Source organism: Hydra vulgaris, chromosome 02, assembly GCF_038396675.1.
Source record: "Hydra vulgaris chromosome 02, alternate assembly HydraT2T_AEP".
NCBI classification, from domain to species: Eukaryota; Metazoa; Cnidaria; class Hydrozoa; order Anthoathecata; family Hydridae; genus Hydra; species Hydra vulgaris.
Genome location: NC_088921.1, coordinates 27,572,068 through 27,644,156, shown reverse-complemented (window position 1 = coordinate 27,644,156; position 72,089 = coordinate 27,572,068). Strand labels below are relative to the sequence as shown.

General features: G+C 29.3%; 2 protein-coding genes and 1 long non-coding RNA gene across 3 annotated transcripts in view; 2 read left to right on the top strand and 1 right to left on the bottom strand.

Moving 5' to 3' along the window:
- Positions 1-35,116: 35,116 nt before the first annotated feature.
- On the top strand, positions 35,117-43,370 carry LOC101240107 (dual specificity protein phosphatase 22). Its single transcript, XM_065790461.1, has 4 exons — positions 35,117-35,415; positions 36,005-36,196; positions 36,529-36,693; positions 42,055-43,370. The coding sequence occupies exons 1-4, from the start codon at positions 35,266-35,268 to the stop codon at positions 42,259-42,261; spliced, it is 714 nt and encodes a 237-aa protein (XP_065646533.1). The 5' UTR covers positions 35,117-35,265; the 3' UTR covers positions 42,262-43,370.
- A 21,754-nt stretch (positions 43,371-65,124) lies between these two features.
- LOC136076854 (uncharacterized) lies at positions 65,125-71,325 on the bottom strand. Its single transcript, XM_065790462.1, has 6 exons — positions 70,769-71,325; positions 68,104-68,196; positions 67,184-67,383; positions 66,915-66,979; positions 65,295-65,392; positions 65,125-65,214 (listed from the first exon to the last, which is right to left on the bottom strand). Exons 1-5 carry the CDS (start codon positions 70,815-70,817, stop codon positions 65,347-65,349), a joined length of 453 nt encoding a protein of 150 aa, XP_065646534.1. The 5' UTR covers positions 70,818-71,325; the 3' UTR covers positions 65,125-65,214; positions 65,295-65,346.
- The window catches only part of LOC136076855 (uncharacterized), a 4,563-nt gene continuing 1,227 nt past the window's right edge, over positions 68,754-72,089 (top strand). Inside the window, exon 1 of the long non-coding RNA XR_010636631.1 lies at positions 68,754-70,150. This is a non-coding gene — a long non-coding RNA (uncharacterized LOC136076855). The remainder of the gene's footprint in view (positions 70,151-72,089) is intronic.

Sequence of the window (72,089 nt, the reverse complement as noted above, 5' to 3'; positions counted from 1 at the left end):
TTTTCTGTTAATACTTTGCATTTATTTCGGTTAATTAACCTGGATATGTTTACAAGTACTCCAACTTTTTTTTCTACACAGTAAGTGGACAATGGTAGCCGAGTGTTAACTTTTTTCCATATCATGATTATTTTTTCAGCTGTAAGTTTTACTATTACGCTAAAGCAATAACTTGGATAAGTATTGTTAAGAAAATAAAATTCTTAAATCATCTGTCTGTTTGAGGTTGGTTCTGTATTTGCAAGAGGATTAGGACTTCCACCAAACTTGCTTTTTGTGCAATTTCGTGTTTTACGCTTGTTTAAAAACATTATTTTTCGTCCTCAAAAATTTTTTTTTCATACACAATAGCGTATCGTTTTGGTGACGTCAAGTTGTTTGTTTGTCCGAATATTAAATCCACAATTCTATTTTTAGACCCAGAGCGGTACGCTATCATAACATTTGTTTTTTTGCGAAAGTGCTGCAATCTTTAATTTGTATGAAAATCTTAGTGTTAAGATTTTTTACGAGCGGTGTCGCATTAAATAAGTAGATCGTTAAATAAGTAGACAATCAGTTCTGCGCAAGCGTCACGCATGCGCAAATATGGCGCAAAGCTTCCGTTAGATAGGTTAAATCAATCGTTTCCATGGTCAGCAAAAGATACTATGACTCAAAATGAGGTTTTATTTTTTCAAAAAAGCGAAAACCAAATATATTACTGATTTGGGAAGAAATGTAGGAGAGTGCTGCTACATTAATTGATCTATACCTGCCTCAACCCAAACCCTCAGTCGATCTAGCAGCATTCCCTTGCATATTTTCCATAAATTAGTCAATGTATCAGCACTACATTATCTTTAACCCTTAAACCTAACAAATGAAAAATTTGTAATTGTTACTTAATTCTACGCAGATAAATAGTAAGGAAAGTATTCTGATGTTGTCGCGGAAAAAAGAAAAGAAGAGAATTTATTTTTTTTTTTTTTGTAAGTTTTTGTTTACATTTGACGTAATATATATAAATTACATATTTTTTTCCAATACAAACAAGGCTTCTAAAAGAAGATCAAATGATCTTATCGTCAGGAGCCTTTTACAAAACAGAGTACATATTACATTATAAAAACGCCTTTTTACAATAAGAGAACGTAAAAAATTAACATAAAAATATTAAAATAGTACTTAGATAAATAGAAACAAATTGTCAACAAGTATAAAACAAAGATTGAACATACATTTCAAAATTATTATATATCATAAGACAAATTAAAAATTTATTAACTCGTGTCTAGCCTTTTTTTGTGTGTTAATTTACCTCCTTAAGGCCGAAAAAGCCAGAACAGTCGCGGAGGCTGCTTTAGTTGTTGTTACAACCCTCTCTCAACTCTTTAACTACGAAACACAAACCATGACGAACAAGACCGCTACACGAAGAAACAAGTTGAGCAAAAAACGTGAGAGCAACAAGTTGATGAAATATTTTTTGTACTATTTTCAACTAGACTTATATTCATCGATAAATGTTAAGTTTCATAGTATTATCTCTCAGCGTTCAAAAATTATGACAATATAAAATTTGAAACCCCCTCAAATTGAGGAGGGTTTAAACATTATATGGTTTTAACTTTTGAACGCTAAAATATTTCACTCTGAAATTTAAAATTTACCGATGAATATAAGTCTAGTTGAAAATAGCGCAAAAAATATTTCTTCAACTGTCTGGAAGTTAGCTATCTAAAAGACCAAAAAATGCTGGTGGCGCCCCTGCATTGATCAATATATGTCGATAAATTGATTTACAAAATGAACTCTAAATGTGTGCTAGAAGAATTTGAATTTTTAAATCATATAAATGTTAAAAATGTTGAAACAGCCATGGTATCAACATGCCAGAATAGTCTATACTTTCACAAAAAATTGATCAAATATCTCATTATAGTTAAAAATTACATAGCCATATTTTTAAATACTACTTTTGGTGTAGTTGTAATAGTAACTATAGTTAACTGCAACTGCAACAAATGTATGTAAATAAAGAACTGACTTTAATAACTGTACCTATTAACTATATCTTATATTGATAACCCTAGTTGATAAAATGAATAACTGATGACAGTAAGAAAAAAACAACTACAAAGTGAGCAAAACAAATTATCATGCCAATAACAAAATAATGAACAAGCAATAGTTGACCTAAATTAGCCAATTGTATAACTTTAGACATCTATAAGACACTTCCAAAAATAAAATAAGTAATGAACTTTTTAAATATTAACTAAAAAATAAACAAACCAACAATAAAAAATAAAAAAACGCATTTATGTATATTGATTGAATTTAAATATTCAAATAAGTCATAAAAACAAAAACAAAAACAGCAGAAATAATAGGATACATTTACAACGATGATAGTACGAAAGGAACACTTTTTATGATAGTATAACACAGTAACAAACGAAAACATTTCTAATTTACCATTCTCAATACATTTCAGATAATGTTAACTCATGTCATTATCTTTTTATACAATCAAACTTAAGTTGATATCGCTACACAAAGCTGTTGCATTTCCTTTTAAGAAAAAATCATTTTCATGTGCAACTCTATGGACTAACAATGGCGCATCATCTTTACTTAAACTATTAAAGAATGAATCATAAAACTGAACACACTTCCAATGTGAAACAACATCAGGACACTTTACTTAGAAACACCCAATATGATTTTCTAACATAAACCATCTGCAAAAAACTGAAACTTTCTGAAAAACCACCTGAATAAAAACAATTAAAAATTCAAAAAAACCCAAATATTTTAAACTTGGAAACCTAAATATTTTAGAAAGCTGATATAAAAACAAACATTGTGCTATATCAACCAATGCGTCATCAGACCAGCCAGATAAGTCTCTTAAAATATCTAAGGTCTTGTCTTCAGACTGTATTGAGAAACTTTAAAGAAAATCTTAGGAAAATATGAACTTCGACAGCCCCTTATTCCAAATATACTATCATTAACAAATAGCTTTTTTCAAAGCTTTACCAGTTTAAACTTTAAACCTTTTTCTCATTGATTGGTTTGAGGAAAATAAGCAGACTTTATCAAATAATCTAAAATTTTAAAGTTTTTTGAAGAGTACCAAAAATCTATAAAATAAAAAGGTTATGTAAATTGTTAATTTTTCAATATATCTACTTTATAGATCAGTAATTGTAGTTTTTTTTCCACGTTTTGTTAAGGCAAGAGGTCAATAAGGTGTAGGGGAAGTTTTTATATCTATGGTCAGATTTTTTCAATGCCCAAATTCAAGGCCCCAGACTTGTCTAATAATGGCGAAACTGATACGACCACATCTCTATACTAATTACTTTGTATTAGTATAAGTATATTGACTTATACTAATAAAATTCCATCAAGTAGAAGGGTTTAAAAATTAGTAGCCCTAGGTACAATAAGCGTTTTTTTTTTCTCAGCATCTTAAAACCCACAACTGTGGGTTTTGAGATGCTGAGACATAGTACAAAATTAACTTCAGAAACATACAAAAATATATACAATAATAATAAATTCTTAATCATAAATTGTAAAAAAGCTTAACTTAAATAGTGGGTTATATATACACATACCACAAAGTTGACATTTTTTTATTATAATAATTTATTATTCTATTAGAGACATACTGCTAAACATCTTCAACAGAGTAATTATAGACTGGCATTTTAATTATATAATTTTAAAAAATTTAAAAATATGATTATTTTCGTTTATATCTAACGGAAACTAGGCTACTTATTTAACCTGCCTAATGGAAGCTTTAGGCCGTGTCTGCATAGCCGCCGAGAGAAATTTCAAGTCCTGGGGAAGTTTTATTAACGGGCCCTCAATATGATAAATCATATACCCAGGACCAGAAAGCATGCTCTGGTCATTGAAAATAAAAATTAATTAAATCTTTTAAAAGTCAAAACTATTTAAATCTTTTAAAAGTTAAAGTTAAGAAAAAGTGTATAAAAAATAATGTTAAACACTATTTCATAATAGAGCTTTGCGAGCCTTTCGACTCCCAAACAAATTAATAACTTTTTCAAAATTAATTTTCATAACCATTTCGGCTTTAATAGATAAAAGTCCTAAGTCATTTAAACAATTTTGTGTCATTGTTGATCTTAATACGTTTTTTATTCTTTTCAACATGCTAAAAGATCTTTCTGCTTGGGCAACTGTCACTGGAATTGTGCAAAATAGCCTTATTGCATTTATGTTTGGAAAGAGCACATTCAGTTTGTTTTTTTAAATTTTATTTAACAATTCAACGGGCTGAAGATAAATATTTTGTATATTGGCATCATAAATTGATTTTAAATGCAGTATTTCATCTCTAAGATGATCATCAATATCATTTTCATTCATTTTTTGCAACTTTTCACACTTACTTTGTATTTCTTGATCATTTAAGTCACGGAACAACCATTATACATTGAATAAAGAATCTATTTCTTTTGCTGCATTAAATCTTCTTGTCATATTTCCAATAATGCTATCCATGAAAATATAGAAAACATTAATTCTAAATTCTTCTGCCGGTGTCCTTATTAACTCGTGTGTTGTTTTTTTTCTTTTAGTATATTTTTTCCCCGAAAATTTATCTGTAAAGATGTGCCCAACAATCTACATATATTTAGAATAATATCCCAACTATCTTTTGTCGTATTTAATTCAACAAGAAGTACTTCTGTAGTTTGCCAGTACTAAGCATTCAAAAGATTCCATATATTTTTTTATTCTAATAAGATCTTATCGAGTTTCTGACGTTAAGTTTAATTCCAAAACTGCTATTTTAATTTCATTAATTTTTTCAGCAAATGGCTTAACACTTTCAATTCTTGCAGACCACCCTGTATTTGACGTGTGAAAAGAACATCCAGTATTATTTTTTATTATTTCCCATCTTTGTGGGCTACTACTAAATATATTGTATAATTTTTGTATAGTGCCGAAAAATCTTACAACATGAATACATGATTCTGCTGCATAAACACCACATAAATTTAAACTATGACATGCACAAGGAGAAAAAATTGCCAATGGATTAATTTGCAAAATGCGAGCTTGTGCACCTTTATATGATCCACTCATGTTAGATCCGTTATCATATCCTTGTGCTTGACAATCACTTATAGGAATATTTTACCTTTGTAGCGTTTCAAGAATTGTATTAGCAATATCTTCTCCAGTCTTCTTATTGCAGTCAACAAATGCAAGAAATCTTTCCATAATTTCGAATTTGTTGGACTTAATAGTAACGTACCGTAAAATGAATGTAGTTTGTTCTATATTTGCGCAGAATTGGGTGTTGCGTCAACAATAAGGGAATAATACTTCATAGTTTCTCTTTCCTTTAAAATACAAGTTCTCAAGTAATTTGGACATCATGATATGAATTCATTTTGAATGTCTGGCGATAAGTAATGTACTTGCAATCTCTGCTTTTCGATTTGTGTCTGCTTTACGTTTTTTAAATGTTCTTCTAAAAGCGATCGTAATGACTTAAAAGTTCTAATAATTCTAGAAAATCTCCATTGTTCGAATCTCCAATCAAATGAGCAACACCTCTAAAGGCCTATCCACGCTCAGCAAGAAACAAAATTACATCTAATAATTGTTTTAATAAATCTTTCCATTTCTGTGTCTCATTTTGTATTTGTTTTACTAAATAGCAATCAATTGTGGTATGTTTATTTTTTTTTTTCTAAATTTCGCCTTTGGATATAACAAGATTTATGATTACTAGATTTTTCATGGTCAGGTATTCTGTCATATAATTTTTTGTACCCTCTATTAACCTGTCAACCATTTTCTGTACCAAAAATTGATCTTTGCTTATGAAATTTATAAAATAAACGACAAGGAAAACAAAACAAAGGATTTTTAGATTTGCTCCAAACTAACCAATCACGAGGAACTATTTCTTTATTTTTCAAACGAATGCTTAATAAATAGGTAGGGAATTGACAACTGTGTTTATCTACAGGAAATGTTGTTGGGTGTGGTTCTGGACCTTTTAGTATGGCATCTTCTACGTCTTTTGGTGTTATACTTACTTTTACCACTCCAATATCGATGTTGGCACAGTCAGTATACAAAGAAAGTGTCGAAATATCAGATTTCGCGCAAATTCCAACAAATTCCGTTTCATTCCTTGCGCTTAATGGATCCGAATCAATATCTCCATTATCGCAATAGCCATCGTTTTGTGTTTTTGAAGAAATTTTAAACCCCAAATTTTCTAGTGTTCTCATACCTCTAGAACTTTCTTCATTTCTTTTTTGTCGCTCTTTTCGTTTTTCGTAACCAGATTTATGGCGAGAAATCATATTCTGTATTTCAGAAATTAAAACGTAGCTCCTTATACAGAATTTATAAATAAATAATGCAAATTAAAGTTTACGAATATTAACATTTTTTTATTAATATTAATATTTGAATAATAATATTTTGTATTTAACGCAATTGTAATATTTATCAAAAGTTTTAATTTAACACGTATATGTTATTTACATAATGTAAACCAAAATTAAAAATATACGCTTACAAAAAACATCAGCAGTGTCTAAAACGAAAATTTTAAAATGCAGCATTAATAAGAGATCAAGTCATGCAATCTTTACAACTATTAACGTTTTAAAAAAAAATTAACAAATGGAAAGTTTACAACGTCGATTAAAAAATTCGAACTTTAATTTTGATTGAAATTGAAAAAAATTCGATTGAAAAAATTCGAATTTTGATATTACAAAAGAAACATAGCAAGAATCAAAAGAAGCATATTTGTTAAAAATCTTAAAGACAAAAAATAAGTGATGAATAAATAAGACTTCATGAAAAAAAATTATTTGTACACACACGGGGCCCCAGAAATCTTCCCCGTTTAACCCCCCCCCGTCCCCCCACTCGGCGGCCATGCGTATCTGCACATGCATTAAGCTTGCGCAGAACTGACCGTCTACTTATTTAACCGTCTATTATTTAACGGGAGTTTCTATAACGTCGAATTCTAAAAAGCCGAAATGCCGAAATGCCGAAAAACCTTCTAAGAGAAACTGAATAAAAAACGGAATGAAAGCAATAAAAAACCGGTAATAAACCCCCGCATTTTTAAAATTATTGTTTTGATTTTTGAAAATGTTTTAATGTTTTGAAAATTGAAAACATGTAAAATTAATAAGCAATAAATTTTGTGTTGGTATGGCATCTGTGTGTCGTATACTAAAATAAGAGTGACTTGCAGTTCAGTGGAATCTGCACAATAAGAGGAAAATCTGTCACTAATGTTAAATATAAAAAGATAAAAATGTGTTATCACAGCAAGAGTAAGCAGTAAAATTTTTGTTGTTAATTTTTCTATTTGTTTCTTTATTCTGTGTTAGTTAACACAAATTAAAGATTAATTAATCTGTGTTTTTTCAAATCTGTATTAGTTAATGAATATTAAGCATTATACTATAATGGCCTAATTTTTAACAGAAAAATTTGAGATAAAAGAATTTAAAGTTTTCTTTTTATATTCTTTAATTTTAAAGTTTTATTTACTTTAGTAATAAGTGATCTTTGAAATATGTTTTAATCAAATTATTATAATAAAAATGTCTAGGTAGAGAAGGATTTGTTACTGTTTAGAAAAAAAAAAGAACTTTGTATATGAAGTTCAATAATTTGTTAAAATTGAAAAGAAAACTTTAACATACATCAGGAATCTTTGAGCATTAAAAGGAAGTAATGAAGTTCCCCATTATAAGTAAAAAATTATGTTACAAAATTATGTTATTAAAAACAAAAAAATTTGTTACGCATTCAAGATTTTAAGTTCGATTGAAAAAATAAAACTATTTCAATTGAATTGCAAATCTTGAAACAAACCAACATTCTCATAATAACGTAGAGTTTTAAGAATATTCCTGATACGAAATACAGCAAAGAATAAACTAATTTTATATCTAGACATAAGTTCATCATAAACAAAACAGCAAATTCATGAAACACATTGGCATTGAAAGTTGTCAAGTTAACAAATGTAAACAGTTTTAAGAACAAAATAGACAAATATCTAGTATCAAAAAACTAACTTGCTATGTATTATATTCTGCGGCATAATGAATCAGTCATTGAAAATTGTTTACATTGTTTGGTGGCAGTTAAGTTATTCTACCTTTTAAGTTGCCATTTAGATCGACCATGATGATAAACCAGAGATGCGGAGTCCCAAAAGGACTCCGGCTTTATATCTCTACTTTTTCCAAGCCTGTAGTGTTCATAAACTCTAAACATGTTTGTTGACTTATTATCTGCTATAATAAAAAAGTTCATGAGATTTAATGACTTGAACTTATTGTTTTTAAGCCTGGAGTCCTGGAGTACCGGAGTCCTTGCCGCCATTATACCTAAGGACTCCAGGCTCAAAAAACGATTGTTCTTCTAACCTAAAAGTCTTGATTTTTTTTCTATTAGTAGTCCATAAACTTATTTATACTTTTAGAGCTCCTGGATACCAAAAACTAGGATAATCTATTTGTGACTTTTAAATCCGGAGTCCTTTTTGGGACTCCGCATCCCTGTGATAAACATCCATCAAAAGTTTTAAGAATTTTTATCAGCAAAAAAAATGCAACTAGGTTTTTAAGAAATATTTTAAAATTAGTTAATATTATTATTAGTTTGATACAACAAAGGTACAAACAACTAAAACAACAGAAGATGTAAAGAAATTTTTTTTTCAATCACAAAAACTGTACCACTGGTGGTACTGTTACATTTCTTAATACAGCTTCAATAATTGATACTTCCAAAAAGGCTCTAATTAAAAAAATATACAAAGATTAGATTGTTTTTAAATGTTTGGCATTTACCATTACCCATTAGAAATAAAATAATCAGAATATTATATTGAAATGTTTTTTTTTTTTTTGAGGGAAGGGGGGGGAAGGGGGGGTAAAAGCTGAAGCCAAATAACTAAAACTATATAAACATTTAAGTACTGTTATGTATGCTTACAGACAGATGTTAAGTTTTTATCTTTAATTACATGAAATCGTTAAAGCATCTTTGACAATATAAATAATCTTGTGAAGTTTACTATTATTTATGACTGACATTGTAAATGTCATATTTAAGAATTATGGATTTAATTAAGTAAAGTATGTGATGTATTATGAAAAAAATATTTAAAAAACATGTTTAAAAATTTTTTAATGTTGTAAAAGTATCTTTTTTGTTTTTGTTGACCCTTTCGCCATTCTCAGAAAACTTTATGTGAACCTATCAGAGAATTTAATGTATATGTAATGTTACATTTTTTATTATTTTATCGATTGGTTATTAATAAACCCTTCTTGACTAAACTACTGTTGATAAAGTTTGCTTTTAAATCATGGCAAAGTCATAGTTACAATATAGTTTAAAGTTATCTTATTTATCAATAATTTAGGTTCATTAATAAGATAAATTAACATGAACAAAATTGGCAGTTTATTGACTAAACGTTTCTCGTCATTGGGATCCAAAAACCAATTTTGGATCCGAAAAATTTCAATTTTAATATACAACATTTCCCTCGGAATCATATATAAAATATTAAAATAACTAACCAATACTAAGTGAAGTTAAGTTGATGTCGGAATTGAAACATTTTCTGAAGTATCAAAGTTGATAGATATTGTTTTGATCACATTATATTATCATGTTAAAGGCTTATTAAATCATTCAGATTTTTTTATGTTTATTATTTTACTAATATCAGTGTAAAGTTTGATTATCAAAAGTCTTTTCAAAGTCTAGATATAACATATCAACTGTGTGGCCATTTTCTAGTGCATATGTTATGATATCAAGAGTTTCCAATAGGCTTGTTGTGCAGCTTTTATTTTATCTTAACCCATGCTAATTTTCATTTAAAATGCTGTTTTTTGTTAGATAATCCATAACTTTATCTTGAATGATTGACTTCAAAACTTTACATGGGATAGAGGTCAATAAGATTGGTCTGTAATTAGATGCATGGCTTGTATTATCTTTTTTTTAAATTGGGTTTATATAAATACACTTTGGTGGGGCCGGGAAGTATTAACCTAACAGCATCGCAACGACATGCTGTTAGCGTAATTGATGCTTTGGTGTTTGTTAGAACCCAAGCGTTTTTTGATTAGTTGAGAGAGTTAAGGGCTAGCATGCTTTCAAAATAAAGTATTTAATGACATTGAATCCTTTAAACCTACGTAAAAACCAGCAAAAACTGACGGAAAACTGCCCTAATAGTTCAAAAGTGTCTTAACTCTTTTTAAAGTAATAAAACACCGTTCGAATGCGGTAGTGGTGTAGTGGTAGAGCGCTCGCTTCATAAACGAGAGATTCCGAGTTCGGTCTACACCACGTCCCTGGTAGTACCGCGCTCAACTTGTTTTTCCGCGCAGCGGCCTTGTTCATCAAGGTTCGTGTTTTGGAGATATAGAGTTGAGAGAAGGTTATAACGATAATTAAGTAGCCTCCTCGTCTGTAGTAGCCTTCACGGTTTTGAGGAGGTGAATTAAAAAAAAAATATATCATAGCCATCTATCTGACTCACAAAATTGAATTATAAAAAATGCAAAATAATGTATATCGGGAAAAAAACTAAACGTGATATAGGTATAATGATTAAATCGGATCTAATGTGGCACTCACAAGTTGATTCAGTAACTAGCTAGGCGAACAGAATATTAGGTATCATAAAGAGGACATTTAAGTATTTAGATGTAAACATAGTAAAAAAGCTCTATACAACATTCATATATCCATATGTTGAGTTTGCGGTCCAGGCATGGTCTCCATTCCTACAACAAGACATAAACAAAATTGAGATGATCCAAAAATAAGCAACCAATCTAGCACCTGCAATTAAAAAGTTATCTTATGAAGTTAGGTTAAATATTATGCAACTAACGACACTCGAAGAATGTAGACTGCCTGGAGATCTTATTCAACATTTTAAAATTCAACATGAACATGATAAAATAAATTGGGTTACAAACAATTTTCAAAATACATCAAATGAAGGTCCGTATTTACTACAACACAAATTCAAAATGAAAAAACCTTTTTCCAGAAATACCTTCAGATATCACTTTTTCCAAAAATTGAGTTGTAAATCATGGAATAACTTGCCATCTGAAATAGTAGAAGCTGCTTCAAAAAATAACTTCAAAAATAAATTAGACAAACCTGAGTTTTGCAGAAACTATTTGTTAACACATTAAAAAAAACTGAGCTGTTACAGTGCAACATCTACTGTTATTGCACTTTGCAACTGTTAACACCAGTTGTTACAGCTATACCTTATTATTATTAATATTATTATTATTATTACTATTAGTATATATATATATATATATATATATATATATATATATATATATATATATATATATATATATATATATATATATATATATATATATATATATATAAATTGCTGTTTTAAAAGTTATTTTAAACTCAATCACTTTAGATTCAATCCAAATTTTTGGCCTTATTATTAAAACTTATGAAAGAATTTTTATTTTAACAGTTTTTATTTGAAATTAGTTTTTATTTAACAGTGTTCCAAAATATGAAAAATGTTTTTATGTGTAACTTTTGAGACACTCTTTTTTTATTAGTGCACTCGACATCATCTACTTATTTAGAAAGTAACTCTATGGGTTTTTAAAAATTGTTTCTCTAATATAATATGAGGGTACAGTCAATATTTTTTTGATTTGAATTTTATATTTGCTTTCGTTTTTTAAAAATTTTAAATTTTTAAAAATAATAGAGATATATTAACTATTATATTACTTTTTTATAATTTAATTTTGTTAATTTTTTTCCGTCCGTCCTCATCATTATTTAAATATAATAATATTACTAAACCATTAACTAAACTTATTGTTTAAGTAATCTCTGATGTAGCAGTATAACTCTTACTTGTTTTGGACTGATTGAACAAGGTATTGACCCGATGGTAAAAAAGATGGTAAAAATGAATGTTTTTCATTTACAAAAAATCATGAAATGATATCTAAATATTACGTCAGAAAAATGGGCGATATATTAGGGAGCCTTATAATATTTTTGTATAACATTTGTTAACATTTTTAGATAAAATGAAAATAAATTTGTATTTGTTATTATTATTAAATATTTATATATATATATATATATATATATATATATATATATATATATATATATATATATATATATATATATATATATATATATATATATATATATATATATATATATATAGAGGTGGTTTTTGATAAATAGAAACCGTGGCTCGGCTATTAGAATTGTGGCTCAGAACCATGAGGTTCGATGCCGGCTCTAGTCTAATAACTGTCATTGGAAGGGAAGAGGATTTTCTGGACAAATGCAGTTCCGTTTACTGTTTAGATTTTTCTGATGGCTTAAACCGCTACTGCTCATATGAGCACAACAACAGCATTTCAAAGCCATGCATTTTTACAACACTCAACATTTTTTTATTTGATACCTTACTAAAAAAAAAAAATTCTAACTAAGAACCATCTTAATTTTATGCAAATGTTTGTTGTCAACGTTGCAGTTCTGAAGCCTTCGGTCATACTCAAGGTGACTAAATCCATTGAATTGAATTTTTTTGAATAAGTATTGCAGAAATGATTTATTTATTAATTGTCTGCGTACTTTTGAAATCAAATGTGGCTTTTTTCTGTTCAATAAAATAATTGATAAGATTCAAAAGCAGGATATATAAATAAATTCTTTCTAAGAAGTCTTGCACTGTTAAATGAGACCAAAAAAGCTAAAAGCTACATTTTGTTCTGTCATTTCAATATATCAAAATGTTCTGGTCTGTTCAATATCGCTCGCAATAGCTTGAAAAGGTTCGTAAAAGCCGCTAGTTATTGGTGTCGACCTTCATAAATATCTAGCGTCAATGTTGCTCAGTGTGTAAAGATTCATTTTTACATGAGTTTGAGGCCCACATAAAATATTTTCCATCATCGTGTAGCAAGACTTGATATCACAAGAGATGCTCTCTGCTTGAAGACAAGGTTTGCTTCAAATTTTTGTAGTGTACCGGTTGGTTCTCTTACACGACAACAAATGTTTTTTTCTTAACACAGTATTCCTGCAATTATTTATCTGAGAATTCGCTTGCTTTATGGTTTACCCTAGTCATTACCAATAACTCCAATTAAAATTTTCTAAATTTAATTAGTTAACAACTTTTACGCAAATCCTCTCGATACTACTACTAAATATGAAATTAGCAAACAAATTTAAAAATAATTTTATAAACATTAGTTTTTATTTCTCCTTTTTTTCTGTTATTATTTGCAAAAGTTTAAAAGGACAGAAGCAAAATGGCTTTTTCTTCTATCCTTTTAAACTTTCGCATTAACAAATGCGCAAAAAAAAATCCGGGGGATGTTTTAACTTTTAATTGTCTTTTTTTATGGTTACCGTGTGCCTATAATTACGCCATTACTTTCGGCATTTCGGCATTTCGGCGTTTTAGGATTTGGCTTTTTAGGCGGTCCCTTATTTAATGCGACACCGTTCCAAGGTCGGCGTCATGAAATAACAACTAATTTGGACAACTAAGCCAACGGAACTAAATTTTTTATTATTATATATTCATAGTATTGTATAGTATATATTTGTTTATATATTTCTATGTATTAAAAAATCGAAAATAAATCAATATTTTTTATTTGATTAATGTCTTTTTTTTTCAAATTAAAGTCCCATATATATAAATATGGAAATATTTGTTACAGAGAAAAATATTATAATATGGTGAACTTTTGTACTGTATTCGGGTGTTCAAATTGTGAAAAAAGTAAATCTTTTTTTCGTTTACAAAAAGTAGTTTGCAACCAAGGGGAAGAAGGTAAAAATTTATCAAAAGAGCGTAATTCTGAAGTCCTTCACACTCGAATCTGCAGCGACTATTTTATTACAGGTAAAATTTTTACCTTTGATTTATTTTTATAACTTTGAATATATAATGACATGTTCAACATTTTCTTATTTTTTATTTAGGACCTTTCTTCACCTTTCTCAAAAAATGATCCTGATTGGGTCCCATCATTAAATCTAGGGTACAAAAAGTTAAAGTTTGGAGTTCAACAATCTTAAGTTTAGAACTCACGAGAAAATTGTTCGTTGTTATTAAGTCATAATAATTTTAAGGCTTGTAGTAGTAGTACCCTTCATTTAGACAATTCTGAAAATGCATTTGAAAATGATTTTTTAGATTTCCAAATAAATACAATTTCAACAAATAATGAAGCAAATATTTCTGAAAATATCACAATTGGTAACAAAAACTTAGTAGATGTTAGTGTTCAAACAGATGTAACTATCAAAAGTATAAATCAAATAGAAAGAGAGCTTATATATAAAAACAAGCTAATTTATGATTTGCGTGTAAATTTAGTGAAACTTCGTGTGGGAACTATTATATGGTTCGATACAGATTCAAAAGTAACTTTTTACACTGGATTACCAAATTTAAAAATTTTATGTTTGTTTAACTTTTTGGAGCCTATTGTCAACGAAAATAAAAACTCAGTTTTATCCTACTTTAAAGAATTTTCTTCAACACCAATGAGATTACGACTAAATCTATCTATCAGAGACCTAGCTTATGAATTTGAAATTTCAAAATAAACATCCTCAAAATTATTTTTAAGATGAACTGATATTATGTACTTCAAATTGAAAAATTTAATTAAATGGCCTGGTCGCAATGAACTTATTGCAACTATGCCTTTATGTTTCCGAAAATAGTTTCAAACAGAAGTGGCTGTAATAATTGAATGTTTTGAAATATTCATAAATAAACCATTTAACCTTCATGCAAGAACAACAACTTGGTCTCAATATAAACATCATAATACTGTTAAATTCTTAATAGGTGTAAGCCCATAAGGTGACTAAAACAACTGCATCTATTATCGATAATATATTATTACTAATAATTACACAAGGACCAAAATCCAAAGTGGTATTATTAAAACAGATTTAACTGATCACTTTCCAGTTTTTCTGATAATAAATTCTGCAACCCTTGAGAATAAAATAAAAACAAAAACGGTATACGTAGGAAAATAAATAATGAACCAATCGCCACGTTTCGTGATCTCTTACATGAAGTAAACTGGGAACTATTAACTGATTGCAATGACGTTAATGATGGCTACAATTTTTTTATTCGCATGTTTACAAGACAATACGAAAAGGCCTTTCAAAAAATAAAAAAAATTGTTAATCCTAAAAATTTGTTAAGTCCGTGGATGACGAGAGGACTCATTAAGTCGTCAAAAAGGAAACAAAAACTTTACCAAAAATTTAAAAAAAAAAAGAACTACAAAAATGAAATAAATACAAAAAATATAAAAATTCTTTTGAAAAATTAAAAAAGCAATCCAAAAAAAAATTACTACTCATCGTTACTTAATAAAACATTCGGAAATGCAAGGAAAACATGGAATGTAATTAAAGAAATAACAGGAGTGGGAATTGTGAAAAGTGATAATCTTCCAAAAAGATTGCAAAGAGATGATAATAGAGGAGATGGTTTTGTTAATAAAGAAATTGCTAAAACATTTAATAGCTTTTTTATAAATATAGGAAAAAAGCATGCCGGTGCAATTCCTGAGGGAAAAAAATCACTTAAATCTTTTTTGAAAAAATCTATTTCTTTCATGGAGGAGTCGGAGCTTTTAATTGATGAACTTCGACTAGCAATTAGTATGCTGTAAACAAATAAAAGTGCTGGTCTGAATGAAGTTAACCCTGATGTTGTAAAAGCGGTCTCAGATATTATAGAGAATTCTCTTTTTAAAATTTTTAATTTTTCCCTAAAAAACGGCATTTTTCCTGACCAACTAAAATTAGCAAAAATAATTCCGATATACAAAGGCGGTGATAATTCAATAAAATCTAACTACAGACCAATTTCTATACTTTCTTGTTTTTCCAAAATGCTAGAGCGTATTATGCACAACAGACTGTACAATTATCTTGAAAAAAACAACATTTTTTTATCATAAACAGCTTAAATTTCGCAACAACCATTCCACGGAACATGCAGTAATTGATCTTGCCAACCAAATTTTAAATGGTTTTGATAACGACAGTTACACACTCGGAATTTTTCTAGATCTATCAAAAGCATTTGGTATTGTCAACCACAAGATTCTAATTTTTAAACTACACAATTATGGAGTAAATGAGTAGTTCACTCCAATTTAAAATGGCTGCAATGTTATTTACAAAATCGTAAACAAGGAGTACCATATGACTTAACATGTTCCCCATTTGAATCAATAAATTGCGGAGTTCCCCAAGGATCAATACTTGGACCCCTGCTGTTTTTAATTTATATTAATGATATTTATTTGTCTTCAAAAATACTTAATTATATTATTTTTGCTGATGACACAAATGTTTTCTTTTCTGACTCAAATTTAAAAAATATTTTTTATATTGTAAACACAGAGTTAATATATCTTAATGAGTGGTTTGAAGCAAATGAACTTTCATTAAATATTGAAAAAACGAAATATATTTTGTTTGCTAAGTCATCTAAATCCGAGAACCTTCCACTCAAATTACCTGAACTAACAATTAACAATATTAAAATAAAAAGAGTTTTTTCAATGAAAATACTTGGAATAATTTTCGATGAGAATTTAAATTGGAAAAGCCAAATAAAGCTAGTCGAGAACAAAGTTTCAAAGACCCTGGGGATTATGTACAAGACAAAACATCTTTTAAATAATTTATGTTTAAAAAATCTATACTTTTCATTTATACATAGTCATATTAGCTATTGTAATATTGCCTGGGCAAACAATCATTTATCTTTCCTAAAAATTATTTATACAAAACAAAAGCAAGCAAGTAGATTAGTTTTGGGCGCAAGTAGATACGAAAGTGCCGAGTCGTTACTCAAGGAAATAAATGCTCTAAATGTATACAAACTAAATATATACCGTAACTTGATATTTATGTTTAAAGTTCAAAATGAAACGATTCCAAAATATTTTTTTAAAAGTTTCACTCGAATTAATCATAAATATGAAACAAGACATTCAATTAGTAATTACTACATCCCACTAACATCACTCAAAAAATCTGACTTCTCGACTATATGCTTGTGGAATTCGGTTCTTGACGAAAATATGAAAAAATAAAATCTATTGCTACATTTAAAAGAACTATAAAAAAACACTTACTAAATTTAAACTTTACGTATATTCTCTCATTTTTTAAAAAAAAATCGAAATAATTTTGTATTTTTAATTTTTTATGTACTTTATTTAATTTTAATATTGTATTGAATGTGTATATGCATATGAAGCGAATTAAAAAAATTTCTTTTTTTGTTTATTGTCTTTAATATGTATACGAATATGTACAGATTTGTAATTTGTTATTTTATATTTTAACTTTATCTTAAATTTCTTCTTTTTTTAACTTTAAGTTCTTTTTTAACCTTCTAAAATTTCTAACCAAATTTTTTTTTTTAACTTATTAATTTCACTCTTTTATATAATATTGGAAGATGTAAAATTTAATTGTGTTTTTTTTGTATTTCACAAAGAGGTTTGATGATAAGTCATTTTGACTTCTACTCGCCCCAGTCAGCTTGTAATTATATATATTTGTTTAAATTAAAAGATAACATTGTAAAATGTGTAAAATGAAGAAAATAAAATTAAAAAAAAAAAAAAAAAAAGGTGTGTAACATTTGTAAATACCTAACAAGCATTGTTCAATTTTAAAAAATATTCTTCCAGGAGATTTCGTTTTAGCTGATAGAGGTTTTAACATTGTTGATAGTATTGGCTTTTATTGTGGGGAATTAAAGGTTCCAGGGTTTAAACGATGTACACGAGTAAATGTGAAGAGAGCTATTGGTTTGTTTCGTAACAAATATAAAGTTCTACAAAGTATTATGCCATTAGACTACTTATATACAAATAATTCTGGATTATGCACACTAGACAAAATTGTTGTTTTTTCTTCTTTAATAAATATATGTGATTCAATTATTCCAGTGGATTAGTTATAAACATTTAAAGTGATTGAATTGTAAAGTAAAACTAAAATTTATAATCAAAATAAAAATATTTTTATTAAAATACAATACTTATTTCAAAGTTATAACTTATTTTTTGCAGTAATCATGCTCATTAAAAAGTTTGTTTTCTTTTTTAAAGTAGATGTGCTCTATTAATATAAGTTGATTTTTATCTGATATTTCTTTTTTATATTTATTTTTCTTGCTGTAAAACTTATCAAATAGGTCAGGTAATATACATTCTTCAAAAGATTTTTTACATTTTGTTATATTTTTCTCCATAAATTCATAATCCGGCAATATCCTTTCACAACACCAGTCCTTTGATGTCTAAATATAAAAGTCACAATAGTTACTTGAAAGCATATAGTTGACACTGAACTTGATAGTAATATTTATGTGATTTTTTGAGAGCTACATAACCCTCATTTTATAACTTAATAAATCGCTGATGTGTTAATCTCTCCCACTATAGGGGCACTTTATCTCTACACAACCATTTCCGCAACAATCACAATTAACAATTGCATCTGGCGATGCACCGAGAAAAAGTCGTTGAACTAAAATAAAAAAAACTACAATTTCTTATTAAAAAATTAGAGTCTTTTTTTCGTGGTTCTTTTTCGTGGTCATTTTTTTCATGCTTCTTTTTCGTGGTCATGTCCCCATTTTGTTGCTACTGTTTTTGTCTGAAGTCGTGTAACCACTCTCGACATTTTTACTCTGCTCAATAGTTATTATAAGTTTTTTCTTTTTACAAGCATTTAAGAGATCTTCTTAGTTTGAAAAAATATTATTGTTCTGATAAAGATCAGGCCAAGATTCAGGATATTTGTCTGTTATTATTGTCAGTTCATAAGGTTTAGTAAACCCAGGGACAATAGAAAGAATTACTGGTTTGGTTCCACATTGGCTTAAGTCAAAAAAAAATTTATCAGTTTCTTCCTTTGTTGGAATAGAAACAGTTTTTCGAGGTATTTTTTTTGTTTGTTGATATTATCTATTCTATGTACTTTATTGTTTAAGTTATATTGCAATGATTTGGGTGAGGTAAAATCAATATTTGCAACTGACTTGTATACGATATTTTTAGAGCTTGGTAGTAACCAATAGGCTTTTTCCTCAGTACATGTTTTTGAACTTTTGATGTTAATTGCACTTTTAAAATAAAATAGTACTGCACTAATATGTGAGCAGCTTTCTCCTAGATCAGCCATACAATTATGTAGCACAAACTATACTACCTGATTTTTCAGAAATAATCCATGGGTGTAAGAGTAGTTCGCTTTTGAGAATGTTTTACCAAAAATATTAAAAATTGAAAAAATATTAAAAGTATGAATGTTGTTTAAATTTCTATATAGAACTATTATTTAAAAAACCTACCCTGCCGTGAATAAGAACATATTTCTCAAATTCTTTTACACCCACTTTCATAACTCAATCTGATACAAATTGATTATAAGAATCGAGAGCTTTATATGCTTTCAATTGATCTTTTAGTTAGAGGACTTAGAGAATATAAAAAATAGTTCACAATATCAGGATAATTAATATTTGGATAAATATCTATATTGTCAGAGAAATTTTTATCTTTAAGAAAATACGGGTCACGTGAGTTTTTTTTTTTTTTTTTCTTTTTTTACATTTCTTCAATATTTATAAAACACAAGTTAAGATATACTAATATAAACAATTACAAGTGAGGATTTTTACTATAAATAATAAAAAAAAAAAGAATGCGGAGACTCGTAGAAGACCTTAAGGTCTGGTCGTCGAGAACCGCTGCAAACTCGTTACAAATTTACGTGTTACATATTCTAAAACTCTAACTTTCTAAAGTTCTAAAACTAATTTTTTTAAAATATCTTTGCTTTGCATTGTTATCAAGCTTAGACAAATACTAGCTTTCTGCGACATAGCAGATATATTTGTTAATGTTTTTTTACGACTGTTTGTCCACCATAATGGCGGTATAGTTAACTACCGTATAATTAGAATGAGGTAGCAACGGTGAATAGCCGCATCTAATTTTTTAAATTAAATATATCAATATTGTAAATTATTTTAGCTCAACTTAAACTTTATTAAAACAAAAAAATTTTTACCAAGCTTTTTTTTCCACCTTATTATCAAATTTCTTTATTACCAAACATCTGATTCTAAAATCGACCTGTCCTAATGCGGATCATTACTTTAACTTAAAAGATTAACACTGTTTTACTAAAAATGCGTTGTGTATAACTTTTAATAAGTTCTATGGAAGATGTTTTCAGACAGCCTGCAACTTCACATTTCTATGCAGCCTTTACTTTATAGTAAATAATTAACAAATTAATATTACATACAAGTACATGCAGTCTAAAGTTTTAATTCTTGACAAAATCGTAACATAATATAATTCTTGACATAATCGTAAAATATGCACAAGGAGAGCAGTCATATAGTAGACCGTGCAATTTAAAATTAATTGTATTTTCACTAGAGAGTAGAATCAGCTCCAAGAAGAAGTTGTCAGGAGAGCAAGCAAGAGACATTTGCGAGAAGATAATAGGGTGGTATTGATATGAACTCCAGATCAGATATAAAACCAGACATGTTTGACAGTTCAATTTACAAATTTTACTTCAGCTACTAAAAAATATCAAGACTGACATGATACCTCAAATTAACCACAATTGATCTCAAAAAAGTCTAAGAATGTTTTTCGTTTTCATACAATATTACTATTTTAAAACTTAAAAAAAAAATATTTATGATTGACCGTTGTAGAGCTTAACAGTAAAGGCTTTCCAATCTTCAAAGCAATTCTATCAATAGTAAATAATTTTGCAAAAGATCATCAATAAAACGATTCAGAAATCTGCAGCTTGAAAAAATATTTAAAAAAAGTTGAGTTAAACATATTAATTATGACAAGTTTGTAAATAACTTTTTTTTGTTTTTTGTGAGAATAATTACTGAATGTTCAAACCAAATATAAAAACTAATCTCGTGTAACTGGAAAATTACAATGTATATTGAATACTAATTTTAAGACAAAAATATAAGTAATGTAACTTTTATTGCTTCTTGTAGATAACAGCTTTACTTCAAATTCTACCGTTTTTTTATTTTATGTAAGTTGTGTAAGGTGATATCATAATTTAATGCATTGGCTAACTCTGGCTCTTGTTATACAATATTATATGCTAAAGTATTCATAGTTTTCGTATTTGTAAAATATACAAACGGCCAGGGCAAGAAGAAGACATATGCTATTAAACAATTAGCTGCTGCTACCGCCGATTATTAGACACAGTTAAAGGTTTTAGTACCTTTTTAATTAATGATATCATAAAAAAACGTTTAAAGTTCAAAAATTGGTGATATAAACTTAAATTTTTATGAGTATTACATAAATAGCACCATTAAAAAGTTTTATAACAATTTGTTTGAAAATGGAGCAATTCTTTTAATAAATAAAACTACAAGGGTAACAACAAAATCAGCTTCATTAATTAAGACAATATTATTACAACTTTTGTTGTAATAATATTGTCTTAATTAATGAAGCCATTTCAACTTTTGCCAATTAAAAAAAAAAAGTACGTGTTTTTTAAAATTTGTCGACTGACTATTCGATATTTGCCTACTGACTGTCTAAATTTGCCAACTAACTTGTCTAAAGGGTGTATATACCGACTGACTTGTCTAAAAGGATCCAATTTGCTAATTAAATAAACAAAATATTCATTGATAAGGAGGATGGGGGGGGGGGGGGAGGAAAGGGGGATGTTGCACATATTCCAATCGCGCCAGCCTTAACTACGACCTTTGCTTTTTTTAATAACTTCAACAACATTATTGAACAAAATGGATAATAATGGTTTAAATCAACAAAACAAACAATCAATAAGTATCAAAAAAACTAAATAGACTAAATAATAGAATAAATAAAAACTAAAAAAATCGACCATCTTTTTTATCCGGTTTCAAAAATAAGTATACTTTTGAATATACCTTATTTTTTTATAAAGAGATCTAAAGTTACCAATTTCTTGAGTGTTTACATAGATGAAAACCGCACGTTAAAAAATCATGTCAACAATCTAAACAATGAAATTGCTAGAAGTATATAAATACTAATTAAATTGAGATATCTTTTAAGTATAAGCTTTTTAGTTTAATTATATTACTCATTTATACATTGCCATTTTAATTATACTAATACTGCATGGGGTAGTGTCAATATAAGTATACTAGAACCTCTTTATTGTCAACAGAAGTATACTGCACGTCTTATAAACTTTAAAGACCGTTTTTCTTATGCGAAACCTCTTTTACTAAAAATTAATTGTCTTAATGTGTATCAGCTTAATGTTTACAATGTTATTTGCTTCATGTATAAATGTTAAACTAACACATTCCGTTATCTTTTTTATAATTTATACTCTATATATACACATTAAAAAAAAAAATATATCTTCGAAATTGTTTTCCAACAACCTTTTTCGCATACAAAACTTGATAGATCATGTACCTCTTATTGAGGAACTTTTTTATTTTAACAAAATTCAGAGAAAGTTCAATGGTCAAATTTTACGTTTCCAATTATTAATTATGCACGTAGGCAAGGGCATAAATTGAATAACGAACTGGTAAAAAATTGTCCAGCAAGATTTTATTTCTTTACAAACAGAGCTGCAAAATTGTGGAATAACTTTAAAACTGTAGATATTAATGCAGTATCTTTATATTGTATCTATAGCAATGGCTGCAGTAACCTAGATGAAGTTCTGCAGGGATGTATTTTCTTTGCTTCAGCATTGATATATGAATGTTATATTGCTGTTATTATAAGTTTTGAAATATTTTGATTTTTCTCATAAGTGGAATTACAACCATTCGAAAGAAAACTTAAACAAATGATCTATAGATAACATACTCTTATATTTTGAATTTTCATAATATCCCTTAAATTCACTTCTTAGTATTTGCTATATAAATGTTACATACCTTTTACATTGTTTATTTGTACTTTCGACGAAAACTTAAATATTTAACACAATAAAAGTAACGATGTATTTGAAAAAGATAGCGGTTCTTTAACTTTCAGAATCTCTATTTTTTCTTAACCAGCATTATGATTTTCATATTCCGTCTATAAATGTTGCATAATTTTTTTAAATCATCCGAAAAAGTGTGTTTAACTGAACAGTAACTAAGCTAAGAATTAACTATTTCAAAGGTTACTTTATTGCTTAAAAGACGGACAAATAGATTTATTTTGTTTTGCTGTATGTTATTTGATATCTCCCTTACTTTAAATCGAAAATGTATTAAGTTTATACTATACTTGGAGACATTAAAAAATGACTTAACTGTACTCGTTTTAAGTTTTCAAGTCTACTAATTGTTAACTCTTTTTTTTTACATAACTTTAGGCAGTGGGTTAGCGACGGAATTGCAAATGTTTTAAACAACTGGATAATGGAACTTGTATGTGCGAACCGAGTTCCAGATTTAATCAGAGTTTGCACTGTTTGGAAACTTAATTGTTAGAAAAATAAATTAAAAACTTTTTGACTTTGATTAAAATTTGATTATAGTTAAGTTAACTAAGATTTGAAATGTGTTAACAGTTTTACCCATTACCGGTGTTAACATATTTTTTTTGTATTCAGCAGATTTAGTTAGTTTAAAAAGTTTTTTTTTGGCTATTTAATTGTTTAGTTTCGTTGACTGATTTTGACAGCGTTTACCAATTTTAGTAACTTTATAATATTAAAAATGGCAACTCATTTGTTTAAAGTTTAATTTCAGCTCTATGCATGTTTAGTTTATGTCAATACTGGCAAAACATTATTTTGCATTCTAAACAAATTTTTTCAAGCATGGAGAAAATTGCAACTTTGTTTTGCGCAAATATTTATAATGTGATAATAATATTTATTAAGTAATTAATATATAACAAAAATCACAGCAATTAGGAGCACAAGAATAAATAGGGTAATTTATAATTAATCTTCTAATATCATCTAGATACATTTTGATGCTCAAAATAAACTGCTATCACACCCTAACTTCAATCCCTTTACTATGGACAGTTTCAAAAAAGAGCTAGACCAGCAACCATCCTAGTTACCACAGTTCATCATTTTCCGTGGCTGTATTGCTGCAGCTTTACAAGCTTGCTTAACTACCTTATGATGAACTTACGGTTCATTCTGTTCCGTGTAAATTTTTTTTTTTTTTTTTTTTTTTTTTTTTACCGTTAAATAATACATACAGATTCGAAGCACATAGATAAAAATAAATATTGGCAGGGCAAGAAGAAGACTAATTTAGCCTTATCACCGAGCCCTATTCTCACGTATTTACAAAAACCGTAATATTCAAATATCTATAGTTAACAAACTATTTATAAAAAAAAAAAAAAAAAAATAAAAGTAAAAAAGTAAAATAGATAACAATTCCTTATCATTTAAAGAAAAACTTAAAGAATAAAACTTTAAGGAAAGAGTAAGATCATTTTTTCAGAATAAGAAAAAATAAATAAGATATTATCATTTATTTAAGAATTAAAAATTTAAAGTGAGATTTAAAAATAAAAAGTAAATAAATTAATATACACCATAGAAATAACAAAAATAAATTAGTCAACTTCATAGAAATAACGTAAATAAATTAGCAAACGTCATAGAGGTAATACCATAATTAAGATAATAATAAAAAAAAAAAAAAAAATGTTGATACACTCAGTGCACAGTGGGCCAGTAGGTGGACAAAATGGGAAAAATTTTAGTTGTCTAATCTTGAAAACCTATTTAATTTTAGTATCTACATATATTAGGAGAAATCTATTGATAATTTATTTATATTAAATCCCTTAGTTACCAGGACTCTAAGCATTTGAATATTGAGATAAAATAAAAAAATAAAAAAATTATAAATAAGTAATTAACGGTGACATCAACGTTGTGTTATATTTCAATTACATCTATGTTTTTGAAACAAAAATTTGTACATGTTATTCTAGAGTATTTAGAGATAAGAAAAACCAATGTGTGAAATAAATTTGTCATAGCATGTTATCTCAGTTATACTTTGAAAATCACAGATTAAAAAAAAAAATTTCTAAAGAAACTTATTTTTTGCCGCACAATAACTAATAATTACCACAATTTGCCATGTGTTGTCTTATATTTATTTGAGCTATATGATGCTTCAATCGAGTTTTAATTGATTGCTCGTCCCCTTAAATCCCCGTTCAGATTTTATGTATGTTTTAACTTGGTTGCTATGGTACTAAATTTTGCATAGCAACAACTCATTTTTACATTAACGTTGTTTTAACAGTATTTTACTTGCGCTAAATACACAATATTGGGGGTATGTATTAAAATGAGATTCAGAATTCTTATGAGGTTAACTTTTTTTGGTTACTATGGATACCTTACTTTGCATAACATAGCAACAACATATTTTCGGTAGTTGTTAGTAATTTAATTACTAACACTGACAGTAATTTAATTACTTTTAATTTTAATTACTAACACTTGTAGTAACTTAATTACTAACAAGTATTAGTAGTCCAGGCGGCATATATATTATAACATTTTACTTTTAAATACAAAATACTTGTTAAATAATTATTTAGATATGGTTTTGTTAAACTTAGACATTCATAATTTTCTCCAAAAAAACAATCTTAGTATTTCAAAAAAAAATATTACTGAAGATATATTAAAATTTATTCAGCCAAAATTTGCTGATTTTAAAGACGTTGATTTTAGACATGCTGTTCAACGATTTGTTTACTTGTATAAAAAAAAGTGGAAATCTGCAAACTATACTGTGAAAAATTTTGAAAAGAAGTTTGTGAACTGGCTTAATGAATATTTAATTGTCAGAAAAAAAGACAATGAACCAACTGCAAGTAGACGTGGTCGAAAACCAGTTGCATTTGATAATAGTTCTAATAAAACTAAAAAACGGCGTGTATCTTGTTTAATTGAATCTCATTCATCCAATGAATTATTTTTTGCTGCTAAGAAAAAATTTAGAGATGAATCTGTTGTTATTGCTGCCAAGAATGTTTTAAATATATCAAATACAGATAAAGCAACTAAATATTCAGCAGACGAAGCACTGGCTTTAATAATTGATGCAAGTCTGACAAAAGCTTCCTATCAATTGATTAGAAGCGGAGCCTTGGAGAAAGAATATAACATCTACCCCGCTTACAATGATGTCAGAGATGCAAAATTGAAATGTTATCCTGCAAACATAACAGTGGAGGACTATTCAGCTTCAGTTCCTTTAAAAGATTTAATGACTCATACTTTGCAAAGAATCTGTGCAGTTCAGGAACCTGTGCTAAGGCACTTGATATTGAACGACAAAGCAATAAAAACAATGACACTAACGTGTAAGGCTGGTTTTGATGGTGCTACTGGCCAAAGCATTTATAAACAAGTTTTATCAGAACCCGACATTAACAGAGATTTAAAGCGTGAAGAATCATTATTTATTACTTGTCTTGTCCAATTGGATTTGACTGGATTTAACAACAGCAACGAAAAGGTGCCTATTTGGAGAAATCAAAAGTCGTCCTCCACAGCCTATTGTAGACCCATAAGAATTGCATACAAAATGGAATCCAAGGAATCTGTGATTGAAGAAGATCAGTACATTAAAAGTGAGATAGAAAGCTTGGGTATGATTTTATTAGAGGTTTGCGGATCTTCTATTGAAGTGAATTGTATTATTGAACTTACAATGATTGATGGGAAGGTTCAAACAATATTATCTGAAAAAAATAACTCATACCAATGCTGTTCAGTGTGTGCTGTCTCTCCAAAAAATATGAATAGTCTTGATATCCTTAATATAGATTATACTAACAGAGAGTTCAAATATGGTCTTTCCAGTCTTCATGCATGGATTCGATTTTTTGAGATGTTATTGCACATTGCATATAAAAAAGAAATAAGAAAGTGGCAAGCAAGATCTAAAGAACACAAAGAAAAGGCATCTGTAGCTAAACAAAAGATTCAGACTGATTTTATGAACAAAATGGGACTTGTTGTTGATTTCCCTAAAAGTGGTAGTTCTGGAACAAGTAATGATGGCAATACCTCAAGGCGTGCTTTTGCAGCATATGAACAAACAGCTGAAATTCTGGGTATTGACCAAAACCTTATATTCAGATTTTACATTATCTTGGTAACGCTCTCTTCAGGATATGAAATAGACTGCTTAAAGTTCAAGGATTATTGAATTGACACTTTTAGACTATATGTGTCCCTTTATCCATGGTATTAAATGGCTCAATCAGTTCACAAAGTATTGATACATGAACATGACATAATTAAAAGCCTTACATTACCCATCGGACTTATGTCAGAGGAAGCTCAAGAGGCTAGAAATAAAGAATTTAAATCTTATCGCGAAAATTTCAGCCAAAAAACATCCAGAAAAGCAACAAATACTGATCTTATCAATAGACTCCTAGTTTCCAGTGATCCTGTTATTTCATCATTGCGTAAATCAACATCACACCAAACAAATCATAAAGCATTTCCTTCAGATGTTTTACAATTACTTAAACAATCTTCAAACGATATTATTGTTTTATAATTTTTTGATGTAATTTAAAATTGATAACGTTTTCTTGCACTATTTTTTGCTTTTATTATTCCTAAAACATTATTTACCTAAATATTCAGTTTTTATTCAATATAGGTGGGTCAAAAATCCGATAAGATATTCAAATATCAATTTACCACTTTGTAACTAAGGAAAGTATCCGGTAACTAAGCAATATAAGTATCCATAACAACTAAATTTAAAAAATTATCACTTTTGTAAGAAGTGTGATCTCATATTGGTACTCATGCCAAATTTAGTGAATATAGCACTTATAAAATATCTGCAGATAACAAAAGTAGGTTGTTGCTAAGCAAAATAAAGGTATCCATAGCAACGAAATAAAAAAATATTACCTTCATAAAAAGCGCAGACATCATATTAGTACTCATACTAATTTTAGTGAATATAGCTCTAATATTAAATTAGTTATGAATTTTGTCCATTAAAAGTGCATTCTGGCCCACTGTGCAGTGACATAATTTTGTATTAATTATTTTATGTATTTGAGTTTTAATTAAAAAAAACATTTAAAATCGGATATATTAAAATCCATAAGTAAGAATGCTTGTTTTGATTCATTTTTAAACTGCTCTATACTAGTTTTATGTGTATTTACAATTTTGGGAAACATTTTCCACAAGTAGGGTCCGCGATAAAGAACTGAATATGAAGTTAGTTTAGAATTATATTTTGGGACAACAAAGTTGTTACTTAAAAATTTTGTTGGATATTTATGAACTATGTTGTCAAAATAGGATTGAAATATTTTAGGAGATAATCCTAAATTTGTTTTATACATGAACATTAAAACTTGGTGTAAGTTGATTTTATATATATTTAATGCTCCAAGTATACGCAGAAGAGGCTCACAAGGTAGTGTTCTATTAGCTCCAAAAATTATTCTACACGCGTGTTTTTGTTAACAGTACAATTTTTTTAATTTTGTATGGTTTGTACTAGCCCATGCAATATTGCAGTAAGTTAAATAACAATGAATAAAAGAGAAATATAAACTTTTCAAAGAACTACTGCTTAAAAATGGTTTAGCCCTATATATCATTGCTAAATTTTTTGATATTTTATTTTTAATACTTTTTATATGTAAACTCCAACGTAAATGTTCGTCTAAGATTACGCCTAGAAAGTTTACTGAGTTTTCTCTTTTAATGTTAGTGTTATTTATTATTAGATTAGGCAATTTGATGGGAATATTTTTTGATTTGAACTTTAATTGTGTGTATATATGTGTACACCGTATTTGTAATATTAACTTTATTACATGCAAAAATACAACTATACCATAAACGAAAATGCATGTCTAAGCCTTTTTTTATCAAGGGCTCCCTAATTTTTTAATGTACTTTTTAAATCTAGAACAGAAACTACATTACGTTTGCATCCAAACAATACAAAGAGAAAAGTTTAAAATCAAGGTATGTGAATTTATAAAAACCTTTTTTTGCCAGATGCTTCTCCTCGTGATTTTTTTTGAAAAATTAACAAATTGCTTTTGAGCAGTTGTTTTCATCAATATCAAAATAGTCCCAGATTAGACTTTAAGTTGCTTTGCTAATTGTGGATTTATTTTTTATCAAATTTTATTTCTAAGTTTAATTACTAAAAACCAGTTACTGTTTTCAAAAAAATAAATATTTCTAAACAATCTTTATTTACCTATTAGTAAAAAAATATAGTATAAATTCAAACTTAATGCCGAAGCCGAAGCCGATGCATCGTTATCGGCTTGTACCAACCGGCATTGGGATCGGCCAAAAGTAGGCATCGGTGCACCCCTAATTAAAAGTTTATAATGAATAAATAATGTTGAAATTAAAGTAGAAGAAGAAGAAAAATACAATAAACGAAAATAAACACTACATATCACATGATAAAATAAAATTTTGTTCTAAAAAAATAAATAATAGTTTACGACACATCAAAAGGAAAGACAAATAAAGAAACAAGAAATTAATAACGACAACAAATAATTAATAATTATAAACAATAAAAAAGTTTTTAGTTCCTTTTTTTTAATTTTTTAGATTATCATTTTCATACAGTTCAATGGTTTGTTGTTATTTTTCTTCGTCTTATTTATTTAATCTTAGGATGTGGGTAATCCTCGCTTTACAACCATTGCTATTTAAAGTGCATCTCCAATATAATATAATTTGTTTATGATATATAAGAGTATATTTTAATTTCTTGAAAATAGCATATAAGCTTTTTTTCCAGTATCTGTAAACTTAAACTTATTTGCAAGATCCATTTGAGGTGTTGTTTAACTTCTCTTTGACACGGTTAGCACGGATTCTATAAATGCCTACCTTGCTGACCCAAGAACGCCACTTAAATCTGGTAATACCGTACACATCAAGGTACTCTGTAATGCAAATTTTGAAATCTTTTAGGTTTATTTGCAGAAAATAATTTCATTTGAATTAAACAAAATTTTGACTTTATAGTGCGACAATAAAAACACCTGTAAACTGAGAACCGTTTAGTGCAAATGTAGCATAAGGCCGCATCAAACTCTGGATAGAATTTTAGCTGGATTAGTTAACTGGTTAAGGATTTATAGCAGTTTTAACTTATATTTCGTTAGTTTTTGCTGCTAAAGGTTGCATCTCTTTATCGAGCTTGACACTTTCTTACTCCAGATTCTATTCTCTACCTCTATAAATCTCAAATCTGGACTTGTATGGAATACTGTTGTTGCCTTATCTGGGGCAAATCTTCTAATAATGCGCTTTCTCTTTTTAAACAAGGTGCAAAAATTCATTGTAAACATAGTTGGACCTACTCTAGCAGGCAACCTCCAACCATTAACGCATCGTCGTAATGTTGCTTCTCTTTCTCTTTTCTACAAATACTATAATCGGCACTGCTCTAAAGAGCTAGCGTCTTTTGTGCCATCTGCTTAAATTCATTCTCGTGTTACTCTTCATTCAATTAAGTCTCATCCTTTTTCTGTGACTGTTCCTATATGCTCCTAAAACTCTTATTCGTCTAGTTTTTTTCCTCGAACATCAGCTCTTTGGAATTTGCTTCCTTCATCTTGCTTTCCTGATTCATATAATTTGCAATCCTTTAAGTTATTTGTCAATCGTTATCTTGCTCTACAATCTTCATCTTTTCTCTTCCAGTAACTTCCAACTCTAATTAGTGGTTGCTTGCAGCCTTGTTGGAAGCGAAGATATTTAAAAAAAAAACAAAAAATAAAAAAACTTATACATCAAAAAATTACCGAATACTGTGATATTTGGTCACTATTTTCAGAATAAAGATTACACGAGGGTTCTACTACGTAATACCAACAACTTTTGTTATAATTGTTTTATTGCTACAACTATCATTTTAATTTTATAGAAGATTTTGATTTGCTATTTAAAGCGTGGTTTGGCTTGGCTTTTGCATTGCGTGAAAATATCAGCATTTTCTAAAGTATAAACTACAACTGTCAAAAAAATGAAAATGTTAAAAAATGGTTGAAAAGCATTTATAAAGATATATAAAGTATAAAATAAATATTTTTTTAATTTTGTATAAACAAATAAAAATTTTTGAAGGACAGCCAGAAGAAAATCTTATGAAAAGGGGAGTCCTTTGAAGAGCAGTAAAAATCTTTTGTCGTCAAATAAAATCTCATCTAAATTGTCAACAAGTACAAAAAGTGTTATTGATTTAAACAGTTATTTCCTTCAAAGGAAAAAACATATCATAATTATTTCCTTGTCGTTTAAGTAATTATTTCCTTGATTTTAATTGTTTGTATTTAATAATATTTGTCGGAATGTAAATGGAATGTTATCCTATATGAGTTCAGGTTAAATTTTGTATAAGGGATAGTTTGATTTAGAAAAGTTGGATTTAGTGAATTGCCACAATGCCAAATCAAGCAAAGGTTCGCCATGAAAATGAAAAATTTGTGTGCCTGGTTGGTCTAAAAAAAAGTTTTTTTTTTGTAAATGCAATACATTTTAGTGACATTTTTAGTGACATTTTGTAGTGCAATACATTTTAGCTGCACCGAGCTGTGAACACCTTAGAGATGAATGTTAAATTAAAAAAGAGTTTAGCAGAGTGAGATAAAAGTAGAAAAGGACAGATGTCCAGCGGAAAACAAAGAGCCTCAAAGTAGAAAAATACTAAAAAACTGATAAGTAAAATGTTGTAAAAATAAACAATAACAATAAACAATAGTCGACATAAGTAAGAGTCATTAATTGTTGTTCTACTAAATTGTCGTTAGTGTCGAGTGTAAGTGTGATGTTTAGACAGTATCAGTGATGGAGCAGAACTATTTATTTTGTAAGTAGTTATCATGTGGTCTGTATTATAAGGGGGATAAACATATGTTATCGATATAAGTGTGTCATAGACGTTTAGAGTACAGTATGGATTCGCGCCTTATGGTACAGTATGAACACAAGAAAACCTTCAACTTTCGCTTCAACTTAGTTGGACTCAGTACAACTTGCATACAGTTGTAAGTAATTTTTTTGACATGAGTGTTGGTAAGTGCAGTGCTTTGTTGCAGTATAACAAGGGTTAGTGAGAGTTGTGAACTGTTTTGAGTCTTATATCTGTGTATGTAATGTAAATAGTCAATGCAGTGTACGTTTGTGTGTCTACTGTAATTGCATATCTTGATAGTATGAGTTGTTAGTACCAAATTGGTTCAAAGTCATGTAACGTAACTGGTGTAACGTAAGCTAGACGCGAATACTAGAAGTCCAATAACATGTATTTTAAAAATAACAAACTATTGCAACTACATAATCTGGAAAATTTAATTTGATTTCAAGATGTAAATATTAAAATAAAGAGCGCACTAATAAAAACTAAAAATAAACAAGGTGGTACTAATTACCCACAAGAAGGTTCAAATAGTACCACTAATTTTGGCTTGCAATATAAAAGTTACGAATATAACTTGTGGTCTTCAAAACCATTCAGTTATGCACCCTTGTACATGATGTGACGTCAAATATAAGTGTCTTAACAAATCTCGAAATTTGTGAACACTACGATCAATCAAACCTTGCATTGAGTCTTTTCAGAAATCCGGCTGGGTTATTGCTCGTGCAAAGTTGTTTGACTTTTTTATTCGAAATCCAATCATCAGTGAGCTTGACAAAGTTCTGATATTGGAAAAAATCCCGCTGATGGAATTGCATCTTCTTTTAGAAGTTGTTAATTATTTTTTCAAGATACTTAAAACTGCTTGGTTAGAAGCTGTTAAATAGCCAGCTGTCCTCTACATTCAACTGAGCCTGTAACATGGGGGTTAGTTCAAGAGAATTGAATGCAAGAAGCTTCTTAAAAATGTAATACAAACTCGGTTCACAACATTCTTCACATAATTGAAGCATTCAAAAGTTTCAATTTAGTTGTAAAAGCTTGCTTTGGAATAATCTTTCGGCCGGATTTTGCTCAAGTAATTGAAAATTTCAAAGGTGTTACTTAATGATAACTGTTGCAAGCGTAACACCCGACATTCGCACCGTCTGCTACCAAATTACTGATTTCATCAGTCTCAAAGGATCCCCCTTGGGGCCCTATAGTGAACAAACTGTCGAAACTGCTCATCAAGACTTTTATAAAGATTGGTCAAGGTATAAACAAAACAATGATAATCCAGAGTGCAAATAAACATTGTTATGCTACCATAGTTCGATTTATTAGATTACGCAGCAGAAATTCATAGCTTACGTAAATATTCATTATAATCCGAAATTACGGTTTATAATGAACATTTAACCGTTTTAATCCTTAACTGCTGTTATTAATTATGAATTTTAACATTGCATGTAAAAATATTAAATAGTAATTGACTAAAAGAGTATATTAAGCTAAGTTTTTAAGAGTTATTGGGTAAAATTAAAGACTATGTCTTACAATTTAATCAGATGCAATTTGATGGTAATATAATGTAAAATATAGGCTTTATATAGTTATTTTTCACTTCAATTTAAAAGTCAACGTATTTAAAAAGGTTTCAATGGTTAATAAAAATGATTTTTACAGAGACATTTTTAATTAGAATTAACTAGAATTTATTTGTTTTACCAACTGATAATCTTTTTGCCAGGTTTTTCACTTCTTTTTTTTTTTTGCATTTTGGCAGTAGTTTATACTTTAGGAAATATTGAGGTATTTACGCTATTTATGAGCCAATTCAAATTATATTATTTTTGCAGGCAAAATTAAAAGATTTCAAAATTTGCATTACAGGATACCTTGATGTATACGTTATCACCTAATACCACGCTACCACCTCAAGTGGCGTTCTTGGGTCAGCTAGATTGGCAAAATTTTGATATGATCCAATCTGTCTTAAAATCATATACAATGTTCTATATATATATATATATATATATATATATATATATATATATATATATATATATATAAACGGCTTTATAATAATTTAGTAAAAAGTTGATTATTTTTTATAACTTTGTTTTAATTTTAGACTGTTTTTTGAAATTATTTTTGTATAGCAAAAGTAATGATTGCTATTGGTTCAGTAATGATTGCTATAATCCCCCGGAATAAAATCAATTTTTATTTTTTCCTGCTACTTTGCTATTTTATTACAATTTAACATTTAAAAGATAATACTTAGTCACAGTTATGGATGCTAATATCATTTTAAGCTGCAATAAATAAATATTAATATAGGCGTATCATAAAAGTTTAATTCCGTTATTTAAATGTGCCTAATTATAAATCATCGTAAAATTCATCGTTTATATTTTCAGACATGATGATCACAAAATTGGATATTCACATATTTTCTTGCACCGTTTTTTGTTTTCATTATTAATCACCTAAATTTCACCTAAAATCAGTTATTTTAATATCTAAATTTTTTTTTTAAATAATACGGTTGAAAATCTGATACAGATTTATTCAAAAGTCCATTTACCTCTTTGTAACTGAGGAAGGTATCTGGTTATGGGGAAAGTTACTGGCAATATAGGTATCCGTAGCAACTAAATAAAAAATTATGACTTTTGACCTCGAATTTATGCTAAATTTAGTGAATATATCTCATGCCAAATTTATTGAATATAGCACTCGTAAAAAATTTGCAATTATCGAAATAGATTGTTGCTGAACAAAAATTAGTATCCATAAAACTATGTGTTTATAGCAACCAAGTGAAAAAATTCCCCTCGTATATATGTATATATCACCTCCTTTTTTTTTTTAAACCAAATTTAGTAAATAAAGGCCTAATGTTTTATTAGTTATTAATTTTGTTCATTTAAAGTGAATTCTGACCCACTGCGTCATCAACCTTTTAATCCCACCCCTTTGTATTCGGGCCGCGAGATCAACCCTTTTCACGTAACTTTTTGCCGTAAAAAAATAAAAATAATAAAAAAAAATTAGTATCTTAACTTACGTTGTTTTTTTTCCAATGAAATTAATAAAAGTACTCTAAATTAAACAATTAAAAAAGTTAATCGACTGTTAGAATGTCGTATTTAGATCAGATATGTTTTACTGATGAAGTTAATTGCTTGAAGTTCTTATCCCACAGAATGAGAGCAAATATGTGTACACACTGTATGAAAAATATTACCAAACATTGCAGAAATTCTGTAACTGAAGAAGATGTCATAAAGGTATTTTATTTTTCATTCATATAATGTTAGAATATGATCGTTTTTGTTGCTTAAGCTATAAGTAATGTGTTTAAGCTATGTTATGATATATTTAAGCCATGACTTTATTGTTTTTGTAGATATGTTAGGATAGGATATTGTGTTAAAATAAAATTAAAATTTGTTGATATTATTAAAAAATTGGGTAAAAGTGTATTAGTCAGCTCAATGATAGAAATGGATATGATAGTGGGGAAAAAATTGAAATAAAATAAAATAGTATGCATGCTGTAATTATGAGTATTGTTATTGTTATTATTGTTATTATTATTATTATTATTATTATTATTATTGTTATTATTGTTGTTGCTATTACTATTATTATTTATTATTTAAACATAATTACAGTTGAAAAGCTTTGCCTGTTTTTGGTTGTTATTTCAGGTGATTATAAGCAGATATAAGATTTTTAACGAATGGTTAAAATAAAAAATTTCTATGCAATATTTATGTGTTTATTCCACATCTTTGCAATAATTTTTAAGCATTTTATGCATGGTAAAAGTAATTGTCTTTTAAATAGTTGTAACTTTGTGGTTGTTATATTTAGTCTTTAGAGTACACGCAGAAAGGAGAAAAATATCCCACTCTTATACTTAATTCTGATGAAAAGTATGGCAAACTTTTTCTCGGGGGTTTTAAGGCTGCCATGAATTTAGAATTTCTTCAACAAGAGTCTGTTGCTAATATTGTAAATACTGCTGGTATGGGACTTTATAAAACATTTGGAAAAAAGTATGAGGTAAGTATATATATATATATATATATATATATATATATATATATATATATATATATATATATATATATATATATATATATATAAATATATATATATATATATATATATATATATATATATATATATATATATATATATATATATATGTTTGTATGCAATATAAATTTAATACATTTGTATTTATATATACATATATATAAAATTTGTACTATTACGATATTTTGAAGACAAGTTTTTCAATAAAATTGATAATTTTAATTAAACAATTACAGGTTTATTATTAAAGTTATAAACTAATAATTTTTAGTACATTTATTTTTTATTATTTGTAGGATAAATGTCACTGGACTATGGAAGTATCAAAAGTTGAATGCCTGCAACTTGAATGGGAAGATGCAATAAGTTATAATATAAGCAATGAAGACATAGATAAAGTTATTAATTATATTCATTCATGTAGATTACAAAAGAAAAATGTACTTGTTCACTGTGCTCAGGTGAGTTGTAACTCAAAATAATTATTGTATTGTTATAAATATATTTCCATAGAAAGTTGAGTGTAAAAGAAGCCAACAAATGCAGTTGCTGACAAAATGAACTATTTTTCATTTTGTCAGCAACTGCATTTAATGCAACCACTGCATATAGCCATACCTGTGTATTCATTAATAATTTTGAATTTTTCAAGATTCCATTGGGATCATAAATTGCTTGTTTAATGTTAATTTACTGATATAAATGAGAATTTTGATATTTTGTTTGAAGAAGGAGAAGTAATATTGAATATGATCTTGGTGGCTCTAGTAGTTCTGAAAGTATTTTGGAATACGTAGAAAAAGAAATGTTAGACTTGTTTGGGATTTACCAACTCAAAATTTAGTTTTGTCTTTACTGTCAATTATAAATACCTCAAAAACTCAAAGTTTAGTCAGTGATATTTTTGTATCTGAAGCAAGCCTATTGTGACCTGATGAACAAGCTGATAATGAGCTGAAAATATAATTTGAGGTTGAGGAAGAAAGTTTAGGAGGAAATATCTTAGAGTATGGAATTTGATAGTGAAAAAGAATTTATAAATTTGATTATTTATGTGATAGTACAGCTCCAGAAACATATGAAAACCAGATTATTTATCTGATTTTACAGCCCCAGAAACATATGTGAATTATTGACATGTAGTTTTGGCAGATTACATCAACTTAGTTTTGGCAGATTACATCAACTGATTGGTGGTCATGTTGTTTTTGATCAAACTGATTTCTAGGTGGAGTAGGAGCATGTTGATGCTGATTATGAAAAAGATGAGCATGACACTTTTGAATTCTTTTCCACTGATGGTTTAAATTATAGAAACAGAGGAGACAGCACTCTTGACTTTTGTCAACTTCTAATTTCTAAATTCTTAGATCAATAACCCTATATATCTAATGCCTCAGGCATTAGCTATACAGGGATGGGTTATCCCTTTATAGCTAATGGTTCAATTTCTAAATATAGGACATATATTGTCCACTGACAATTATTATATGTTCCTATCTCTTGCCAGCTCTTGTCTTTCAAGAAGACATATTTGCGGAACATGTGAATCAAAAATCTTACAGCAAGAATATTTTGAAACTTACTTGATATTTTGAAAAACCACCACTATTACAACCCTTGCAATGAAGACAATTAAGTTTTAGTCTAAATACTGTGCAACTAAAGACATATCAGGAAGCAGACAGAAAGTTGTTTAGATGCTGTCAAGATACCTCAATTCAGTTATGGTAGAAGCAGGAAGACCTAATAAAGATAATGACATTATGCTTAAACTATCAGTGGTTAAATCAAATAATATGCGGATAGATAGAGTTGACCAGATCAATCAGCAACTTCATGGACTTTAGGCCCTTGGGAAATTCTTTAGTGTTCTTTAAATTTATAAAAAGTTTATACTCATAGTTCTGATGGCAACATACTTAATTTTTTTGCGAAACAATATTAAGATGATATTTTCATTAACCCTGGTCACACCTTGTGTTGTTGTTGAAAGGGATTTTTATTGACTTGCTGACACTTTACATCAATGTTACCATCAGCAAGGCAAAGAGTAATAATAGGTTACACAAAATATGTTAAAATTGTTATGCAAAGTGAAAAATGGTTGCCAAAGGACATTCCTTGAAAAATGCTTATGTTTAAAGTTACTGTCCAGTAATTTTAAACATACTGTCCAATGCGGTAGTGGTGTAGTGGTAAGGCGCTCGCTTCATAAGCGAGAGGTTCCGAGTTCGAACCCCACCACGTCCCTGGTAGTACCGCGCTCAACTTGTTTCTCTGCGCAGCGGCCTTGTTCGTCAAGGTTCGTGTTTCGGAGTTATAGAGTTGGGAGAGGGTTATAAACCACTATTAAGTAGCCTCCTCATCTGTAGTGGCCTTCTCGGCCTTGAGGAGGTGAATAACAAAAAAAAAAAAAAAAAAAAAAAAAGTCCGGGTCTTGAAAAACTTTATTTTTATTTGTTTAAATAAAACTAATGCTAAAATAAAACATTTATATTTGAAAAAATTTTATTTAATTAAAATTTTATTATATTAAGCTTAATGAAGAGATGAGAAAACAGCCCCAGTACAATCATCAGGTTACATCCTGATGAATTTTTTTTTAATTCTATACTTTTTTAGTCTATTTCTGAAAAGGTTTTACATATACCAGGTCTACAAGTATGAAATGAGGGTTTTTTTGTTCAAAATAAAACACTATTTTCTAACGGAAAAGTAAAAAATATTTTTTTCAAAGTATTTTCCATTGCTTTCTACACATTTTGACCACCTTTCTGGCATTTTGTGGATACCACGCCAATAAAACTGATCGTTTTTTGAGGCAAACCATTCGGAGACCCGTTTTTTGACTTCTTCGTAGGAATTGAAGTGTTGCTCATTCTATGCGTGTCCTATCAATGAAAACAAATGGTAGTCGGAAGAATTTTCGTGTCTTCTGGCCCATTTTGGTTGTTTTTCGATCAATGCATGGTTCAAATTGATCATTTGTTGTCGGTAGCGTTGTGTATCAACAGTTTCGCCAGGTTTTAGTAGTTCATGATACACCACTCCCTTCTGGTTCCACCAAACACAGAGCATTGTCTTTTTTTTGAACCGATCAGGCTTTGCAGTCGATGTTAATGCTTCTCCTGGATTTGCCCATGATCTTTTGCGTTTAGGATTCTTAAAATAAATCCATTTTTCATCACCACAATTCACAATTCGATGCAATACTGACTTCCTTTCGTGTCGTAATAGCAACATTTCACATGTGGTTTTTTGCTTTTCCATCTGCCTGTCATTCAATTCATGTGACACCCATTTCCTGCACTTTTGGATCTTTCCCATAGCTTTAAAACGGTCAGAAATTGGTGGTTGTGAAGCATTTAACATTTCTGCCATTTGTTTTTGACTTAAAGTGTCATCTTCATCCAGTATTGCTTGCAATTCTGTGTCTTCAAACTTTTTTGGTGGTCTTCCACGTTCTTCATTTCGCACATCGATATCATTATCTCTGAACCGTTAAAACCATCTTTTGCATGTTGCTTCCGATAGAGCATGATCACCATAAGCTTTGACAAGTATTCGATGCATTTCTGCAGCACTTTTCTTCAAATGGAAACAAAAAATTAGTGCTTTCCACAAATCATCATTTTCTGGTACAAAATTCGACATTTTTAACACGATTAAAAAATATGATGTTGTTTATACAATGACTTGATGTTTACTAAATATGTTTGACAGATATCATAGCAACAAAATTAAAAAATTAAGGCCCGTTCACAACAAATGTTCTCTATCAATATATTTGTAACTCGACGCTCACTTCATGCTTATAGACCTGGTATGTACACTTACATAAAATGTTTTCACAAACAAAAAATTAAGCTATAGAAATGTAGTGTAATGTAAATAATAAGATATTTAATTTTTTAAAATTGAACCAACTGAGGCGCTACAAGCATAAAAAGTGTTAAAGGTGTTATTTAAGTAGATTGCATATTGTACACGTAATATAAAGTTTTCTTCAACAGATACTTCAAAAAGTTTTTTTTTTTAATACTTAAATATGGGTTGCATTAATATTTGTATTTGTGTAATTTTGTGTAATTTTTCTGAAGTTGAGTTTTCGTAACTTTAAACTAAATCAGGGAAAACATCAAATAGATCAGGAAAAAATCAGGGAAATCCACATTAAAATATTGGCAGATAATATACGTTAACAAAAATAAAAAGTAGTATCAATTAAGTTCAAAAGTGTCTGATATTTAATTTTGAATGACTTCATTATTGTTTTATATATATATATATATATATATATATATATATATATATATATATATATATATATATATATATATATATATATATATATATATATATATATATATATATATATATATATATATATATATATATATATATATATTGAATCATATATTTTAAAAATATGAGTGAAATTCAATTTATTAGTCTTTTTGTTTTAATTGAACCTTGAGCATGTTCTTTCAGAAGCAGTTGAGAGGTAGTGTTAATCCTTATTAAAGCATGATACAAAATGTTGTTGACCATTTTTTGAGCAAATCCGATTGACAAAATTCTTTCTTCAATTCAATGTATTTATCAACTTGATTATAATTGCAAACACAGCTGTTCAAATTTATGGTAGAACTTGCTCCATTCTAAAAACAAACAAGTTAGAGTGCATTTTTTTTGCACTCTAACATGTATTGTTTTTATAATTAAATCACATAAAGACATGTATGGATATATTTATTCCATAATCTTGCAAATGAAATTGCTACATTTTTTGAGGAAAATTTTAAGTGTTAGAACTTAGCGTTTTCAATCAATACATAATTTAGTCTCTAAAATCTCCTCTCTTATCTGTTCTTTTTTTGATGTATCAGTCTTTTTACTATATTATTTTGAATTTTTGTAACTTTCCAAACAAAAGATTGTAAACTCCTTCTGCTATTATGAGATTTGCATCATTTTTAATCAATTTCCTAATGACAATTTCAACTGATATTAAATGGTTTCAGCTGGTTTCAGCTGGTTTTAACTGGTTTCAGCTGGTTTTAACAAAAACATCAACTAGATTTTGTTGAACAAAAGTATCTTTTTCTAAAATGAGTTTAAATTTCAATTTGACTAAAAATTTGTTAATACTTACTGGTATCCCTAAAAAATATTTATTGACCTCACAGGAAATCATAAATGTATGAACAATATTTGATGATGCAATAATACTTAGGTTGCATGATCCTTCTCATACTTTCGTACAAATACATGATTGATAACAAGGTTTATTGAAACTTGTTAACAAGATTTATTGGACATACTAGAAATGTGTGAAAGTACTGTAAGTGATTTAGTTGACTTGACTAGCTTTTTATTTAAAATCAGTCAATATGTCTTGCTTAATTAGTTTTCTATGGACCTTTTAGAGAAATTTAATTTAGGCATTACATGTTCAAGTTTCCAAATATTTTGATCAGAACAAATTTATTTCATTTTTTTCTGTTTTACTGAAAGTCTACATTTCTAGTAAAATCTTCTTTATTCCAGATCTTATTCTGAGCTAGATCTTACCTAATATACTTTTAAATAACTCTTCAGGATTGCCTATGCTACGTTTAAAGTACGTCTATGCTACGTTCAAAGAAAGAACTAGTAAAATTATGTTTATCCTGATTGTTATTTAAAGCAAAAAAACTTCTTTTTGTTAAATTTATAGTATTAATGATTTTACTAAATAATAAATTTGCTATTTATAAAACTGTTGATAATAATATTATTGATACTTCACGTTTAAACTCTATAATATCATTATCTAGGGTAAATCTCGTTCTGCAACAGCTGTTATTGCTTACATCATGGTTGTCTTGAACTTGTCTCTTGCTGAAAGTTTTGCTTTTGTTAAAGAAAAACGACGAATGATTGAACCAAATGCTCATTTTATGTATTTGTTGCAAATGTTTGAAAATAGCGAGTTGATAAAAAAGCTTCGAAATCATCTCCGATCTATGATTATTATCAAGTGACTCTCCACTTAGATGCATCAGTCTCCACTTAGATGCATCAGTCTCCACTTAGATGCATCAGTCTCCACTTAGATGCATCAGTCTCCCCTTAGATGCATCAGTCTCCCCTTAGATGCATCAGTCTCCACTTAGATGCATCAGTCTCCACTTAGATACATCAGTCTCCACTTAGATGCATCAGTCTCCACTTAGATACATCAGTCTCCACTTAGATGCATCTGACTAGTAATCATTGTTAAGAATGAAAGGATTTTTACTAATTTTATCACAGTTTCTGCAGTTTTTGAAGTAATTAAAGGCCTCTAGAAATTAAAGTTTCTAATTTTGCATAGTAAAAGCAATTATACTTAGATTGTTTTACCATATTAACTGTACTTGGTAGACGAAGCCTCGATCAAATTTAAACATTTGCTTATGTTTATTGCATATTTTTGGCCATTGTTTTATTGATTTTTTTAGTATCTAAATTTTAATATTTTATTTTGGTATTCGTGCATCATTTATACAGGCAGAAAAAACTAAATTGAAAGTCAATTTGTTTGGAGTACCATGGCAATTTTAGATACGCAACACGATAAAGTACATAAGGTGCTTACATAAGTTAAACACTTTTTAATAACGTTATTTTACTTGGAAAAAGAGACTGGAAATTCAATTTTGTTCCAGGCACTACGTCGAAATGAACCGTTTAATTTCAAAAAAATTTTTTGTATTTCAACTGAAACAATTGACTTAAATGGCATTTCTTCACGTGAATTAAAATTTATACGCAGAGTCTCTGTTACTTTAGACTCATAGTAAAAAGCTTGACGCATCAGATTGTTATTGAGCAACTTTAAGTTTGTTATTTGCTGTTAATTGATCATTCAGCTTTTTTTTCAAGTCTTTTATTTGAGCTAATTTGATTTAAAGTTGATCCAAGATTTTTTAATTTGGCGTTAGAGAACACTGCGTTTTTCTAAATTTGTACTATACGTTAAGTTGAAAATAGTTTTTTGAACAGTTGATATGTTATAATAAGCTCCTGTAACAAGATAAAGATGTATAAAGAAAGATAAGCTTAATATCAAAAAAATACGAAATTAATTAGAATAAATCACTTTTTAGCATTTGTTTTAGTTTTATTAATGGAGGCATTTCTGAAGGCTACAAACTTTTTTTGCTAATCTCCTTAAATTTTTATGACATGTTTCTGGAGTGTAGCAAGAACCAATCACGAAAAGGTGGATTACTTTTTAATCATCTAAACGGTAAATCTTTTGTTTTTAATTGGTTAAAATAATTGTAATTTAAAAAAAAGAATTTTTTATCTAATAAGATTTAATGAAATAATAAAAACTGATGGAAAAACATAGATGGTTTAAAATAAGTAATTGATCGTTTTACTACTAAAAGTTTCATACGTTTAGCAATCATCAGGTAAAAAAAAAATTGTTTATTTCGTTAAAAAATATACTCAATAAACATAAAAAACAATTCAATAAACTCAATAAACGTTCAAAAACAATTATAAAGCTATAACTATTTGCGAGCGTGGTTTGGTTTTTTAATCTTTGGGCCCGTGGTTGTCAAGCAAGAACTTGTTTTCGTGACGGCACTTAGATATAATTTCTGTTTGTTTATTTAATAATTTTTGCGTACCTTAGTATGATATTATGCAAAGTTTTTCATGAAGGCAAATATATATATATATATATATACCGTAGCGTGGGGTAAACGAGCACTTCACGGGGTAATCGCGCACCCGTTAACATATACATTTTAAAAGACAAGTTAAACACATTAATAATGCTCAGTTCATTTTCAAGCTAAACATACATAAAGTAACTTTAAGAAAGTATAAGTTGTTAAATACAGTTCTTTTGGAAGGAAATAAATAACCAATAACAAGTTAATTATATCACGGTGTAGATTCATAGAATCCCGTAAAAACTATTAACTGGAAACACTAAGGGTAAGCATTTGTAGTTAAAACTTTCTTAAAATTTTGATTTTTTTTTAGTATACCATTCATATATTGCAGTAAACTCGTATAAGTTTTCAAGTCTTATAAATAAATTGATCATAAAATATATGTGTTTAAAGTAAGGTGGGGTAATTGAGCACTTTTATATGGGGTAAATGAGCACCTTTTTAAAAATACTGGTTTTTATTCTTATAATATTTTTAGTAATAAAATTAATACTTAAAGATACAAATAATTTGAGTTTTTAGCTCATATTTTTCACTCTTTTATAACAGATTTGTGGAAATGGTGAAAAACTATATAAAATCAACTCAAAAACAGTCAAAAACTTACACTGATAGTGAACTTAAAAAAGCTATCCAACTTGTTAATGATGGAGAACCTTGTAAACGTGTGGCAAGGCTACTAAACATACCACACAGAACTTTATGGTGTCATATTAGTGGTTTACGCAAAAGTAGTGTGGTTGGTCGAAAGATCGAAAGAGTTCATTGCAACCAGACGAGGAGATGTCAATTGCACAATACATTGCAATTTTTAGTGATTTTGGCTATGCATTTGATAAAATAGACTTCAAATTATTTGTACAAAGTTTTCTTAACAAATATGGAAGAAACTGCCCATTTTTTAATGAAAATTTGCCTGGTGATGATTGGGTAAGGTCATTTTTAGAGCGATATAAAAGTGTTTTGTCTTATCGAGCATGTCAAAATATTTGTAGAAAGCGTGCTGCAATTTCATGTGACTCTGTTAATAGATTTTTTAACAACTTAGAAGATACAATAAAAAATATTCAACCACAAAACATAATAAACTATGATGAAACTAATCTTTCTGATGACCCAAAGTCAAAACAAATGATATTTCGGAAAGGTACTAAACATGCTAAAAGAGTTATAAATACATCAAAGTCATCAGTGTCTATAATGTTTGCCTGTACTGCTGATGGTATTTTCCTTCCTCCATATGCAGTGTATAAAGCTGAGCGTCTAATGGACACTTGGATACTTGGAGGTCCAATTGGTGCACGCTATAACCGTACAAAATCTGATTGGTTTGATGGCAACTGTTTTAAAGATTGGATGCAAACATTAGTAGAACCTTACTTCAGATATGTTGACAACAACACACCAAAACTACTTATAGGTGATAATTTAGCATGCCATTTGTCTATTAATGTTATCGAAATTTGTGAAACTAACAACATTAATAGTACGCATTTGCTACAATAGTACGCATTTGCTACAGCCTCTTGACCTTGCAGCTTATGGACCAATGAAATCAACATGGAGAAAAATAATTACTGAATGGAAAATGGGTGAAGGAAGATTTCATACATCTCTACCAAAAAATGTTTTTCCAAGATTGCTCCTTAGTCTCTTGACTAATATGAATCACATACAAGAGTTTGCTGTAAATGGGTTTAAAACATCTGGTATCTACCCACTAAACAGAATAAAAATTATTGACAAGATTTTAAGGACAGACATATCTAAATCTTCTCAGAACATAGTATCCCCATTAGTTTTTGAACGTCTTGCAGAACTTCGACAAGCTTCTGCTAAAAAGCCTGGAGCAGTAATGCGTGGGAAAAAAGTTAAGGTTTCACCAGGAAAAGGTGTTTCACTAAAAGATGTTGCAACAGATTCTTCTGCTTCTAAATTCCAATCAAAACACAAGCTAATCAAAATAAAGAATACTCAACTTAATGAATCCTTAAATATAGGAAGACAAGAAAGAAATTCAAAATTAAATTTGAATACTTTTAAAGAATTGATTGATTATGATATACCTTCTAGCTCCAAAATGTATATTGACCTAGTAAAAGCTTCTGATAAGAAATCTGATGGTATACAGAAAAGAAAGAAAAAAGTGAAATGTTAAAAAAAAAAGATTTATTTACTGAAAAAAGTGATTTATATGATGATTATGACCTTGAAGATTCGCTTTTCCATCAAAAACAAGCACACATGCAAAAAAAGTTTGACAACTCCTCAAATGAAAGCACTTACGAATTAGATTCTCTTTGCTCTAAAGGAATGTGTAATCCTGGAGTGATTACAACCTCTGAATATTTATTAGCAGAGGGCTCTTATGTTGTTGTAAGGTTTGAAGGAAAAAAGACACCATATCATTTTGTAGGCCAAGTTGTAAATATAGAAAAAGATAACAATTGGAATATTAAATACTTTAGACGAGATTTTGATACTACAAACCCAAGAATCATCTCCTTCAAAGAACCACAAGTTCCTGATTACTTTGTAACAGAAAGAAAATCAATCATAAAACATCTTCCGTGTCCCCTCTATGAAAAAAACAACATATCTTTTTTGAAAGAAACTATTGGTGACTTGTATTTGCATTCATATATTTATATGTTTTTATATATTGTTATCTTAGTTCAAATGAATTATATATTTATCAAGGATTTTTCATTTGTATATTATATATATTCATATATATATATATATATATATATATATATATATATATATATATATATATATATATATATATATATATTTATATATATATATAATTAAATTTAAAACCTAAAAAATTATAAAACTAAGAATAGCTTCTTCAAACTTTCTTTTTTTGTTTTCTTAAAATGAAAAAACTGTGACATCACCGGTTTTCCTCTTCATATATGTATATATATATATATATATATATATATATATATATATATATATATATATATATATATATATATATATACATATATATATATATATATATATATATATATATATATATATATATCTGTGTGTGTGTCTATATATATATATATATATATATATATACATATATATATATATATATATATATATATATATATATATATATATCTGTGTGTGTGTCTATATATATATATATATATATATATACATATATATATATATATATATATATATATATATATATATATATATATATATATATATATATATATATATATATATATATATAAATATATATATATATAGACACATCTCTATATACAAACTTGAGAACTTTATCAAAAAAATAATTAGGTGCTCGTTTACCCCAAATCGTGGGGTAAATGCGCACCCGTATATTTTTTAACATAAACTCTTCGTTTTATATTTTTTCTTAAATCCAACGTACTTCATTTAAACAGAACTTAGGTCTTTAAAAACGGCTAAAAAATAATTAAACTCCCTAAAACTATGCAATATTTTTTTGTTTTTAACAGCCTTGGCGCAGTGGTAGATTGCTCGCCTCAGAAACAAGAAGAAACGCGCCACCTCTCGTTTCTGAGGGGTACGACCCGCCCCCTACTTCTTTTTGTGTGGACCTTCTTCCTTTTTTGATAGAAAAAGGGAGAAGGTCCTTTTTTGATATGATAAAACAAATCCTTTTTTGATGTGATAAAACAAATTTTGATCCAAACAGATCCTTTTTTGATATGATAAAACAAATTTTGTTTTAAAGTTACTTTAAAGTAACTTTAAAAAATTTTGTTTTAAAGTTACTTTAAAGTAACTTTAAAACAAAGTTTGTTTTATCATTTTTATTATTTATTAGTTACAGCACTTAAAGGATATGTCTGTTAAAGATACCCGGTGCCGGGTACATCAACAAAATGGGCGATTCCGGGTACCTGGTAAAACTGACGAACTACCGGGTCCAAACCGGGTACCCGGATGCATACTTTGAAACCGTATACAGGCTCAGAATAGGCAGAGATTTGCGCAATCTAATTCATTGATTTTGAAAGAGAGGCTTTTGCGCTGTATGTTTAATAAGGTGGGCTGAAAGAATTGTAAAAAAAAATTTGCAAACCTATAATTGGCAGGGGGTGAAATAGTTGCTCCATAGTAGCATTAGTGAAAACAAAAAAGTAGAGCTCATAAATTTGTTGGTTTTGGGGTGTCCAAAAACACTCTTGAAATATCACCAATTTTATGCAGTTTTGTAATTTTCTGACATTTTACATACAACGAAGTAATGTTTAATTTAGTTACTTAAAATACTTGTACTATACAGTACACAAGTACACAGTACACATGCAAATAAAATATTAAAGTCTGTATTGTGCTTTGTTGTCAAACGTTTTCATTTTCTTTCTGGATTTAATACTAGAACGGATAAATCTGCCTCGTTGTTCAGTGCAAACTGCCGCCGATGTCACTAGACGAATATGTCGCTCAGTGGCTTGGGTGTGGCAAGGGAAATTGTGGCAGGCTCCTAACAAGCTGGTTGTTTCTGTTCTTAACGCAGTCTTGTAGCTCTGCTTCAGCCAGGCATTTTATCATCGGAGGTTTGCAGCGGTCTTCATTGTTCCAGTTTATCAGGTCAATGTAATCTCTGGCATTGAAGTTTAAATTTGGAACTCGAAATTGTTGCAGTGCTTCTGATGCGTTCTCCTTCCTTGCAGCAAGTATCCGTTTGCAGCCCAGCTTTCTGATGTGGTCTCTTTCATCAGCTAGCATTCTGAGAACACCTTCTTAGCATCAGCTAAGAAGGTGTTCTCAGAATGGCAAAAGTAATCGTTTCTGGCAATTTACGATCACTTTAAGTTCCGGTTTCATGTATCTGGAAAACTGTATTAGTCTCCACATATGTTGCGATCTTTCCGTGCACGCCGATCTGACTTAAATGTGGAACCATAACGGTGCATACAAAGTCATGACATACTTGACAAGGTTCACAAGATTCTCGGAGGGAATAGCTGTCGCCACATATAACCGAAGCCATAATACCACCCGGTAACTCTTCTGTGGAGCAACGTAATAAGCGCGTTGTTAAATTGTTTTTTATTGTGTTACTTTTAATTGTAGGATTTATTCGCGTGAACAGTAACCGGGTGGGGATGAATTGTTATTGGACAATATTAATTTTCTTAACCTCAGTGAGTACCAGTTGTTCTTTTGCGGTATTTCTTTGTTTAAGTATTATTGTTTAAATATGCTGCAACAGGTTTCCCTTTAGGTTTTGGCCTACTTCATACTCTAATTTTATTCATATCAATATATAAAAATTTACATAGACATATAGTATGTCTTTTTTTTAGTTATAATCTCGATATTTATGCGGATTATTTGAAATTTCCGTATCCAGTTGAGCCTTGAAATTGTTAACAGATGAACCGCATATAACTTATGACGGCAATGCATTCACAATCCGATTTGTACAGAACTGGTGCCTTTGGTCGCAATTTTAAACAAATTCTCTAGTCATTTTAAAATGGTGTCTTCTAGTTTTTATTTTATTTGACACCCCAACATGAAAGACATGGGGTTCACTCCATGTGACAATGTCTATATTATTAATAATTTTATACGCCTGTATCAGATCTCCCCTAATGCGACCGGTTTCTAAGGAAGTTAAGCTCAGTATACTCAGACAATCTTTATATGACGGTACGAAAGTGTTAAACGTGTAGCTCTTCTTTGTACTTTCTCGATTTTGTCAATATCTATTCTTAACGATAGATTGCTGGCTGCCACCGCGAATTTTAGATGCGGTCATACAAAGGCTGTGTATAGAATTTGAAGCACATAAAACATGCCTAATACACGGTTGGCTTTATTGGTTGCGTAAGTTGAACTGTTATGTCATATGCTCAAATCTGACGTAAAGATTGTTTTACCTATGTGCATGATTTTAAATTTATCGAGATTAAAATTCATTTTCCAGATTTTACACCATTCGTCTAAGTTGTTTATATCAGTTTGAAGTTTTTGTGAATTTAAGGGGTGGTCTAAACGGGTTTTGTTTCCAGCAGTTTTGTGACATCAATATACATTTTACAAGGAGGGTTAGCGATATCGTTTATACCGTTCACAAAAATGATAAAAAGTATTGGACCTAAGACGGATCCTTACATAATAGCCCATTATTATTTCTTAAAACCGCTGGTGGAAAAACAATTTTATCTAATTTAGGAGATTTTTAATAAAAATATGTGCTTCGAGTTAGTAAATTAGTCTCTTATGGGGAACCATATCGAACGCTTTACTGAAATCTATAAATGCTACGTTCATAGATACCTTGTCAGATGCCTTTGACATTATGTTAATCAACTCCACAAATTAGTCACACACGTTTTTTTATTGACGAAACCAAGTTGATTTTTTGAAATAAGGCTATGTTCGACTAAGTGATTGACCATAGTGTCACGTAATATTTTCTCCATCACTTTACATACAATTGATGTTAAGGGGGAAGTACTCCAAAAATGTTAAAGCTCATGTTCAAACAGTAATATTGATTTTAAACAATATATTATGTCAAAATTTTATATTTCAGAATTAAATTTTTTTAAATTGTGTTTTGTTGCCATGGTAACCAAGAAAATACAAAAAAAAAAACAATTAAAAAACAATTAATGCTCCAACTAACTTATCCGAAGAAATACATATATTCAAACTGTCATATTGCAATTCCCTTTAAGTAATACTTTGAACTGTGATCTGAACCTAAAGTTTTATGAAAAATATGACAGTTAGTTCTTAGGGGGCAAATATATTGTCGTTTAATGAATTTTGGTCAAAATTAGGCAACTGAAATAGGCTTAGAATGTGTTCTGTCAAGTACTTGATAAAAGTGGAGGTTCAAATCACAGAAGGTATAAAATAGGACAAATAGAACCTTGTTTTGAGAAAAACGCAAAAACAGAAAAAAAATTTCACAAAAAATATCAAATATAACTAAATTATGTTTAAAATAAAGTTTCAGAAACCCAGGAGCATACTGATTTCCTTCCCAGTTTTCATATTTGTCCTTTGATGCTTTTGACAACCCTCCTAGAATCTTTCGCCACTCTTGGATGACTCTAGATTTTTATATCCAGTTAAATAAACATGTTTTCAATTTTGATTATCGAACAAACTTGATGTATACTTCCCAGGTGTCATGTTTAACTGTTTATAAATTAAAAGAGAACTTTTTCTTCCAATATTAAAGTTTGCTACAGCATTGCTTTATCTTTCTGATATCTGCACCAACTTTTTTCACCAATTGGACAGTGAGTGTGCCAGTTATTTTTCTTTGATGAGACAACATGAAAAAGTATAGCATGAATGGATTTCTTCATGGGTTGTAGATTGCTTTTATTACTTTTTACCGCAATCCCATAATAATTCTGAAGCTTATGAATAAGACTGTTTGCTAACAACTTAGATGTGTCTCAACTCGTTTCTGAACATGCCCAACACATTTTAACTTTTCAACTTCAACACCAGAATAAACTTCACAGCTGGATAACTTTTACTGTCACCATCTCCATAAAATTTAATATACTGCAATCCATATTCTTTGACAAATCTACTAAATATGAATTTGGCACCAGTCACTTTCATACTTCCTGCTGAGCCAATACAAATTACGTTACTATCTATGAGATTTGTACCAATTTTTGTAGCTCTCTGAATTCTTAGATTTTAAATCTTCGCGTAGTTGACATTGCTTACAAAGTCTACTCATTAAATCAACATCTAACACTATTCCATTATCCATCGACAATATTGTAACAACTCTGATCAGTGAACTGTATCCTCTACATTGCCAAATTTCATCAGTTAAAACTCCAGTATCAACAATGTCGTTGCTATTACCTTTTATTTCTTTTCCAGCCTGAAGCATTGTTTCTTTAGCAACTGTAATAACAGCATCAGTAATAACCTTAACAGAACAATTGTAATTTTTTAAGTTAGGGAGAAAACTTTATTCATTAATGCAGAAAACTTTTCAAGTCTTGAATACACTTGCCCAATTGATCTCATACTATATACAATACGAAGATTAATATCATGAGTGCGGTTATAAACTTTAGATGAATAGGAATCTTTCCTATATTTACAAACATGCAGAAACATATTAAATTTGAAGCATACCCTTTTTTTTTCACAAAGTTTTTTTTCAATACCAAACTATTATCGTTAATACACTGTGGACAACATAAACATTCAAATATAGTGTTTAAATTTTCAACATCAATTGTTCTGTAACTATTAATTTTTTCATCTTTTTTATTTGGAATATCATTTTTAATATATAAAATCTTGCTGACTGATCTTGAAGAACTAGTATCAATGTCTGAATACTTTTTTGTCATTGATGTTGGTGATGATAAAGTGTGTTAGCTACCACAAAAAATTCTTTTCTTTCCAATAACTCTAGTTTTTTGCTTGACTCTATCTTTTCTTCCCTTAATCAAGACTAATTTTTATTAAGATTTGATAAAATATGTTCTTATTACACTTAACAACTCATATAAACAAAATAAATATTTGCATTTTAGGAATGTTTAAAAACTGAAATAAATAGAGGCAATCGAGTCAAATTTAATTTAAGCAGATGATCCATTAGGGTATGCCATTCCCGCAAAATTTTCGAATTACCACTAAGCATCGGCGTTACCGCACCGTCGGTAAAAATGCGTAAAAATGCGTAAATTTGCGTAAAATGCGTAAAAATGCGTAAATTTGCGTAAAATGCGTAAATTTGCGTAAATTTGCGTAAAAATGCGTAAATCTGCGTAAAAAGCGTAAAAATGCGTAAAAATGCGTAATTACCGCGGTAATTTTGCGTAAAAATGCGTAATACGCAATTTTACCGCATTTATCACTTTTTACCGCATTTATCACTTTTTACCGCATTTATCACTTTTTACCGTTTTTATCACTTTTTACCGCTTTTTATCACGATTTACCGCATTTTATCACAAATTACCTCTTTTTTTGCTGATTACCGAAAAACTAAAAAAAGATACTTTAAATTGCTTTTTGTATTTCTATTAGTAAATATTACATTTACAGTTTTAAACAAACAAGTTATTGATAAAAAATTAATCATCAGATATATCATCATCTGTCTCTAATAAAATGTTTGCAAGCTCAGATGCTCTGTACTTTTTTTTCTCATTCCCCTTCTAATTCGACTTCATTATATTACCTAATTTTGCTTTTTTGATTCTACTTTGATTGTGCTGGAGTGTCATTGGAATAAACAAAGAGACACTTTGAGTTTGGTCTTTACCTTGAGTCACTTCATACCCTTCTTGTTGAGCTAGAGTCCTTTGACTCTCTTGAGTATCTAACTGTAGCTGTTGTTGCTTATTAGGTTCAGGACCAGTTTGAGTATCTGATAAAGTTGGAGAAGCCTTTTCAAGTGCACCTCTTTTTTTAGTTTCAGTTTGACTATGTAATTTTCCCTGTTGGTGAGTCTTCTTAGTTGGTGGTGTGACATGTGGTAATTCATACGGCTCTTCTTCGCAAGTTTTTTCCCAATCGTTGAGGTTAGAAGGAACCCTTGCGTAATTTTGACTCACAAAAACTAACATGCTAGTGTTTTCTGGTTTTACATTATGTCTAAAATCAGTAACTGTCCTACCTCCTACTGAAAACATTCTTTCTGATGAAGCAGAAGTCACAGGTATAGCCAAGTAACTTCTAGCCAGACCAGCTAGCAAAGGTAACTCATTTTTATTTTGCTTCCACCATTCTAAAGCATCCACATCCCTTTCAGGTAAGGCCATAGTCTGATACTTTTCAAATTCAAGCATCAAGGGTGGCTTGAGCTTTGATTGGCTAGGCTGTGAAGTCCCAGGGCGATGCGCTGAAACCTGCCTCCTGTCTTTCAAAAACTCAAGGTCCACTGGATCCATTGTTTCGTCAAGATCTGATGTTTCTAGCGAAGTATGATCATCAACCAATGACTCGCAGAACTGGATTGTGGTTGGGTGATTGTCAACCAATTCCTTGATGGCGGCTTCCCTTCCTTCCTCACTGTTTGCAATATTTTTGAGTGTATATCCTCTATAATATGGGTGCAGAAGTGAACCCACATTATAGTATTTGACTCCAACGCCATAATTAGGTAAACCCTTCTCAAATTCTTTCATGAAGTTGTGTAGGCACTCTGCAACTTGAGGGTCACGCTCTTCAATGTCATTTATGGTTCTTTTGCAAAGCAAGTGGAGATTTAATATGTCTTTTTGAACTTTATGCATAGTCACTAGATTTTCAGAAGACCAGGAATCAGAGCATCGCTTACATTCTGCCAGAAATGGTAAAATGTTGTAAATACTAATAAACTCTAACTCATCCGGAATCAAACTTTGAAGATCTGGTTTGTTTAGAGTTTCTAGAGCAACCAGTAAACCAGCCTTCAATCTGAGGATTGACTTAAGCATCATAAAGTTAGAATTCCATCTTGTTACAATTGGCTGAATGATCTTTACTGGTTCTATATTTGCTTCCACGCACGCTTTCTTGATGTCCTGCCAGTCTAATGAACTTTGGTGGGTCCTTTGAGCAAGTCCTTTACATTTCTTAATTATACCATTGATTCCTTCTGATTTTTCTACAGCCTTTGTTAAACAAGTGTTGAGCAGATGATCGGCACAGGTTAGATGATCACTGATCTCTTTGCTTTCCGTGATTGCTTTCTTCATGTTGGCTGCAGCATCAGTAACACCCACTTTGTAAAGGTCTTCCCTCTGAAGACCAGGAAATTGAGAAATCATGTGGTCTATTCCTTGTGCAAGCAAAACCCCTGTATGTCTCCCAATAAAGTTTTGGCAATCCAAAGATAAGTTTTTGAGTTCAAAGTCTTTGGTAACATAATGCAATGTAAGGGAGACGAAGGGATCACCATTTCTTGCAGTCCATCCATCTGTAGTGAAAGCTGCCATTTCGCAATGCGGGATGTCTCTCTCAATTTGCATTTTTACATCACGTCTTAGATTGCGATAAATCATCGGTAGCTTGAATTTGGATAAGGTGGTTGGACTTTTTAGGTTGGCTTGTGGACAAAGATAATTCAGCAGCATTTTGAAGCCAGCAGTTTCAATAACGTGAAACGGGAGGTTAGAGAGAACTAGTGAAAGGGTTAGGATGATATCAAATTCCAACTGTTGAGCACTTTGTGAAGGCCACTTTATTGTTTCAGTAAAGTCGTCCATTTTTGTTTGGTGACTTGATGATGCATCATGTGGGAGGTTATCAAGCCTTTTGTTTTTATTAATAGGACCAAAATATCTTCTTATGGTACTGGACTTATCAGCCTCTGCCTGAGCATTCCTCTTTTCTTGAAATTTCTTCTCTTTATTTTCGTTATCGACTTTTTGCATCTGGTAAAAAGATAGCGGATTGCAGGATCTGAAATAAAATAGTGGAATTATATATGTTTAAAAGGATGCGAATTACAATGTTTCAGTAGTAGATAGTTCATAAAAAATAAATACATGAACCACAAGACACATTAGTGTTTTTTTAAAAATTCTAAATAATTTTTTTTTTTATCATGTTGCATTTTACCATGGACATATAAGAAATGGACGTGCAACCTATTGTTTTTTTTGCGAACCATGCTCGTTGCGCATAGTTAGAAATCTTTTGTTTTAAGCAATAGAAATTAAATTATATTAAAGTCTGTCGGATTTAACGAAAATTTTTGGACTCGTCTAACCAGTCATTTCAACTTCCTCTCATTTGTTAAAGATAACAGCAAAAGAACCAAGTTTTAAGCTTAATTTTATATAGATAGACATTCTTAATACCTTAAGAAATAACGCGGACAATGAAAAGAAATTGAGATCATTTGCTTGACTACCTTAGTACATGTATAACTTGAGATAAAATAAATAATACAAAATCAAATTGTTTTGTAGCTACCTAGAGCACAATGGTTTCATGTCTAGGGAATTACTCCATCTATTATATTGCTGTAGACATCCAGTTTATGAATATTATAGAATTTTCTATTTTTATGTTTAACAACAGAAATATATACAGTAAAGGATAAATAACTTATACATAAAATGAATGTAAATACAATAAAGAAAAAAATAATTTGTCACAGTTTTAAAGAATTTAGCAAAGTCAATTTATGGCAAACCGCAAGAATAACTAAGTATTTAATATTAACATAAAATGATTTACCAGCTATATATAAACTAATTTTTATTTGACAAAAACAAATGGGTTATTATGAGCTTGTTATGACAATTGAAATAATATATGAAATATGAAAAGCGAAAACATGAAATATCTGACCGCATTTTGCAAGATAATTATAAATTTGAATAACTTTTTAAAAGGTTATGCTTTATCAAATGAATTATAAAAAAGTCTATAAGAAAATACACCTACTAAAAAAATAATGCATTAAGGAATATAAATTATGGAGCTTATAAAGTAGCCGAGGCAAAAAATGGCGACATGCCGGAAAAAATACTAAAAAAATACACAAAATTAAGGCTGGTGAATGAAGGACCAAGGAGTTGAATGAAACCAGATCTTAATAAAAAATTTAATTTAAGCTTTTTTATACTTCGCTATACTTTTTTTAGTCATTTTAAAATTATCCATACAGATCTATTTTATCATTGACAGACTTTGTTTACACGAAAAAAGTTCCCAAATTTACAAATATTTATCTTGAAAAAATGATGAAAATCTGTTCGTGCCGACAACTAATTTCCTTTACCTTATTTACCTGTAATTTGTTTAGTAATTTGTCAACGCGTGAAGTAGTTACTTTATCCTGAAGTACAGTCTTATTAAACAAATGCTATAAAAGTTTAAACTAATACCACGTGATCAGAGGTTCTGTTTTTAAACTGTGGGCAGCCATTTTAATAGATTTTTTTGTTGACTGATGAAAATTTAGAGTTAGGGCCTCTTTATATGGAAAGTGGGCTGGCTCGGCAAACGAGCCAGCCCGTTTACCGAGATCTCGATGTCCTTATTTCAACTTGTCCTTATTTCAACTTAATTTTATTTTGCGTTTATATGAATAAACAAACTAGCCCGGATCGCTATCCGGGCCAGCTCGTTTATTCATATAAACGCAAAATTTTTCGAAGCCAGTTTTGGCCTCTCAAGAAGGCGGCGGATACAACGAACGGCTATATGAAAATTAAGAAACTAATGATAATCAAATTTTATATCTTAAGCTCAAATATTGATAAGTTTCAAATAAAAATCTATTTTTTTGTTTAGCATAAGATTTTTTTCATAAAAATAACGGAATATTACATAATTACATAAACTTCAAGTATAAATATTTTTTTATTTAACAAAACATATTCTTACAATAGCTTGTTGTATGTTAACTTTCTGCTTTTCGTTTTTTAGAATAAATATGAGCCCATAATTATGAAAGTGGTCTAAGTCATATTTCTTATTTCGAGATATTTAATGATTCGCATTTGAATAAATTAAAAATTCCGTATAACGTTGTAATTACAACTACTTTTTAAAGGTTCATTTTTGACGATATCGTAAAAATTACATTGAATATATTTAGTTTAAAATCATGTCGTGTGAAATAAGTGATAAATTCATTTTTTTTTTAATTTTGACTTAGACCACTTTCATAATTATGGGCACATATGATAAAACACAGATTCTCAGTAAAACTAAGTAGGAGTTTTAATTTTAGTTTGTTTCAATTTAGTTTGTTTAATAGTAGTGAAGAAAAAGTATTTGTTTACTTGTGCAGAAATCTCAAATTTAAAATAATTAGCATTTGCAATATAACTTACGTACCTTTTAGTTCTTAACTACCCAATGCTTGTGCTAGAAGCAGGGGCCTGTACAGGAATTTTTTTGGATAAGTCGCAATTTTAACCCCTTCCCAAAAATGTTAAATTTTAGCATCCCCCCCCCCTTCCTCATTGAGAAACGCATATATGAGGTAAGACGGCTTAGTGTATGTACAAACGTAAGTCCGAATTTAATTTTTAGTGTTTAAAACCCTTACTTTCTTTTTATATTGTTCAAAATGCAAGTAATTAAAAAGATACACAGCTTTGTATAAAACAATTGGGGATGTCCATTGATATATTTTAATATATGCTTGTTGTTAACTGTAGTCTTCTTCTCCTGATGATAAATATCAAAAGAATTTGACTAAAACTTTACTAAGGGTTTAATTGAAATGGAAGTCCGGAATTTGTTCTCTAAGAAATAATAACTTTTATTTTTTTTAAATTAACAAAAGAAAATATTTAAAAAAAGAAGTACTTTATAACTTAATAAAAAAGGTATGTCCATTCAAGTTTTTTATTAATTTGTTTAAGTCAAAAATTAAAACAACCTCCGTTTAATATATAAATCGTTTTTTAATAAACTTTAGACCGTTCTCGATTTGAAAAGCGCTATAATAAAATACCAAATCGTAAATCTAACTGTTATCCCGGATTAATAACTTCTTACCATCCGTTCGAACAATTAACCTTGTATAGTTTGCTTAATTATTGCTTTAGTTTGCTATAACTATTCGCTCTGTTTGCTTTTATCTACCGACGCATCATATTTATTCAAAATATTGAAGTTGTGAAAAAATATATAAAGATACATATTTTGGGTATGTCCAGCGACGTAGCAGACATCCCCTAGACACGCCCTGAGAAGGTTAGTAGCACAACTGCATGTAGCGTTATTGAAAATATAAAATTTGTCAAAATTGTAGGTAGACACCACTGCCGCTTACCATTCAGTTGTGTTATCAACCTTCTAGCACACTGTATTGGGTAACTAAGAACTAAAAGGTACATAAGTTATACATAAATATTAATTTAATCGTAAATTGCACATAAAAAAATTATATCGAATATTTTGAACTTTAACATTTAAATTAACAATTTCTTTAATTGTCTAATTTTTTTTAAATCATTTCATTTCTATAAACTTTTTAAAAATTTGTTTCATTGTCTTGTTTTTCTTTCAAAACTGTTTAATTATTTTCTTTCATATTGCAATAGTCTTATTAGATGTACATCGGTTCACCGCTAAGAGCTTTGATCGCCGCCATCTTGGAAGGCCAATTTTTGCTTCAATATTTTTTCGAAAACAACAATAGAATACGCTATCTAGTTATATTTTGAGATCAGTGGTTTAAAATATACTAAATTATAGTAAGAGTAAAACACTTACTTTAAATGAGCTTTAACTCCACTGGTGCTACCTTGAGACAGCTTAATCACTTTTTTGCACTTATTGCACTCAGCAAATCCTGATTTTCTGCCAGAGCCAGAGATGTTATCCTCTTCTCTGTCTAGCTTGGTAAAATAATTCCAAAGAGACATTGTTTCTTGAAGATGGTTTGATTCGGTAGTGATTTTGGTATACTAATCAGATCACTGAAGAACTTTGAGGTTGTTAGTCTTTCTTGACTTTTGTCAAGCTTATATAGGAGACTAATTTAATTTTAGAGGGTAATTAATTATTTAACAACTATCTGACTTGATAAAAACAAAGTAATTTTTTACCATAATAATTACCGCTTATACAAACTTTTATCACAATTTACCGAAATTACCGATTTTTACCGTTTTTACGCATTTTTACGCATTTTACGCATTTTTACGCATTTTTACCGATTTTACGCATTTTTACGCAATTTTACCGTCTTCTGTTACAAGAAAGCGTAAAAATGCGTAATACGCATTTTTACCGCATACGGTAAAAGTGCGTAATACGCATTTTTACCGCACTGCGGTAAAAATGCGTATTACGCGTTTTACCGCATTTTACCGCATTTTACCGAAATTTTTTTACCGCCGGTGCGGTAACGCCGATGCTTAATTACCACTCCAACTTTTAAATTGAGGTTTAGACTAAGATAAAAATAATATTTACCACGTATTTTGAAAAAATATAAAAATTTAAGGGTCCCCCCACTTAAAAAAAGTTAAAAAAACCCTTTTTTACCGTCTTTTATGAGTATTTTTGTTTAAATTGTTAACAAATATATTCCGTAACGACTTCAACTTTTCACACAATAATATTTACTATCTTATTTATACTGTATAAAAAATTCGACTTAAAAAAAATAATTTAAGGTTTCCCCCCAATTAAATAGTAAAGTTGTTTTACGCATTTTAACTTCTGCTATTGTAAGAATAAAACAATTAGCATTGTTTAAAAATAAATCAAATATTCATTAAATTTTCTTTTCGTCCTTGAAGGGAAGCTCGTTTGCGATGACCCTCCACTATTTGAAGTAGTAGTTGAAGTTGCGCGGGGTCTTTTACTTTATTTTTAAAGTCTTGTATAAGTTTTACACCTCTCTCGGCGCAGTCATTCACAACTTGACAATACTTAACAACACTTTTTACATAGTTGTAGTCTTTCATCTTCACCCAGTGCTCGACAGGAAGTTGCCTCCAATCTACCTGGTTTGCAGTCATCTTGATTAGGTTAAATAGTAGCCAGGAACGAGGACCAATTAAAGAGGCAAAAGAAGGTATGTTGTCGCCATCGACTTTCGGAAAAGACGGTTTTCCAGGCTTTATTTCTTCACTTCTTTGGGTGTCATACAACTTCAATGCCATATCAGATCTTTCAATAAGCGAAATTTCATCATCAAACATCGCAAAGATAACTAACTCTTCAGTTAAATACCAAAGGTGCCTGTTGCAAGACTGATTAGCTGCATCAGAAGTGATTTTGTCTGTATCACGGTACCACTGCATATCGGCGATGTATTGACGATCAACTTTTGGTGCAATAACTGAGATGCGACTTTGTAAAAAAGCCTTTGCGTGAAACAAAGCAATAAAATTAGCCATTCTTTTCAATTTATGACGTTGATCCAGGTCGAGCGATGTAATCCGTTGATCCAGCATGACAAGTTTCAAGATGTACAGCTCATTGTGCATAAATCTTGCACGATGATGCGCACCCGGTTTTTTGAAGTTAAACATTTTACCTTTTGGCAAGTCACCTCCAAGATAATGAACTGTCAGTTCAATCAATTCTTGATAATCGGCCCTCGGAAAAATATTCTCCTCAAGGCACCTACTAGCCCAGTTCAGAACAATTGTTGCCTAGCGATGAATAGTTCTCTTCCGGCCAATCAATATATCTGTATCTTCAGGAGAAATAGAATCCCAAATGTCTTGAAGCATTTTCAAAATTGGCTCGATAGGTCCGTTATGACTTCCATTAACTGCATCCCAGACGTGACGAACATGCAGTTCGTAAACATGATGGTGACAAGCTGTCCACAACAGTGCATGACCAACTTCTTTCTCAGCCAGTGCTGCGCATCCATTTTTCCATCCAGTGTTACTAGAAGTGGTGTCGAAAACTAGGGCAATCAAATTATCTAGAAGGTTCCATGAAGAAAAACACTTAATGAAGGCATCTTTCTGGGCATGACCCTACTGGTCAGTTAGTAATTACAGGGATTTCAAGAACTTTTTCGTTTGCATCGTTCGATGACCCATCCCAACCACTTGCCAAAATAGCAACATGCTCTTCTTTCTTTCCTACATACAAAAAATGTTTGTTTTTAAATATTATACTGTTTTTTCAATATTTGCATTTCCAAACACTGAAAACAGTAAACAAGTAATAAATTAATCATCCATTTACCAGTAAGTGACGAAACAAGTTTTGAATCCCAGTGACCTGATGGATGAAGAGGGCGCTTCTCCTGATATTTCTCCTTTATTTGGGCCCCTTGTTTTTCTCGTTCTACCATACGGTTACGGTGAAATGATGATCGCAAGATTGGAAAATGACGTAACGAAGCACCGCAAACTTTGACGACTTTTGCTTCAACAGCCATTTGATCTCTAACGCTCAGGCCTAATCGGTCAGAGACATCAGTGAATAATTTTGTTAGCGTTGTAGGATCGATATGAATAGCAACGGTTGACAATCTGGTTTTCCGTTTTTGGTGGAAAGGAGTGTAAACTTCAACTTCTGAGCTGTTTGAGTCATCCTCACTTTGCTCAATGATTTCTTCTATTTCTTCGTTACTTAGAGTTGTTTTTCTTCTCTTAGCTTTGCTGTGATCATTGACTCTGTTTTCAAGACGTTTATTGCGATCCGACTTGTTCTTATCTCGCTGCGCATGAGTTGCGTCGCAACCAATCATCGAACCAACCTAATTGGAGATAAACAATACAATACTAACGTAAAATGAAAAATAACCAATAACCTTAAGTAAATACAGTACAGTAACATGGTTGAAATAATGCATGAAATTACCTGTGGATATTTCCGTTGGTTCAGTAAAAACTCCCAGTCCTCCTTCCAGGTTGCATGTTGAGAGAGACGTAATATATAATATGTGTCAGCGGCTGATATGTCACAGAGTTGATTCATTAATTTCAAAAACTGGGTTCGTTTCTTCTCGGGGCACTTATTTCCTTTTTTCAGCACACTTTGCCATTCATTAAAAACTGCAATGAAATACTCGATGCACTTGTTATCTGGCTTAACTGGTAAGTGAGCTCTTTTCCAAAGTTCTTGCAATTCAATCAAAATAACTTTAAAAATATTTTTCGCCGACACTGTTATTTCACTACTTCCCTTGTTGATTTCTCTAAAGTAAAGGTATCTTCGGAGCAAAGCAATTTTAAGGGGAAGTTTTACACCGACACTTAAACTTTTCTCTAGTCCAAATCCAATAAAATAATCTTGATGATAATTTCGTGTGGATCTCGGTTTTTCTACTGAACGATTTTTCTCTTTTATACCAAGGTTCGGTTGTTTACGAGAACGTAGATCCATTTTTGTGGTTACCACAGAAAGAAAACAGTACTTGCAGCAGCAGAAGCACGCGACTTACTAATTGGGATAACGTTTAACAAAATCTGGCGCAAATTACTTTACTGAAATTAAAAAAAGCAATTACATAAGCCTAGCAATTACAAAAACTAGTCTAATTTCATTGGAACTCTATTTTAGAAAATATTTCCTAACCTTAATTCGTATATTAAATTTATTGTAAAAACAAAAAGCTTAAAGTAAATAAAAAACTTAAAGCAATATTTTTTAAATTAAAAAAATTTATACTATTGATTACTATTGGTATGCCGAAATCTTATTATTTAATAATATTAAAATAATGAAAATAATGTTAATTAAACATTAAATTTTACTTGTTAAAACAAATTAAAACAAACAACATGGAATTATTTACCATGCTGAAGAAAAAACACGAAAAGAAATTTTTCTTATGCTGAACGTCCAGTTTAGACGCAACCATTGTTTTAGAATAATTATTGGTTCAAATAAAGACAATCAAATTTTTTTATTTCAATACAATTTTTAGATCGTCCTAAATTTAAGCCTTTACAGTAAAAAACAACTTTCTGATGTTGCCAAATTACAAAACGACTTTACTATTTAATTCGGGGGGACCCTTAAATTTTTTTTTTAAGTCGAATTTTCTATACAGTATAAATAAGATAGTAAATTATATTGTGTGAAAAGTTGAAGTCGTTACGGAATATATTTGTTAACAATTTAAACAAAAAAACTCAAAAAAGACGGTAAAAAAGGGTTTTTTTAACTTTGTTTAAGTGGGGGGACCCTTAAATTTTTATATTTTTTCAAAATACTTGATAAATATTATTTTTATCTTAGTCTAAACCTCAATTTAAAAGTTGGAGTGGGAATTCAAAAATTTTGCGGGAATGGGACACCCTAATGGTCCATGGCTCAGAATCAGGTCAAGTTTTTCGTTTGCCGTCGAATTGTTACGGAAAAAAGTAAATAAATAAAACTAGACATGAGGTATATTAAAGTAAATATCAGCATGGATCTATTTTTAAATAATTGTGATAATATTTACAGTATAGTCCATAATTATTTTCGCATCGTCCATAATTATTTTTGCGTCGTTCATAATTATTTTCGTATAGTACATAATTATTTTCGCATCGTCCATAATTATTTCCGTTATGTAAAGACAAACTTTTAGTTAATCAGTTTTAATGCAAATTTAAATGTTAATATGGCATCAAGTAATGAATATAATAACAAAATTTTTAATAATATAGGTTCAACTGCCTAAAATAAAAAAAAAATAAAAAGAAACTATTGATTCAATAAAGCGTATGAGGTCATCAGGTGAGAAAAATATTGTTATTTCAAGAGGTACAGCTTCATCTATTAGTCTATTAAAACAGTTCAAAATTGGGTTGCAAATTCAGAAAACAATCCAGATATTAGCCCAAAAATGGGGTAGACGTTCAAGTACAAATAATCAGCGTAGAAGAGAAATAGAATTATTAATTTCTGCTCACAACTCTTTACCCACCCAACAACAAGTCGTCTTTAAGACGTCTTAAAATTTGTCTTAAAGTTGTCTTAAACTGGTCTAAAATGAAACACTGCAAGTCGTCTTATTTAAAACGTCTTAAAGTTTCCTTATTTAAGACGTCTTAAAGTTGTCTTATTTAAAACGCCTTAAAGTTGTCTATTTCAAGACGTCTTAAAGTTGTCTTAAACTGGTCTAAAATGAAACATTGTAAGTCGTCTTATTGAAAACGTATTAAAGACGACTTATATAGACGTGTTTATATATATATATATATATATATATATATATATATATATATATATATATATATATATATATATATATATATTTACATATATATATATATATATATATATATATATATATTTATATATATATATTTATACATATATATTTATATATATATACATATGTATAGGTAATATATATATAAGTATGTGTGTGTGTCTATATATATCTATATATCTATAATATATATATATATATATATATATATATATATATATATATATATATATATATATATATATATATATATATATATATATATATATATATATATATATATATATATATATATATAGACACACACACACACACACACACACACACACACACACACACACACACACACACACACACACACACACACACACACACACACACACACACACACACACACACACACACACATATATTTTACCTTCCAGTCTCTTTCCAATGCAACATAAATATATATATTTACATTGCATTGGAAGGAGACTGGAAGGTGGTGCAGAATATATGAACTATGCAACTGCAATAAGTGAAAAAAAGAGACATGATTTACTATAAAATATATTTTTATTATGATTTTCGTGATGCTGGTGCGTTTTTTAATATACCCTGAATAAAATGATGGACTGTTTTCTCCGATTCCTTTGGATATGTCTCTTGGACAGCCGCTAAAAAGATAAAATTAATAGAACAATAATAGGTGAAGAAAATCATTGTTTTTTCGGAAAGCAGCGTTAGAAGATCTTACCAATCACACATTTATAAAGGTGGGTTTCTTTAAAACTTCTCTTTCCGCCTCTCTATCCATCCATGTTGAAATTTATCATTAGCGAACAATCCAACATACTAAAAAATCAGGAAGTAAATACATAATTCAGAAAACTGATAATTACTAAAATTACTAGGAAGACCTCGTTTTCTTTTAGGCATTATATAGCTATAACTTCAAGTCACATGAGAATTGTGATGAGCAAAAATCTATTTATCTGTAATAGTGTAAAAAATTGTTTTTAAAGCTAACTTAATAAACCTTTGGTATTTTACAACTTATATCAATTGGGCTCAAAACTTTTCGGTCAGATATAATTAGCAATACCTCGAGAAATACTTAACGAATTAGTACCACATTTTTTTTATAATGAAGCTTATTGCACTATATAAAGTTTTTAATCAGTTTGTACAAATTTCAAAGGACGTTTAGAAAGTAATTAAAATTTTTTGAGAATAGGTTCCATCTTGCTTTCAGTGACCTTTTTCGATGTTGCTATCCATTTTTGCATAAATTCTTCGTTATCTGCCGCTGATTTATTGCCTTACATCAAGATTCCTTTTACAAGTACCCAGTAACTCTCGATTACATGCTGCTTAGGGCAGTTCGGAGGATTCGCACCTTTCAGGACAATTTCGATGTCATTTTGAATGTACCCAATCCAGTCAAAAGATAACTGCATTGCTGTGTTTGTTAATAAACGGCAAAAGACATTCGGTGATGTACAAATTGGAAGTCAAAGTGTTTCGAGTGACGAATGGACCACTCTTAAGGCCAATCGCTTGCCACACGAGGATCTTCGGAGCAAACTTTTCAGTCTGATTATACTTAAATTTGTTACTGACACAGGCACCTTTCGACTGATAATAATATTGATGGCCGGGCAACTGTGAGAAATCCTTTTAGCAGTACGTTTTGTCATCCTCAATAATGCATAAATTTTCTCGATTGAAAAGTTTGACGAGCTTCCTTGTGCGGCGTATTGCTTTTATTTATCCATCAATTAATCGCTTTGGATTTTTTTTTTTTGTTGTAAGCCATCAAACCCTTGCTCTTGAGTGCTTTTCTGAAAAGGAAACGACAGCATTTGAACAATTTAGTGAGATCTCTTTGGGATTGGCATGGATTTCTTGTAATTGACCGGATGATCGAACTTTGTTTTTGTCGACAAAACCTTTCTTCCTTCCACTACCTCTTTTTCTTTCGAGTCTTCTTATATCTCCTCAATATGTCCCCAACTGAAGATTTAGCAACTTTTGACAATTTTGCAATTTTTGAATGTGACTAGGTTGGATTTTGAAGAAAAATTTCCAAAACTTTTCACCTATTATTCCATTTTTTACTCATTTTGGACTGATAAACTGATTGTATTAGTAAAAACATCAATAAAATTAAATATATGTATAATATAAAAAAATGTGGAATTAATTTGTTAAGTATTTCTTGAGTTATTGCTAATTATATCCTACCAGAAAGTTTTTAGCCCAATCGATATGTAAAAAGCATAAATGCTTTTTTAAATAATCCTGCTCTGATTTTTTTCATTCTTATTTAAAAAAAAAGGAAGTAAAGGGAAATCAATGAACAAATTTTTCTTACCGCCGCATAATCGTACGTGTACAGTCACCAATGTTAGTGCCTCCAATTTTACTCAGTCTTTCAATCTTAAAACAAATTTGATTAAAACTTATTTTGTTATACTATCTCTGGTTCAACGTTATAATTGTTTTAGTTTTGATGATAAGTAAAACAGATATGTAGCAGTAATGTAAATGCTTTATGAAACAATCCGGTTAGTGAAGCTTTTAGTTTAGTTTTATTTTGGGGCGATAATTAGAAGTGTGTTTATTTAATATTAGATATTTTACCAATTTCCTTTTCATAGGCTCTTCAGCCAGCTGACTTTCATTTTCATTAAAATCATCCATATTATTAATGTTTTCTTTTAATGAAAACATGCTTTCGTCTGCATCAATTACTCTACCAAGTCTGGTGTCAACACGGTCGTTTAAAGACTTAACTGCCTCTGATAGCTGCTCAAGTTTGTATAGTACTTTCCTTAGGAACTCTAAAGTACAAATTACAATTCAATTAGTATACTCTCAGGTGCTTAATACAAGGAGGGGTGGGAATCGTTTCTTAAATCTAATAAATGGGGAAGGGGGTGTGTGAATTTGAATCCAGATATAATAAGCTGGGGAGGGGGGCTGTATTTAAAAAAAAAACCTCTCCATTCTACTTATCAGAGAGAGGAATGAATTTCCCTGACGTCCAAACAGTATTTTCCCAAAGAAAATGAACAAACTTTTTCAAAACAAGTTTCATTATTAACTTTATGCATATCAGCATTATATGCATATAAACAATCACACTTTTTATAACATGTTTTTTATAATAATTTCAATAGGATTTAATATGCTTATATAAGTTTTAAACTATGGTGAGGAATATTATGTGTTTGGTAATGAATCAAGATTTTTTTTTTTGATCGAAAATTTTAAAATACTGTTTTTTACTTAAATTTTTTAGATAACCAGTCAATTTTAGTAAATAAGTGTGGGGTGGGGTGTGGGGGGGGGAAAATCTTTCGAAAGTTAATACATGTCCCCCACCTTGTATTAAGCACCTGAGTACAATATTCATATTGGCAAGTTATTTACTACAATTCAGTCTGTTAATAATAGACAACACTGAAGAAGAGATAAATTGATCATCTTCACAAAGAACTTCATAAATATTTTTTAACATATTCCTTATTAAAGTGATTAAATGAAACAAAAATACTTACTTCCTTGATCTATTGGAAAAACAACATTCCTTTGAGGAGCAGTGGCAGTACTTGCAGCAAGTATTCCGTTCAAGCAAGCCGAATATGGTATGTCTAGAATAAATTGTTTTAATTTTTTATATAAAACTTCACTATTTCAATAATACTTGTTAATGTTAAAACAAAATTAGACAATGTGAAGATAACATTGTTATTTTCACATTTAAAGATCTATATTGGTCTTAATTTATTGGGAACTTTGATAGATTAACTAAAAGATAAAAAAATCACCCATTAAAACATAGGCTGACATTATAAGAAACAACTTTTATGTCAATATATATCAAATATAATATATCTCATATATTTTTGTTTTTACTAGAATATTTAATTATCTAGATTTTTTTTGCTTTCGCAAAACAATGCAATACAAGAAAATTTTTCATATTGTTTAAACTGGAAGTTTGTTAAACTCTAACGGCTTTTTTGTTTGTTTTTGTAAGAACAGTTTAATCTTTGTAAGAATAGTTTAATTTGTTTAATTGATTTTTTATATTTTAATGATAATAAACAGGAAACTTTTAATTTGAAACTGATTATGCCTAGTTAATAGTCAAAACATGTATTTTTAAAAAAAGAGAAGTTTATATTATTACTGTAATTTACTTAAATTATATTGTTACTGTATTAGCTTATAGATTTTTATTTACTTTCTTTTAAGTTATTCAGAGTCTAATTACAAAATGAGTCATGGATATAAACGCTACAGTGTTGATGTACCTGAATACTTGTTTAACCAACCACATCATTTTGTTAAACAGTGTTTAAAGAAACAATCTTTGACTAGTAGTTTTAATATAAATAATGGGGTGAAAATGGAAGGTCATGAAATATTTTCAATAAATAGTTTTTCAGATAAACAGAAAAGCTACACTGTTTATTTTGGGGATGAAAATACCATGACAAGTTGTACTTGTAAAGATTGGTTATGATCATGTTACCTATGTAAACACTTTTTTTTAGTATTTAAAAAATACTCAAAAAAATGCTTAGACATTAAAAATTTAACATTTGATTTTAATGAAACATTGGAAGAAATTAATTATCTCCATGGAATGCTTTCAAATATTTTAGGAAATCTATATCAAGCAAGAAATAAAGAAAAAGGCTCACCAGTTAGAACAACACATGATTATGTAGCTAAAAATCATACAAAAACAGCCGATCTGCCTATAATTAAAATGCATCGAGTAGATAAGAAAATTAGATTATTTAACTCAGTATCTAACATTAAAATTGATTACATTGCATCTGAAGCATCAATACAAGAGTGTATCATTACAGATGATCAAATAACAGGAGATATGACATTTACAACCAATAATGACATTGAAAGTGTATCTTCTAAGAGCAACACCAAAAATGCAATTTCAAATGTTCCACTACTTTCAAGTAATGATTTAGAAGATCTCTTAAATAACCGAATGTTATCTGATAGTGTAATAAATTGTTTCCAAAACTTGATTAAAAAAAGTCATTTATCATCAAATGGGCTTCAAGATCCAATACTAGGACAAAAATTATTTTTTAAGGTTCTAGGTTCGCAACCATTTGTTCAAGTTATATATAATGAGAACAACAATTGGTTTGCTCTCAGCCCATATGGTTGTAAATATGGAGAGATAAATGTACTAGACAGTAACTTCCAGGATCATCTATCCTTAGATACACAGAAGCAAATATGTCATCTATTAAATTAAAATAAACCCATGATCAAAGTAAATGTTTTACCAGAGCAGCAGCAAAAAGGATGTGTAGGTTGTGGCTTGTTTTCACTGGCTTTCATTGAATTTATTTTATCAAACAATAAAAACCCTGTTGAAAATATTTGGTTGAATCAAAAACAATTTAGAAGTCATGTTCTTTTGTGCTTGAAAAAAATGTAATGCAATCTTTTCCACTTTTACATCTTGCAAGTCGTCAATGCCAGTTAAAAGAATTTATGCTAAAAATCTTCTGACTTTTTTTATGGTTTGGACTGTTTATTTGATTACGCTACATTTGTAAGGTAATTTTTTATGCATGTTTTAACAAATTTTACACATATATCTGTGTGTGTGTGTGTGTGTGTGTGTGTATATATATATATTTATATACAAATATATATATTTATATATACATACATACATATATATATATATATATATATATATATATATATATATATATATATATATATATATATATATATATATATATGTTTATAAATATATATATAAATATATATATGTATATAAATAAATATGTGTCTGTGTGTATATATATATATATATATATATATATATATATATATATATATATATATATATATATATATATAATATATATATATATATATATAAATATATATATACTTTTGCTTGGTAGTTTTTAATTTTACCATTGTCAGGTCAGGTTTTTTTTTTAAAAAAAGGTTGTTTTAAAGACCGAAAAAAAATTTAGAAATCAATTCAGGGAGTACGAAAAAGTACAAACAACACCCTTTTTTTTGTCAGTATGGCAAAAAAAGGGCGCTTACACAGCATAATTTTGAAAACAGTGATTTGATTTTTCACCAAAAACAAACAAAAATAATTGTTAAAATACAGTTTAACCAAACTGGAGTTGGAAATGAATCCTCACTCACCCACTTCTCTTGTTGTATATATAAATTTGTAGCTGTAAATGTCAAGCATAAAAATATATATATATATTCCTAACAATCATTATTATATTCACTGTCCGATGAAGCATTATTATATCCGACAAATCAGACTATAAGTAATCTTCATTATCGCACATAGTTTTATTGTCATTCTGATGTGGTGGGACAATTGAATTCAAAGCTTCAAACGGTAAAACCATTTAATGACCAATCCTAACGGTTTAAGTATTCAGATTTTTTAATTGTCCTAAAGCATCAGCATTTTATTTAGACTAAACACTGGCATTCGGAGCTCGATTATTTTCTGTGATGTGGTAAGTTCCGATATATAGATTATAAACCGGGGGCGCTTAGTTTCGAATGAAATATTTAGTTAAGGTAATCGTAATACTGCAATTTTTATCAAACGAAATCGCTATGGCTTTTCTGCAATCTGTTAAGTCATTGACGCTAGTGCTTAATTTGGACTGCTTATTTCTAAATTAAGTTAACTCTTTTGAACTTCGTTTAAAACAACATACAAACTCGCATAAAATTAGGAACTAGAACCCTAATTAACAGAGAACTTGCAAGCTTGTAGCATTGCAGACCTCAGCGATTTCTTGACTATAGCAAGTCTACTGAATGGACGCTCTCCTTCGCTGATAGACGCGGGTTCTATTTGCAAAGGAGAACTAGTAAATCAAAAAAAAATTCATTTTTCAAATCCATGCTTTATGCAAGCAGAATTCTATTGGGACTAGAAATTCTTTTTTTGTTATCTTTTGTAGAAGGAAAAATTACTGTTTTTAAGCATGGAAAAATTACTGTTATAAAGCATGGAAAAAGTAGCGCGTTTTAAATTTTTGTTTTTTAACTTAATAACTTAAGACTTAAAAAACAATAGGTTTTGAATCGCTGCGCCTTAATGTCTTCGAAACTGCAAATAATTTGCAAATCAATGATTTTTGTGACGTAATACGCAATTCATATCAAATAAATAAAATGTATGGGGAAATACAAATTAAATTTTTGTTAACTTAATTAACTTTTTTTGGTCAAATTTTTCCATTTCCTTGTATTGTCATCGAAAATGATTAAGTGTGCAAAATTTGAGCAAAATTGGTTGAGAAAAAAGCTTTCAAAAATTGATTTCAAATTTTGTGGCACTCAAACATATATATATATATATATATATAGAAAGTAACCTTATATAAAGCATGGAAAAAACCCGTTTAATATTATAATCTGTTCTACGTATTTTCAATTTGAAAATATATAGAACAGACTGTTAATATGAACGTCATAGTTTAATAAATATATT

Excerpts from the sequence above, each read along its gene's own strand:
- LOC101240107 (XM_065790461.1), top strand. The coding sequence starts at position 35,266 with ATGTCGTATTTAGATCAGATATGTTTTACTGATGAAGTTAATTGCTTG. Across the intron at positions 35,416-36,004 it reads CTGAAGAAGATGTCATAAAG|TCTTTAGAGTACACGCAGAA; the intron begins GTATTTTATTTT and ends TGTTATATTTAG. Across the intron at positions 36,197-36,528 it reads CATTTGGAAAAAAGTATGAG|GATAAATGTCACTGGACTAT; the intron begins GTAAGTATATAT and ends TATTATTTGTAG.
- LOC136076854 (XM_065790462.1), bottom strand. The coding sequence starts at position 70,817 with ATGCTTGACATTTACAGCTACAAATTTATATATACAACAAGAGAAGTG. Across the intron at positions 68,197-70,768 it reads ATATACAACAAGAGAAGTGG|ACATACCATATTCGGCTTGC; the intron begins GTGAGTGAGGAT and ends AATTTATTCTAG. Across the intron at positions 66,980-67,183 it reads AGCCTATGAAAAGGAAATTG|ATTGAAAGACTGAGTAAAAT; the intron begins GTAAAATATCTA and ends ATTTGTTTTAAG.